The sequence below is a fragment of the Oncorhynchus kisutch genome, linkage group LG27, assembly GCF_002021735.2.
Source record: "Oncorhynchus kisutch isolate 150728-3 linkage group LG27, Okis_V2, whole genome shotgun sequence".
NCBI lineage: Eukaryota > Metazoa > Chordata > Actinopteri > Salmoniformes > Salmonidae > Oncorhynchus > Oncorhynchus kisutch.
Window position 1 is genome coordinate 32,963,172 of NC_034200.2, and position 72,089 is coordinate 33,035,260.

The 72,089-nt window shown below is 42.2% G+C and overlaps 3 protein-coding genes and 1 pseudogene across 11 annotated transcripts in view; all 4 read right to left on the reverse strand.

Moving 5' to 3' along the window:
• Positions 1-140, reverse strand: part of LOC109872219 (CMRF35-like molecule 5) — an 11,740-nt gene extending 11,600 nt beyond the window's left edge. For 3 of the 4 annotated variants that reach the window (XM_020463380.2, XM_020463379.2, XM_020463374.2), the window contains exon 1: positions 1-118. This exon is cut by the window's left edge and continues 190 nt beyond it. The gene's annotated coding sequence lies outside the window, so the exon portion shown is untranslated. The other variant, XM_020463377.2, reaches the window with a different exon arrangement.
• Positions 141-12,370: 12,230 nt separating this feature from the next.
• Positions 12,371-34,503, reverse strand: LOC109871940 (CMRF35-like molecule 9). 4 transcript variants are annotated; one of them, XM_031807234.1, is made up of 7 exons: positions 34,274-34,489; positions 18,699-18,860; positions 18,081-18,422; positions 15,852-16,031; positions 15,187-15,291; positions 14,776-14,825; positions 12,371-14,618 (listed from the first exon to the last, which is right to left on the reverse strand). In XM_031807234.1, exons 2-7 carry the CDS (start codon positions 18,742-18,744, stop codon positions 14,292-14,294), a joined length of 1,050 nt encoding a protein of 349 aa, XP_031663094.1. In that variant the 5' UTR covers positions 18,745-18,860; positions 34,274-34,489; the 3' UTR covers positions 12,371-14,291. The 4 variants fall into 4 exon arrangements, with proteins under 4 accessions (XP_031663094.1, XP_031663095.1, XP_031663093.1 ...); XM_031807235.1 differs by lacking the exon at positions 18,699-18,860 and having other exon boundaries at positions 34,274-34,503; XM_031807233.1 differs by lacking the exon at positions 34,274-34,489 and having other exon boundaries at positions 18,699-19,725.
• A 7,415-nt stretch (positions 34,504-41,918) lies between these two features.
• LOC116357791 (CMRF35-like molecule 8) lies at positions 41,919-45,575 on the reverse strand (annotated as a pseudogene).
• A 493-nt stretch (positions 45,576-46,068) lies between these two features.
• On the reverse strand, positions 46,069-58,959 carry LOC116357810 (CMRF35-like molecule 1). 3 transcript variants are annotated; one of them, XM_031807048.1, is made up of 5 exons: positions 56,382-58,959; positions 55,764-56,105; positions 47,973-48,077; positions 47,570-47,619; positions 46,069-47,376 (listed from the first exon to the last, which is right to left on the reverse strand). In XM_031807048.1, the coding sequence occupies exons 1-5, from the start codon at positions 56,425-56,427 to the stop codon at positions 47,209-47,211; spliced, it is 711 nt and encodes a 236-aa protein (XP_031662908.1). In that variant the 5' UTR covers positions 56,428-58,959; the 3' UTR covers positions 46,069-47,208. The 3 variants fall into 3 exon arrangements, 2 of the variants coding, with proteins under 2 accessions (XP_031662908.1, XP_031662909.1); XR_004205801.1 differs by lacking the exon at positions 55,764-56,105 and having other exon boundaries at positions 47,973-48,688; positions 56,382-58,593; XM_031807049.1 differs by having other exon boundaries at positions 55,764-58,584.
• Positions 58,960-72,089: the final 13,130 nt, after the last annotated feature.

Consider the following 72,089-nt stretch of genomic DNA (forward strand, 5'->3'; position numbering starts at 1 on the left):
CCCTAACCGACAGTAGAGTTTAACAAAAAATACGGATAAGATACGCAGGGTAGTCACCTCAGACCTCTACGTCCAGTTACCCTCCCAGTACAGGAAGGTCTGCTCCTGCAGTGTGTATGAGAACCCCTCTGAGAGTGAGTGTGTCTACGCTGAGCCACAGTCCTGCTGTTTCACTTCGTACTTCCTGAAACCATTTCATTTCTCAGTAACACTTTATAATAACATCCGGCAATAAACAATTTGTAAGACATTTATATACAGTTTACTTACCATTTATTAATAATTTATTCCTACAATAAATATGAAATGAAAACATATACTGTACATAGAATATAATAACATAAAACACAGAGGATGTCTAAAACAGTCACTGATTGAAGGCCAAGCTAAAAGGTACATTGTTAACTGTGATTTTTAAAACCTCAATGGTTTTTGCTCCTTTTACCTGAGAGGGCAAGCTGTTCCATAACTGAGGGTCTTTGATAGAGAACATAGATTAGAACATTTTACACACACACACACACACACACACACACACACACACACACACACACACACACACACACACACACACACACACACACACACACACACACACACACACACACACACACACACACACACACAGAGCCCTGTTCAATGAGAACTCTATTTCTCAGGGCCAAAGGATGATTGTATGTGCAAATAGTTTCTTGGAATTGAAAACTGGATGTGAAAAGAGTAATTTCCTTATTTGACACAGTGTGTGTGTGAGAGTGAGTGTTTCTCACCTGTTTCCTTATTGAATTCACATCTATAGACTATGAACAGGCTGACCACAAGCACCAATAGCAGCATAACCACATTCCCAGATACTATGATGACCACTGATGTATCTGAACAGACACAAACAGCACCATTAGAACACATACTTTACAATCAGGACTTCTGTTCAACACTCTAATGTACTTGTCCTCTTGCTCAGTTGTGCACCGGGGCCTCCCACTCCTCTTTCTATTCTGGTTAGAGCCAATTTGTGCTCTTCTGTGAAGAGAGTAGTACACAGCGTTGAAAGAGATCTTCAGTTTCTTGGCAGTTTCTCGCATGGAATAGCCCTCATTTCTCAGAACAAGAATAGACTGATGAGTTTCAGAAGAAAGGACTTAGTTTTTAGACATTTTGAGCCTGTAATCGAACCTACAAATGCCGATGCTCCAAATACTCAATTAGTGTAAAGAAGGCCAGTTTATTGCTTCTTTAATCGGAAAACAGATTTCTGCTGTGCTAACATAATTGCAAATTGATTTCTAATGATCAATTAGCCTATTAAAATGATAAACTTGGATTAGCTAACACAACATGCCGTTGGAACACAGGAGTGATGGTTGCTTTTAATGGGCCTCTGTATGCCAATGTAGATATTCTGTAAATAATCTGCCGTTTCCAGCTACAATAGTAATTTACATCATTAACAATGTCTACACTGTATTCTGATCAATTTGATGTTATTTTAATGGACCAAAAATGTGCTTTTCTTTCAAAAACAAGAACATTTCTAATGACCCCAAACTTTTAAACGGTAGTGTAAATATTTACACCCGTATGTCGTTGTCTTCTCTGTTGGAATCCGGTCCGTCTGCTGGAGAGTCAACCGACAGAAAGTCTCTGGTTATGTAAATTATGGATACGTCAGGCGTACACATGGATGTTTTATAGAATAGATGTTTCGGCGGCTGTCGTTATTCTTGTCCTAGATTTACGTAATTTCCAGCTGCAGACTAGTAATTATCTAGGATTTGCTCATATTCTGTAGTGATCGATAGTCTCAGAGTTGAACCATTTCCAGCCGTGTAGCCAAAACTATATCTGTATGGTCCCCGTGGCCTATAGAGTTGTCACGTTCTGACCTTAGTTCCTTTGTTATGTCTTTGTTTTAGTTTGGTCAGGGCGTGAGTTGGGGTGGGTAGTCTATGTTCTTTTTTCTATGTTGTGTTAATGTGTTTGGCCTGGTATGGTTCTCAAGGGGCAGGTGTTGTTCGTTGTCTCTGATTGAGAATCATACTTAGGTAGCCTTATCCCACCTGTGTTTTGTGGGTGATTATTTTTCCGTGTCAGTGTTTGTTACACACGGGACTGTGTCGGTTTTCATTAATTTCTCGTGTTCCTTTTGTTTTCTGTGTCCAGTGATATTTCATTAAAATATATCATGAACACATACCATGCTGCGCCTTGGTCCTCCTCTCATTCCACCGAAGACAATCGTTACAGGAGTTGTAGTTCTTAACCATTTCAACATGTAGCGTCAGCTCCATATTTTGGTCTAGAGAATTGCAGCAGTTCCAACGTGGGGACACCGTAATGTACATTTCTTAGGAAGTGGTTTAATTCTCTGTGGAAAAAGGGGCAGTTCTATGATACCTGATGTAATGTCTGGCCTCATGGGGTCGTGGCCACTGACTAGTTCAACTTTATAGGAACATCCATACTCTTATTTAGAAGGTTAACGTCACATTACATCTTTTCACAAATAGTTTCATGTTTAATCACATACGTTTAACAATATTTAGATGTAAACCTGACAGCTGGGAAATGTACACTTTAACCTTTTCACATGGACCAACACAATGGTGTGATCATTCTACAGTGGTGCCTGTAGCATACGATCAAACTGGTGTGATTAGAATGCTTATTTAGAACGGCCAGTTTCGAATGATGCAACAATCAGCATTTGAGCTGGCCACACTTTTTTTCAGAAACATTTTGCACAAACACAGTCCTTACAAAGTTATGTCCAGAATGTGAGCAGTTTACTTTTGGATGCAATGTTCAGACATTCACAGAAGTATCTGCAGCATAACACAATCATCCAAACTGGAAAAATGTAGTCTACATTTGTCCTAGCGCTAACTGAGGAAAGATTGACATAACACACACGGTCAAATTTGTATACTCTCGCTGAGCAAATACAATATGAATTAGCTAATATAAATGACTATGTATAATGAATCACATCCCGGGTGAGCTCACCATTGATCGAAATAATTGAATAAAACACTCTCTAGAAATGGAAAGTAATCCGACGTTGGGTAGTTTCTGCTCGCTGCCATGCTTTTTTCCCCTCAAAGAAACCAAAGATAATGAGAGGAGACAAGATGAGTTTGGTCTGTTTATAGTATGCATGTTCAAAGAGGGGTGTCATTCACCATGGTTCGCATCCCACCATTCATTTACGTAAGTCCTCAAGAAACGAGTGAACCCTTACGCCCCTCATTTTTGTTATAACATTTTCGATCCAACAGACGATTACGTGAAACCCAGAAGGCATTGTATGTCAACAAACATGGCTCCACACATATAGCTGGAATTAGCTTAGCTCATCATAATCAGTACAACCTTCAAAAAAGTATTTTACACACATAATATGTGCATATTACAATCTATGCAATAATCGGAATGCATGATTCATCCCCGGTACTTGAAAAACGTGAATAAAACAGTAAATATATCAATAATTTGTTACAAATAGTGCGTGTAGGCAGTCAATCACGTAACCTCTCACTCCCACTCTGAACCATTCAGTGTTGTTGTTTATGTATGTTGCTAGTGAGCTAAGCTGTAGTATTAGCAATGTCTTTCAAAAGGAGACACAAATGCGGAAATTCTGGAGATTTTTTAAAATTCTAACAATGAGCCTGAAAGTCAGTAATCAGATTCTGGCAGTGACAGTGAGGAGCTGCCCCCCAACCATTGAAAACCCTTAATCTGAGGACCCCTTATCCACGGACAAAGTCCCAGTTCCCTTTGAAGATGCTGGTGGTGATGGAGGCAGACTGACAATGGATGAAGTACAGGAGTTCTGTGGTAGCTGGAAGGCTGCCAGCCACACATAGCCAGCTAGCTAACATAGCATCCCTCTCTGTTTCAACCAGGTGTTTGAGTAGGCTAAACTAGATAGCTGCATTTGCTAGTAATGAAAGTAAAATGAAATGAAATGAAAGTAAAAGTAAAAAAATATACACTACGAAACATAGATAGTTCTCTCTCTCTCACTCTTAGTGCTAAACACGGCTGCTAGAATCTTGACTAGAACCCCAAAATTTGACCATATTACTCCAGTGCTAGCCTCTCTACACTGGCTTCCTGTAAAGGCTAGGGCTGATTTCAAGGTTTTACTGCTAACCTACAAAGCATTACATGGGCTTGCTCCTACCTATCTCTCTGTCTTTGTCCTGCCGTACATACCTACACGTACGCTACGGTCACATGACGCAGGCCTCCTTATTGTCCCTAGAATTTCTAAGCAAACAGCTGGACGCAGGGCTTTCTCTTATAGAGCAACAATTTTATGGAATGGTCTGCCTATTCATGTGAGAGACACAGACTTGGTCTCAACCTTTAAGTTTTTATTGAAGACTCATGTCTTCAGTAGATCCTATGATTGAGTGTAGTTTGGCCCAGGGATGTGAAGGTGACCAGAAAGGCCCTGGAGCAACGAACCGCCCTTGCTGTCTCTGCCTGGCTGGTTCCTCTCTCCACCGGGATTCTCTGCTTTTAACCCTATTACGGGGGCCCTCCTGTCTCAGCCTCCGGTATTTACGCTGCAATAGTTTGTGTAGCAGGGCTAGGGTCAGTCTGTTATGTATGGAGTATTTCTCATGTCTTATCCGGTGTCCTGTGTGAATTTAAGTATGCTCCCTCTAATTCCCTCTCGCTCACCTCCCGGACGACTTGAGCCCTGGGACCATGTCTCAGGAATACCTGGCCTGATGACTCCTTGCTGTCCCCAGTCCACCTGGTCATGCTGCTGCTCCAGTTTCAACTGTTCAGCCTGCGGCTATGGAGCCCTGACCTGTTCACCGGATGTACTACCTTGTTCCGGACCTGCTGTTTTCGACTCTCTCTCTCTCTGCCTCACCTGCTGTTTCTAACGCTGAATGCTCGGCTATGAAAAGCCAACTGACATTTATTCCTGAGGTGCTGACCTGTTGCACCCTCTACAACCCCTGTGATTATTATTATTATTATTTGACCCTGCTGGTCATCTATGAACGTTTGAACATCTTGGCCATGTACTGTCATAATCTCAACCCGGCACAGCTAGAAGAGGACTGGCCACCCCTTAGAACCTGGTTCCTCTCTAGGTCCCTTCCTAGGTTCCATCCTTTCTAGTGAGTTTTTCCTAGCCACTGTGCTTCTACATCTGCATTGCTTGCTGTTTGGGGTTTTAAGCCGGGTTTCTGTATAGCACTTTGTGACATCGGCTGATGTAAAAGGGCAAACCACCAGCTTTATAAATACATTTGATTGATTGATAGGTTGGAGGATGTCATCTGGGAAGTCTATCGAAGGGGGTGAGAACTATGAGCCTCCTACTGTAGGTTTTGAATTGTTCAATGTATCTAGAGGAGGACAGACGCTAGCTGTCCTCCAGCTACACCACGGTGCAACGCTAAAGAGTGCTGCTGAGGCTACTGTATACCTTCATTGAAAAACAGTGTGTTTTAATCAATTATTTGGTGACATGAATATACATATTTAGTATAGTTTTATCTAAAAAGGATCATGTTTTATGTTGAACTTTTCTGAAATTAATTGAGTAGGATGGTGTGGTGGAAATGATGATGGAAATGATGAAATAAGGATCTGCTGGAGTCCAAGTCAAACCAAGATTCTTTATTTCTGAGCTCAGAGAGAATAACAGAGTTACACAGCGCAGTGTAGACAGTCTGAATTCTGAAGCATTGGGTGACAAGCACATATCTTCATAGTTCCTGTTCTTGGGCAGGACTCTCAGTTCCCTTTTTATCGATATAAGGACACAGGAGCAAACTGGTTTGCAGCACAGGATTATACTCCCAAGAACAGGAGATTATAATAGGAGGATGGTTGGAGTGGCGTTCGCGTCATGGCCTGCCACTGGATTTGGTATTGACATCAGGGGAAGCAGCATAGGGTAGTGTGGAAACAGGAGGTGGATGGGGTGATACGTCTGGATAAACTCAACATTGCTTCATTTTGGTGACCAGTCATTTGGGAGGCTTAGGGTCTCGGCAGGGGCGGTCCTGAGGTGTCGGAACTCAGTGTGTATGGTGGTCAGAGGTGTTTATTTTTCTTCTTTGTCTTCCTCAGATTCTCCGCCGTCTGCCCCCACAGCCCACACTGCTGCTGCTGGGGGTCCTGGTTGTGGAGGTGGTAGCTGTTTTGAGGTGGGGGGAGTGTAGTGTGGTGGATGATGTTGATACAGTTCATCTTTACGTCTGTTCCTACTTGCTTTGCCTTTCTTTTCTTCAGATTTCATCATTACCTCTGCACTTATCCTCTCTCACTCTGTCCTTGTCTCTGCTTCAACTTCCCACTTTCTAAAATGATCCCATCCTATATTATTTTTCTTGCCTTTCCCTACTTTCTCCAACCGTTCTGACTAATTTCAACTTAACAACATTGAGGGTGCCTTCTTTGGGAAAATCTTGATTTGTTAAACTGTGCCATTGTGACACGTCCTCGCAACAATCGGTCCCCATTTGCTTACCATTACTTTCAATGGCCTTGTGTAGCATGTGGTGGCTGGAAAACACTTTTTGCTCGAGGATGATCTCATCTTGAGTTCCTATCTCTTTTACACTCACACACAACATAGAGGAGTGATCAGTTCCTGCAACCTAAACCATGCAATTGCATGACTGCTAAAATATTGCCCAATTTGTCGTTGAACCACTGGAGAACTCGTCCAAATGGATATCGTACCTACATAAACACAGTTTTGTTATTATACTTAGTTTCAAATGTATGAGAAACAGTTCTTCCTGTCCACTGGTTAGTAAGTCCATCCCTAACCGGATATTCTAGTCTAACAGGACATCCTAACCGGTCTACCCACTTCGCACTATGCGGTAGAGCATGCTCCTCTATCCCTTAGCGCAAACTCCCGTGGACCTCAAGCGGGTCTCTCCATTCCCTCGTCTGGCGAGGAGGAATTTACCCTAGAGTCACAGCTCAGTGAGCCTCTGCTGACAGTTTACCCTCGGAGCCACAGGTAAACGATACGTCAGCCAAATTGTGGTGGATATTATAAAATAAGGATCTGCTGGAGTTACACAGAGCAGTGTGGACAATCTGAAATCTGAAGCATTGGGTGATAAGCACATATCTTTATAGTTCCTGTTCTTGGGCGGGACTCTCAGTTCCCTTTTCATCTATACAAGGACACAGGAGCAAACTGGTTTGAAACAAAGGATTATACTACCAATAACAGGAGATTATAATAAGGCAGTTTCACACAGTTTCACAAGGTTAGTCACATACTCAGTTATGTGGACACATACAATTAAAATGTTACATTAAAATGGTCCTCCCCTTCCTCTGAGGAGGAGATTCCACTGCAATATGTACATACAGTGGGGAGAACAAGTATTTGATACACTGACGATTTTCCAGGTTTTCCTACTTACAAAGCATGTAGAGGTCTGTCATTTTTATCATAGGTACACTTCAACTGTGAGAGACGCAATCTAAAACAAAAATCACATTGTATGATTTTGAAGTAATTAATATGCATTTTATTGCATGACATAAGTATTTGATCACCTACCAACCAGTAAGAATTCCGTCTCTCACAGACCTGTTAGTTTTTCTTTAAGAGGCCCTCCTGTTCTCCACTCATTACCTGTATTAACTGCACCTGTTTGAACTCGTTACCTGTATAAAAGACACCTGTCCACACTCTCAATCAAACAGACTCCAACCTCTCCAAAATGGCCAAGACCAGAGAGCTGTGTAAGGACATCAAGGATAAAATTGTAGACCTGCACAAGGCTGGGATGGGCTACAGGACAATAGGCAAGCAGCTTGGTGAGAAGGCAACAACTGTTGGCGCAATTAGTGGAAAATGGAAGAAGTTCAAGAAGACGGTCAATCACCCTCAGTCTGGGGCTCCATGCAAGATCTCACCTCGTGGGGCATCAATGATCATGAGGAAGGTGAGGGATCAGCCCATAACTACACGGCAGGACCTGGTCAATGACCTGAAGAGAGATAGGACCACAGTCTCAAAGAAAACCATTAGTGACACACTACGCCGTCATGGATTAAAATCCTGCAGCGCATGCAAGGTCCCCCTGCTCAAGCCAGCGCATGTCCAGGCTCATCTGAAGTTTGCCAATGACCATCTGGATGATCCAGAGGAGGAATGGGAGAAGGTCATGTGGTCTGATGAGACAAAAATAGAGCTTTTTGGTCTAAACTCCACTTGCCGTGTTTGGAGGAAGAAGAAGGATGAGTACAACCCCAAGAACACCATCCCAACCGTGAAGCATGGAGGTGGAAACATAATTCTTTGGGGATGCTTTTCTGCAAAGGGGACAGGACGACTGCACCATATTGAGGGGAGGATGGATGGGGCCATGTATCGCGAGATCTTGGCCAACAACCTCCTTCCCTCAGTAAGAGCATTGAAGATGGGTCGTGGCTGGGTCTTCCAGCATGACAATCACCCGAAATAGACAGCCAGGGCAACTAAGGAGTGACTCCGTAAGAAGCATCTCAAGGTCCTGGAGTGGCCTAGCCAGTCTCCAGACCTGAACCCAATAGAAAATCTTTGGAGGGAGCTGAAAGTCCGTATTGCCCAGCGACAGCCCCAAAACCTGAAGGATCTGGAGAAGGTCTGTATGGAGGAGTGGGCCAAAATCCCTGCTGCAGTGCAAACCTGGTCAAGAACTACAGGAAACGTATGATCTCTGTTATTGCAAACAAAGGTTTCTGTACCAAATATTAAGGTCTGACTGGGAGACCCATGGGGAGGCACACAATTGGCCCAGTGTCGCCTGGTTTAGGCGAGGTTTTGGCCGGCAGGGATGCCCTTGTCCCATCGCACACTAGCAACTCCTGTGGCGGGCCGGGTGCAGCACACGCTGACACGGGCGCCAGGAGTATGATGTTTCCTCTGACACATTGGTGCGGCTGGCTTCCGGGTTAAGTGGGCATTGTGTCAAGAAGCAGTGTGGCTCGGTTGGGTTGTGTTTCGAGTCCGTACGGGAGTTGCAGCGATGAGACAAGACCGTAACTAATTGGATACCACAAAAGGGGTTAAAACAACATGATATATATATATTTTTTAATTACTATCCATTTTAGAATAAGGCTGTAACGTAACAAAATGTGGAATAAGGGGTCTGAATACATTCTGAAGGCGCTGTATGTAGCCAAGTTATCATTAATCATTGTGTATTTATTATGTAACTTTTTTTCTATTTGTATTATTTCTCTTTTTTCTCTATCTGCATTGTTGGGAAGATCCGTAAGTAAGCATTTCACTGTTAGTCTACACCTGTGGTTTACGAAGTAAATTGGATTTAATCCATCGAGGTCCTACACGTCTCCAGGTCAAATAATCATAAAGGAACAGTTTGTGACCCATATCACTTAACTTCCTGCCTAGTAATAAAAATGCAATGTTTAGAGAGAAGGGGGAGACTCCACCCAAATTGGGGTATATACAGTTGAAGTCGGAAGTTTACATACACCTTAGCCAAATACATTTAAACTCAGTTTTTCACAATTCCTGACATTTAATCCTAGTACAAATTCCCTGTTTTAGGTCAGTTAGGATCACCACTTTATTTTAAGAATGTGAAATGTCAGAATAATAGAACAGAGAATTATTTATTTCAGATTTGATTTCTTTCATCACATTCCCACTGGGTCAGAAGTTGACATACACTCAATTAGTATTTGGTAGCATTGCCTTTAAATTGTTTAACTTGGGTCATATTCTTCAGGTAACCTTCCACAAGCTTCCCACAATACGTTGGGTGAATTTTGGCCCATTCCCCCTGACAGAGCTGGTGTAACTGAGTCAGGTTTGTAGGCATCCTTGCTCGCACACGCTTTTTCAGTTATACCAACACATTTTCTATAGGATTGAGGTCATGGCTTTGTCATGGCCACTCCAATACCTTGACCGTTGTCCTTAAGCCATTTTTTCACAACCTTGGAAGTATGCTTGGGGTCATTGTCCATTTGGAAGACCCATTTGCAACCAAGCTTTAACTTCCTGACTGATGTCTTGAGATGTTGCTTCAATATATCCACATACTTTTCCTCCCTCATGATGCCATCTATTTTGTGAAGTACACTAATCCCTCCTGCAGCAAAGCATCCCCACAACATGATGCTGCCACCCCTGTGCTAAATGTTTGGGATGGTGTTCTTCAGCTTGCAAGCCTCCCCTTTTTCCTCCAAACATAATGATGGTCATTATGGCCAAACAGTTCTATTTTTGTTTCATCAGACCAGAGGACATTTCTCCAAGTGCAGTTGCATATCGTAGTCTGGATTTTTCATGGCGGTTTTGGAGCAGTGGCTTCTTCCTTGCTGAGCGACCTTAGGACTCGTTTTACTGTGGATATAGATACTTTTTGTGCCTGTTTCCTCCAGCATCTTCACAGAGTCCTTTGCTGTTGTTCTGGGATTGATTTGCACTTTTCACACCAAAGTACGTTCATCTCTAGGAGACAGAATGCGTCTCCTTCCTGAGCGGTATGACAGCTGCATGATCCCATGGTGTTTATACTTGCATACTATTGTTTGTACAGATGAACGTGGTACCTTCAGGCATTTGGAAATTTCCCCCAAGGATGAACCAGACTTGTGGAGGTCCACAATTTTTTTCTGAGGTCTTGAATGATTTCTTTAGATTTTCTCAGGATGTCAAGAAAAGAGGCACTGAGTTTGAAGGTGGCCTTGAAATACATCCACAGATACACCTCCAATTGACTCAAATGATGTCAATTAGCCTATCAGAATCTTCTAAAGCCATGACATAATTTTCTAGAATTTTCCAAGCTGTTTAAAGGCACAGTCAACTTAGTGTATGTAAACTTCTGACCCACTGGAATTGTGATACAGTGAATTATAAGTGAAATAATCTGTCTGTAAACAATTGTTGTAAACTTTCTATGTCATGCACAAAGTCCTAACCGACTTGCCAAAACTATAGTTTGTTAACAGGAAATTTGTGGAGTGGTAGAAAAACGGGTTTTAATGACTCCAACCTAAGTGTATGTAAACTTCCGACTTCAACTGTATACTACCACTGGTGGAAATATGTCTTTGTCTGATTTAGCTGTGTAACCCAATGGGTAAATAAACTTGGTTTAATCTTTACTAATCGTAATTTAAAACCTAACAGTTGGCGCTGTGAGCAGGGTTCACCATGATTTACAGTCAAACTAGAAATTCTGAATCAGTGAACAGGAGCCAACACCAGAAACAAGGTAGGCACAGTTCCTACACCTGTTATCACTCATTCTGAAATCTTGAGTAGACGAGAGTCGTGAAACATTTCCCGTCACCAAACTGTTCCTGGATGGTTGGGAGAAGTTGCCCTTGGAGGATGTGTTGGTACCATTCTTCATTCATGACTGTGTTCTTAGGCAAAATCATGAGTGAGCCCACTCCCTTGGCTGAGAAGCAACCCCACACATGAATGGTCTCAGGATGCTGTACTGTTGGCATGACACAGGACTGATGGCAGCGCTCACCTTGTCTTCTCCTGACAAGCTTTTTTCCGGATGCCCCAAACAATGGGAAAGGGGAATCATCAGAGAAAATGACTTTACCCCAGTCCTCAGCAGTCCAATCCCTGTACCTTTTGCAGAATATCAGTCTGTCCCTGATGTTTTTCCTGGAGAGAAGTGGCTTCTTGACACCAGGCCATCCTCCAAAAGTCTTCGCCTCACTGTGCATGCAGATGCACTCACACCTGCCTGCTGCCATTCCTGAGCAAGCTCTGTACTGGTGGTGCCCCGATCACGCAGCTGAATGTGGAAATAGGAAGAATGTGTATTTTGTGGCTTATGAAAGTGCTGAATACAAAGTGTTGACAGTGGCGAGTAAGAAGCTAAAAATGAACTCACTCATAAAAACAGCAGTTCTACTTTTTACATTTGAGTCATTTAGCAGACGTTCTTATCCAGAACAACTTACAGTCAATGCATTCATCTTAAGACAGCTAGGTGGGACAGCCACATATCACAGCCATGTGCTGTATTCGTTGACAGCCTCTTTCTAAATCAAATCAAATCAAATCAAATCAAAGTTATGGTTTTAAATGTATTGAAATCTCACACTATCAATTTTTCTGTAGCTTTCTCTTATGCCTGCTAGATTACTGCAGACACGGTATTCTGAGCCATCCGATTGGCCAGCGGTAGCCCTATTTAGTGCACTTGATTTGCTCTCTTGGCCCACCGGGAAGGCAGAGTTTGAACCTTCGGACACATGAAATGGTTCCACCTGGCAACAATTCTACCTCCAACAGCCCAAGATGAATAACAGCCAAAGATGAATAACAGCCCAATATGAATAACAGCCAGAGACAATAGAAAAATAGGAACACAAGACTTTATCGTTGGGCTTTGTACACAAATGCTTAGAGATCGACCAGTCGATTGCGATCCTCCGGTTGGTGACTACTGCTCTAGAAAGTTGAGTAAAGTTCAATCTCGTGCTACTCTTCGTGGGCTGATATTTCTTCTTCATGGCAGTCTCGGGGTACCAGTCTCGGGGTACCGCTCGCCAGCGCGCGGTGCAGTTTAGAGGCAACATTGATGGTGAGTATTACTCCTCTGTCCCATTGGATGACCTGCCTGCAGGACACAAGTCAAAGACTGCAAATACCATAGATCACCACTAGATGGAGACCAACACCAGGGTTACAGACGTACAGGAAGAGACTGTTATATCAGTTCACCACATGACCACCAATCAAAGTAATTTTCTCAGGCAAATGACAAATAATTTTGAGAGGCAGTGTGTTTATGTATCTAGTTGACAGGGACAACACACATTCATAAACATTTCAATTTTCACGTTGATGTATTTAGTAGTATTTACTATTTATTAGGATCCCCTTTAGTTGTTGCTGAGGCAGCTACTCTTCCTGGGGTAGTCGTGGAAATATTTGGTCAATCATATTTCACAAATCCCGGAGCATGTGAGTTCAAATAGACTATTTATTACTTCATAATAAAAGCCGAGCTGGATCATGAAAACAACTGCCTTCCAGCCTTGGCACAGAATACTTATACATTTGTCCTTCTTACGTCATTCTCATAGTAACTCCTCTTAATGGCTTATCACCTCTGGCATTTAGCCACCATCATGATATTGTCTTCAAATTAGGACATGCAACCTGTAGAGTCACAAAACTAGTTTCATGCATGTAGGACCATAGCAACAGACCGTGGCACTCTACAGGATTAACCAATACATGACATCCTGCTGAATCCTCTGAAAGGGGAACCCCTGTTCTGGAAAAGACCCAAGAGGTGTAACCATAGTTGGCCATAACAGTTACAAGAATAACCACGTGCATGTCTAGTGGTGTCCAATGACCTAGAGCACATGGAGGGCACTAGTTTTGCTGGCTCCTTCTGAACTAAATAATTTGCACATATGTACTGAAAAAAATCACAATGGGGACCAAACATGAAACAAAATAACATATAATCAGATCAGATTGTGGCATCATGAACATGCTGAAATTCCAGGCATTCTTTTAAAACAGCTCTCACACAGAAAGGTAATTATCATAAATGTCACAATTTCCTAGTGTTATTTCCACCTCTCTAGTGTCTCTAATATCATAAAAAAACAGGAAAGTCAAGTTTTTAACTGCACTTCCCCTTTAATTTAAATTGCATTTACAATCGCAACACAATTCACAATAAAACAATCACATGAAAAAGTAGAAGCAAACAGGAAGCAGTAAAAAGGATGAATAAAAGAACATAAAACACAGAGGACGTCTAAAACAGTCACTGATTGAAGGCCAAGCTAAAATGGGTGTTTTTAAAGGCACCCTTTATCAGGAGTTTATCAAGACATCATTAATGCTTATTTAATCATTTACAAATGTGTAAAAAAAAACAGTTAATAGACAGCTATAATGCCTTGGTCAAAAGGTGTGATACCTTTTTAAGTGCTTGCCAAATAGTGAGACAATTTTTATCTGCAGATATTAACATGCAATTAAATGACATGAAGACAAGTTGAAGAGAGAAGTCAGGGAAGCACATTTGATGGAAGAGAGAAGTCAGGGAAACATCTGATGGAAGAGAGAAGTCAGGGAAACATCTGATGGAAGAGAGAAGTCAGGGAAACACATTGTGGGGACATGAAGCACATTATGCAGCTGTCAGCTAAAAACAGAGCTCAATGTTCAAGAGGCTGTTAGTGGCAAACGTAGTTCATGACATGTTTCTTGTGATTGGTTGCCAGTGTGTGTATGTCCCTTGTGATTGGTTGTCAGTCACTCAGGTGTCTCTGGATTTGCTCACTGTGGAGTAGATGGGAGGAGCCTCAGAGGAGCTGTGTGGATGATTGACAGTAGAGTAGGCAGGGTTTTGACTTATGTTAACAGTGGCATAGTCACCAGAAAAAGTGCCCTTTTTAGCGATGGCGACAGTGGCCTCATTGGGGCAGCTGGGGTTCTTGTGGAAGTTGACGCTGGCATAGTTGAGAGAGTCAGAGGGGCTTGTGGGTAAGTTGGCGGTGGCGTAGATGGTGGGGGTCTCACTACCTGAATTGGACTGTTGGGGGCGGTCCTTTATTTCCTCATAGTCACCATCACCATGACCACCCTGGAGAGGAGGAAAAGGAGGAGAGGGACAGGAGGACATGATGAGAGAGGGAAGAACATTGATTAGAACATGCTCTCTCTCTCTACATATATATATATATATCACACAGACATGCAATAACGCTCACAGGCAGGCGCTTACACACACACACACTGACCTCTATGTTGATCCGAGTGTCTGTGTTCACCCTGGGTGCTGAGGAGACAGCTGTGGAACACAGCACACACACAGCACACACACAGCACACACACACACACACACACACACACACACACACACACACACACACACACACACACACACACACACACACACACACACACACACACACACACACACACACACACACACACAGTGTTATACACTTCACACATGTCAATATTGGGCTGCAGCAGTCTGTTCAGGAGGTTTTCAGAGCCCTGTTCTCAATGAGACCTCTATTTCTCAACCAGGGTCACAGTAAGATTGTATATGCAAGTTTCTTGCAATTTAAGACTGGGTGTGAGTAACTTCCCCTTGTGTGTGTGTGTGTGTGTGTGTGTGTGTGTGTTGTGAGAGTGTTTCTCACCTGTTTCCTTGTTGAATTTCCATCTATAGACTATGAACAGGCTGACCACAAGCACCAATAGCAGCATGACCAGAGTCACAGATACTATGATGACCACTGATGTATCTGAACAGACACAAACAGCACCATTAGAACACATACTTTACAATCAGCACTTCTGTTCAACTTACATAGGGCCTTTTACACTGTGAAGTAAGATCTGCCTCTCTTCCACATCAGATGTGTAACTTTTCTGTTTACTTCCTGTCCTGACATTAGCCTTGGAAGTGGTGGCCAACAATGTGTAAACGCAGCCTCATACAACAAAAATGCTGTCGACTGGTCTTAAAGTAATTATTGCAGGGGTATGTGGAATCAGAGACATTATCTTTTCACTACCACTCAGAAGGAGGAATCTGGTATAGAAGTGTCCCAGATTACCTAAAGTCAGATTTGACGCCAGATCAGTCTCTACATGACAAAATTATGTGTTGAGAAACTGGTTTTAAACTGGTGCAGCGTAAAAAGGCTCATAGGCTGCGTTGACACAGCTTTTTTCCACTAATTGGTATTTTGACCAAAGATATCAGATCTTTTCACATCCTATCTTTTCAGGTCTGATCTGATTGGTCATATTTTTGGGCTGTTTAGATGTCTGTTTAAAAGCAGCTATAAAGTTTATTTACCAAATCCATTTTGTGTTGATGATGAGATGGATGATGGTGTTGAGATGGATGATAGTTGAGAGATGGATGATGATGATGAGATGGAGGTGGCTAAGGATGATAGCGTTGGTGAACTTGGGATTGATGCTGTTGTTTTTGTAGCAGGTTTTCTTGTGGTGGTGGTGGTTATTGTTGGTGTCGCTAAAAACCAAAGGACCACAAAACACAGTTGTTGTGACAATGTGTGGACATTTTTCACTTGGCTAACAAAACAAAAATGTTGTCTACTGGTATTAAAGTAGTTATTGCACAGAGATGTGTTGTCAGAGCACCATGTCTTCACACTACACCACCAAGAGAGGGAATCTGATTCCAAAGTCAGATTTGACGCCAGATCCGTCTATGTACAATGCACAAATATGTTTATGTGATAGAATGAAATGTGCCTTAATAATAACTAAATAATAACACAGCATCATCATGTGGACCAGGAAGTAATATGCTCTTCATTTATCTGAATGGTGATAATATGATCTGTGTGCTCTAGTGATGTCTGGACCACAAACACAACAGTGAATTCAGCTCACTGCAGTGGCCTACCCAGTCACCGGATCTCAATCCAATTGATTATCTGTGGGATGAGATTGAATGAGCTATTTGGAGTAGAAATCCACTACCAGCCAACTTGATACATCTGTGGGAAGTATTGGAGTCAACATGGGCCAGCATCCCTGTGGAATGCTTTGGACACCTTGTAAAGTTCATGCCCTGACGAATTGAGGCTGTTCTGAGGGCAAAAGGGGGTGCAGCTCAATATTAGAAAAGTGTTCCTAATGTTTTGTCCTCTCAGTCTATAGTCTGACTGCTGACATGGTATCTATGTTGTGGTTGTTCTGTACACCACATAGATATCCCCAAACATCCTCTTGGGTTAGTTGGTGATGGTCACGGTGAAAACTCTGTCTGTCTTGTTGTGGAACAGTGAGAACCTCCCGTTTTGGCTTTTGGTTGTTGTCACTTTTACATCACCTAGACACTTCGATCGTGTCTTCTCTTTGCAGAAGTATTTCTGATTGTCTTCATACTTTTCATCATAAACACAGTGGTGGAGACTGACCGTTCTTCATACTGTAGCCAGCAGTGCGATTCTCACAGCACCAATTTGTCATTTTAAACAAACATTTAGGCCTAACGCTCAGAAAGAAGTTCAGCCGATGTATTATCAAATAAATATATACCATAACAAGAAAGGTTTGGAAACTCCAATGACAAAAAATTGTAGACCATGAAACTTCCTTGTCTCATGTCCAGACGCTGTCCTGTCCTGTTCCTTGTCTCATGTCCAGACGCTGTCCTGTCCTGTTCCTTGTCTCATGTCCAGACGCTGTCCTGTCCTGTTCCTTGTCTCATGTCCAGACGCTGTCCTGTCCTGTTCCTTGTCTCATGTCCAGACGCTGTCCTGTCCTGTTCCTTGTCTCATGTCCAGAGGCTGTCCTGTCCTGTCCCTTGTCTCATGTCCAGACGCTGTCCTGTCCTGTTCCTTGTCTCATGTCCAGACGCTGTCCTGTCCTGTTCCTTGTCTCATGTCCAGACGCTGTCCTGTCCTGTTCCTTGTCTCATGTCCAGACGCTGTCCTGTCCTGTTCCTTGTCTCATGTCCAGACGCTGTCCTGTCCTGTTCCTTGTCTCATGTCCAGACGCTGTCCTGTCCTGTCCCTTGTCTAATGTCCAGACGCTGTCCTGTCCTGTTCCTTGTCTCATGTCCAGACGCTGTCCTGTCCTGTTCCTTGTCCGTTGCTCAATAAATGTTCTCCCTGTACCTGCTTTTCGTCTACCAGCGTCGATCCTTCCACTCACATTTAAAGACAGAGCTATAGATGCAAGGACTGACCATCCACGAGATCAATATTGTAGTTTTAACCATGGTCTGAGTCTTTACAGTGTTTTTGTTAACAATTACATCATTTACAAACAATGGAGCAAAGAAAGCAAATATTTTGAATTTAGTGTGGTATTGAATTGAGCTCATGAGGCATTAATAAGTTATATATTTCAAGAATAAATGGGTAAATATCATACATTCTGAAGTACAAAAGTTTGTAAAAGTGAATGTAAAATATGGAATGAAGTGGAAGGATCTCAGGTTAGGATTCGGGGTCAATAGCAGAAGCTTGATTAGGAATGTATATTATAAAATGTCTAGTTTGGAAGTGATAAAGTTTCGAGGATGTGAATCAAAGGTTTACAGTACCTCTAGAGACTGTAAGGTTGACTTCAGTGTAGTCATCTGCCAATAAATTGGTCACTCCACACCAGTATTTCCCAGCATCGTTAATCATCAGTTTGGTGATTGTCACAATGAAGACACTTTCGTCTCTGATGTCCTTCAGCGAGTATCTCCCGTTAGAAGCACTGTTTTCCCCTGCCTCAGTCTTAATAACTTCGTTTTTATTAAAAACAGGACAATCCCCTTTACAGAGGTACTTCTGGTGGCTCCTCAACTGCTCTCTATAGGGGCATCTGATCTCTGCCTTGCCCCCCTCATATCCTTCCACTGTGATCAACTCTGCTGAACACACACTCCACACAGCAGCTGTAGGACACACCAACAGTCTCATTACAAACAGTACAAACACCCCAGCTTCCATTTCACATACTGTAAGAGTGGATTCTGGTCTGGTACACCACTGGTGTTCACCATCACATCCATCAGTACATACTGACCTTGTGTTCCTCAGTGTCCCCTCCCCTTTATCTAACAACATTATCAGTGAGTGAATGGAGTTACACTGTAAAATGTTACAACCAAATGTATCCAACTATAGAGAGGAGTCACTGGACATGTGTTCATTCAGTCTGATGTACTCACCTAAGAGGAGGACAACCTTCAGTGTGAGGACCAGCAGGTTAACCATGATGACTTGTGGCTCCCAGCTAGTTCAATTCTCTTTAGACGCTGTACACCCTGTTTACTCCAGTCCCCTCAATACTTCTATGTCCAGTTACCACCCCAGTACAGGAAGGTCTGCACCTGCAGTGTGTATGAGAACCACTCTGAGTGTGTGTGCGTGTGTGTGTGTGTGTGTCTACTCTGAGCCACGGAAGTCCTTCTGTTTGACTAAGTACTTCCTGAAACCATTTCACTTCTCAGGAACACTTTAATGTCCGTCAATAAACCATTTCTAAGACATTTATAAAGAGTTTGCTCACCATTTATTAATAATTTATTCCTACAATATATGTTGAATAAAAACAAAGTTCTGCTTTAAATGAAGTGCATCTTATAAAGCCTCTATAAAGCCTCGTTAACCACTACATGAATGTGTTACAAATCCTGTTTTATAAAGGGTTCATAACCACCACATGATGGTGTTACAAATCCTGTTTTCTAAAGCCTTGTTAACCACTACATGATGGTGTTACAAATCCTGTTTTCTAAAGCCTTGTTAACCACCACATGATGGTGTTACAAATCCTGTTTTATAAAGCCTTGTTAACCACTATATGATGGTGTTACAAATCCTGTTTTCTAAAGGGTTCATAACCACCACATGATGGTGTTACAAATCCTGTTTTATAAAGGGTTTACAACCAATACATAATGGTGTTACAAATCCTGTTTTATAAAGCCTTGTTAACCACTATATGATGTTGTTACAAATCCTGTTTTCTAAAGGGTTCATAACCACTACATGATGGTGTTACAAATCCTGTTTTATAAATGGTTCATAAATTTGTCTTAAATGTGTGACATAACCACCATAAGCTGTAGATCACACTGTTTACCAAGACATATTGTTAGCTGTCTATTCACCACCACAAACGATGCTGGCACTAAGACTGCACTCAACGAGCTGTATAAGGCCAAAATCAAATAAGAAAATGCTCATTCAGAGGCGGCGCTCCTAGTGGCCAGTGACTTTAAAGCAGTCCTAGACAGATTACCAGGACGTGTACTCAGAGCATGCTCTTACCAACTGGCAAGTGTCTTCACTTATTATATTTTCAACCTGTCTCTGACTGAGTCTGTAATACCTACATGTTTCAAGTAGACCACCTTCCCTGTTCCTGTGCCCCAGAACACCAAGGTAACCTGCCTAAATAACTATCGACCCGTAGCACTCACGTCTGTAGCCATGAACTGGTACCCCGTATACATAGCCAAGTTACTCATTGTATATTTATTCCTTGTGTTATTATTTTTCTATTTTTGTATTATTTCTCTATTTTCAATCTCTGCGTTGTTGGAAAGGGTCTGTAAATAAGCATTTCACTGTTAGTCTACACCTGTTGTTTATGAAGCATGTGACAAAAGCAACTTGATTTGATTCCATCGAGGTCCTTTAGGACTCCAGGGCAAGGAAGCTTACAGGAAAGATCAGCTGTAAAGCCACTATACATTTACATATCTGCTCATTCTCTTATAGCTCTATGCTCACTCTACCTAGCTGTATACACTGTATGTAAACTCTGTTGTGTGTATTCTGTCTCTAAATGTTATCTATCACTATCATTAGCATGTTGTCTATCACTAGCATGTTGTCTACCATTAGCATGTTGTAAATCACTATCATGTTGTCTATCACTAGCATGTTGACTACCATTAGCATGTTGTAAATCACTATCATGTTGTCTATCATTAGCATGTTGTCTATCACTAGCATTATGTCTGTCATTAGAATGTTATCTATCACTGCCATGTTGTCTATCACTAGCATGTTGTCTATCACTAGCATGTTTTATATCACTAGCATGTTGTCTATCATTAGCATGTTGTCTATCACTAGTGTCATGATGTTGCCCTCTTTGGGTACAGCGAGCACCATCCCCCTCTCTCTGTCTCCTACAACCAGGCTGCTGTGGTCAGAGAGGTTGTAAATTCCTGGAGGAGATTATCTCCTCATGGCCACAGTATATAGAGAGAGTGAGTTTTCATAGAGAGAACAAAGGAATTTCTTCCACCTCACAAAACTTGAGGTCCGAACAACATTTATGTTCTGGAGAAGGTATAAAAGATCGGTTAAGAATCCAGCTACGAACTGGTCCGTTTGGTACAATTTTGTGAAACTCGTGGGAGATAATACGGCCACATTACCATAACGCTGTTTATACCATAGCCTCAGATATGAGGCTTACATGTAATTGTTGTATAAGATGAATGAGTGACGATGATACTGTTTGTGAAATTGTGGAATGTGATTTTGGACTGTTTAATGAAGGAAACTCCAATTCCCTTCAGAGTTGAGCTAAATCAGAGGACCGCCCATGCGCACAGTTATGGTCTGGCGTCATGGGACAGGCCCTTTTCTGTTCTTCCGAATAAAACCCCCACCTGGGTTTTCTATCACCGGTTCATGTTTCTCTCAATTACGAGAGGACAAAGGTTGCAGACCAGCTTACCTCGATAACGATAGGGCCAAGGTTTGAGAGGAGACCATAAACCTGAGTATAAGCTAAGGTTTGAGTAGATGGCTGAATCTTTTAACCATACCACGTGGTTAAACTCTTAGACTATCGATACCGACAGAATAAGAACAAGTCTTTGATATTAATTACTAGTCTGCAGCTAGGAATTCGGTATCATTGAACTCGAAGACCGACAACCGCCGAAACATCTATTCTATAACGACATGAATGAATGTCACTCTGAACTATCTTTCTAACCACGACAGAGAGAGGGCGGACAAACTCTCCAACAGAAATGAACGTTTCAACAGAGATCCCGACGACACACTGAGCGTATATATATATATATTGATTGCAATTATTCCCGAATGAGTGAGCATTCATGTGCAAAGGATTCGCATTTCAATTGTTAAAATTATCAACTTTGTAGTGTCTCATCTCAGATGACCCCCACTAACCTTTTTGTCCACCAAGCCACGATACGAGTTTATCCCACTAGGGAAACTCCGTTATCATTTAATTGAAAATATCTACTGTTTCTTTATGCATTTCTGTGAATTACTTAGTTAGTAAATCAATGATTTAAGACAATTGATGTATGGATGACTCATATTGAAGACTGGGTTCGTGCAGATAACCAACACTTTACGACGTTTGGAATGAGACTAACATGAGGTAAATAATAATTTATTAATTCAAAGACTAATTGATCAGATATTAAAATATCTGAAAGTTATATTAGGAAAATTATAACTTTATAATCTGAATATTTTCATTGGTGCCCCGACTTCCTAGTTAATTACAGTTACACGATTAACCAGTTTAATCGCGTAATAATAATTACAGAGAGTTATTTGATAAATAGTCTTCAGTTTTAATGATGCCAAAGACACGACACTAGCATGTTGTCTATCACTAGCATGTTGTCTATCACTAGCATGTTGTCTATCATTAGCATGTTGTCTATCATTCACATGTTGTCTATCACTAGCATGTTGTCTATCATTAGCATGTTGTCTATCACTAGCATGTTGTCTATCACTAGCATGTTGTCTATCATTCACATGTTGTCTATCACTAGCATGTTGTCTATCATTCACATGTTGTCTATCACTAGCATGTTGTCTATCACTGGCATGTTGTCTATCGTTAGCCATTCCCTCCAGGGGCCTGTTGCACAAAAGTAGAATTAAGACATCCGGGATAAATGACTCAGCTGAGCTCAATGAAGCCAAAACATGTGCGTCCAGGCTTAATTGGTTGCACAAAGACCAAGCCAGGATGAGCAGACACGGATTCATTAAGCCAGGTGAAACCAATCCTGGATAGGTGCGCGCTCACGGCTCACTCAAATAGACCCCGCCACAGATCACAGATTAACTGATTTACCATGGCAACTAGAGCCGCGTACTTTTCCCCATCGGAAGCACAAATCCTCATGGAGGCATACGAGGAGGTAAAAGATATAATTAAGAAGAAAGGCAACACCGCCACAGTGATAAAGCAAAGAGAAAAAGCGTGGCAAAGTATTGCAGACCGCCTGAATGCGTAAGTAGTGCACAATTACACACTCACCGCTCCGCTGAAACATCACAATTACAATTCAAATATTTAATTCACATCTCCAAAAATGCAGTTGTACTGTAATTATGAAACGGTTAAATTTTTTATTGAAATGCACTGCAGATATGAGTGAAATTGTGTAAAGTAACTCCATCACACTGTATAAAGCTATGATAAATTTTTGGATATTTTTACTGAAAACAAGACAAAAATACCAAGTAATTTTTTGCAGTGTGACTCCATTAAATGTGTGTGTGTGTGTGTGTGTGTGTGTGTGTGTGTGTGTGTGTGTGTGTGTGTGTGTGTGTGTGTAGATTAAACATGAACGGGCCAAAACGGACATGGCAGCAGGTCAAAATCAAATACAAGAACATTCTGCAGAATGGTATGGTCCCTGACTAATATTTAACAAAGCACAAGCATATATTGTACCCAGAAGGTGCCTGCTCACACATTGTCTGTACTGTTTTAGCAGTGAAAAAGAATACCCACAGACAAGGCACGGGTGGTGGGTCACCAAAGGCTGACCTTACCCCAGCAGAGGACATGGCCTTGGAGCTAAATAAAGGCAGGCCCGTCTTAGAGGGGATCCCTGGGGGGAAAGAGACGAGCATAGGTTCCTCCCAAGATGCCACCCGCTTCATTCAAGGTATGTCCTTCCATCTCTACATGGGATACAACCACATTCATATTGAATCAATTTGGACTGTCTGACTTTGGTTTACCTATTGCCTTGCAGTGTCTGGCAGCACTGTGTTCCTGTTAGAGCCACCAGCACAAGCACCAGACGATGCTGATCCAGTGAGTACTCCATCAAAGGCATACTGTAGGCCTGGCATGTCTTGTCTACTAGCTTCAATATGAATCCGATTTAAATGTGATAGGGTGAAGGCCCCAGTGCAGCAGCAACAGCACATGATGGAGACGATGATGAGGAGGAGACCATCTCTCTGGATTCCAGAAGGCATGAGGTATCATGTTAAGACTGAAAGTACTATTTACTCTACAATGGTGAGGAGTCCTCATCAAAATCAAAAAATCTAATTTCTTTTACAGGACCCAGATGCTATACAGTGGGAAAACCAGCCTGGCAACATAGTGCGTATTAATAAAAGGACACCACATCCTGCCAAATTCCAGCTGCGCTAATTGTATTGTGTTCACAGAGCTCACAAGCTATCAGAAAGTTGTATGGCAACCACCTCCGGCGCCAAATAGAACTGGCAGACATAGACATTCAGTACAAGAAGAAAAAGATGGAAAATCTTGCACTGGAGTTCGAAATAAAAAAGAGGACAATTAGGAAACTGGACCTTGAAATAAAAAAACTTGAGAGGGAGGTGAGATATGCCTTCAATGTACACTGTATGCTAACTGTAACACAAATGTATTAATCATTATTTTTCTTTCCTCCCCCAGCTCCAAGAAGATGACACAGCTCAAAATAAAAATTAGGTATATTCTCGTAAAGTCAAGTGAGCCATGACATATGAGCTCTTATTGTGAGCACACAGGACAGTGGCATCTTTCTAAGTTTTTTTTTATTTTCCCAGCAATCAGTACAACCAAGTCATCGTTATAAGGCATCGCCCTCTTTTGCCCACCCCCCCAGCACCAGGTGTGGCCACTAGCCTATATGAAGGCCCAAAATTGTGTGTTCCTTTCTGCTCTGACAATGGCATGCCCATTCGTGCGAGATGTGGTGGATGAAGAAGCACTTGTGCTGAGGAGAGCCTTCAGGCGAGAAAGGGTCTTCAGGGACCGGTTGGACCCACTGGCCTTCCCTGATGACCATCTATATGAAAGATACAGGTTTTCTGCAGATGGCATCAGGTATCTATGCAGACTACTGGGTCCCAGGATTAAGCACCGCACTGCACGGAGCCATGCACTGAGTGTGGAGCAAATGGTTTGTGTGGCCTTGCGCTTTTTTGCTAGTGGAGCCTTCCTGTACTCAGTGGGGGATGCAGAACAGCTGAACAAGGCCACAATTTGCCGCACAATAAGGAGTGTGTGTCTGGCTATCAAAGCATTAGCAGATGTCTTCATCTCCTTCCCTGGCCACAGAAGACTCTGTGACATCAAAGAGGAGTTCTATAGGATTGCAGGTAAGAGGATCTACAAATTACAGGACAACTGTTAACACATAGTAGGATACTCATTACTTTGTGTGACAGGTTTCCCCAATGTCATTGGTGCAGTGGACTGCACACACATAAGGATAAAAGCCCCCTCAGGTGCCCATGAGGCCGATTTTGTGAATAGGAAATCCTTTCACAGCATTAATGTTCAGGTGAACATAACTTTTTGATATTGTCCATTGACGAACACTCTGCATTGCCAGTGATGTGCATTGATTGGTGTAATATTCCTCATCTTATGATTTCAGATGGTCTGCAATGAGGTAGTAATGATGAGATTTTGTGTTGACAGGTGAATTCTCTGGTGTGTTGCTGGGAGACAGGGGGTATGGCTGCCAGCCTTTTCTCCTGACACCTTTCACAGACCCCCAGGAAGCACAGCAGGCCTACAACCATGCCCATGCCAGGACCAGGGCCAGAGTTGAAATGACCTTTGGCCTCCTGAAGGCACGCTTTCACTGCCTTCACAAATTAAGGGTCAGCCCTGTTAGGGCATGTGATATTACTGTGGCTTGTGCTGTCCTCCACAATGTGGCCTGCCTGAGGAAGGAGAGGGCCCCCAGAGTGCCACCAGCCATGGACTGGGACAATCCGGCAATCTTCCCTGATGACGACAGTGGTCGGCTGCTGAGGGACCAATATGTGTTGAATTATTTTAGTTAGTATGTGTGCTTTCAATTTTGGTTAAATATGTCCTGTGGCAGAGGAATTTGGGTTCGTTTTTTGACGAATTTGGCCTCTTGTGATGTTTGTGCGGTATACTGTGTGTAATACAAGGCTGCAGGGAGGCTACTGCATCCATTCATTTGTCTGTTCAGTTGATGTGTATGGATTTGTCCTGCATTTATTTTAGTGTGCAGACATGCAGGGTGTGTTATATACAGACCTTTGTATGTGTATGTATCATTTTGTATAATATGCTTGGATTCTGTGCTTTCCATCTTGTAGAGTCACTGTGACTTCAGTTTCGAAAGGAGCTGATGGTTTACCTGCTTTGTTTTGTCCTTATTCAATAAAGGAACATAATGTTACACATTGTGTTTTTATATTCATATGGAATGTGTATTTGTTTATATGACAGAGTACTAGGGCCACACTGAAGAAAAAGGATAAAGTCATAAATTTATGAGGCTGGTTCTTTCTGCAGAAAAGCTACATATTGTTTTTACAGTTTTGATACTTATGACAATGTGATACTTAATATTCTGGCACATCAGCATGTCTTTGTTTATGAAACCATACTGAAGTACAATTTCACAAAATGCCCCACATCTGTCATTTTAACAACTGTCCTCCTTTAAAACAACTGGTTACAATATTATGACTTGTGTTTTTTTCCCCTCTGTGGCCCTAATATTCTATCATTTTATATATAGCCTTATAGTCTATGGGAAACTGTAAATTATCTAATGATAGCAACATCATCTAAAAATAATTTTTTATCCAAAATCATTGAAATTAATGATCACAAACGTTTAAATAATAACAGTGGGTCTAGTTATATGTGATAACAATGTATAGTGAGCAGTGAAATAACTATTGGTTTCCATTTGTGGTGACTGCTGACTGACATTAGGGATGAGATTAAATAGATCCTGGAATTTAGCCTGGTCTGGAGCAGGCTAGCTCCACAGAATAAATCTCCATGGTAATTTATACCATAACATATCCTCCTGCCCCCTATCCATCTTTAGTGCAACCGGATTACGGATCAATTGAGCCAGGATCACCAAGATATCCTGGCTTAATCCCTTATCCTAGTCTTGTGCAACAGGCCCCAGGTTGTCAGCGTATGTCACGAGTCCGACCGAGGGTGGCTCCCCTTTCCGGTCGGGTGGCGCTCGGCGTTCGTCGTCGCCGGCCTATTAGCTGCCACTGATTTGTCTTTCCTCCCCATCCTTGTATGTTTATTGTTAGCACCTGTTAGTGAGTCATTAGTTGGGCTTTATTAGACAGCCGGCCCGCCTGTTTCTTTGTGCGGGATTCATTATTGTGACCTTCGGTTATGTAGTAGAGGAACGTGTTTGTTCCTGGTCGTGTATTCTGCTGTACTGTTTTCGTCCCCCGTGTTTGGGGCATTTGGTTTTGAGCACCCAGTGTTGCGTGAGTGCGTTAAAGAGCACAGTATTGCACTCTCTGTTTCCTGCGTCTGACTCCACACCCACGACACCCGGAGCGTTACAGCATATTCACATGCGAAGATGATGGGTGATTGTTGGTGGCTAACATGCAGTACAATGAACAGCAATCAATCTCATTTGCCAACAAAATAACAGCTAAAGACCGTGCAAAACAAGTTCCAAATGTTTTTGGAAACAAGAGAACGTCAACAATCAAAAGTCACTTAGAATCAGCAAAGCGTATGAGAATGTCAGATGTTCCCACAGCAGAGGCAGATCACCATGACTGAAGTGGTAGCAGGGAAGACTGTGGCAAACGCTGAAAGAATCAAGATGAGTGGCGTTCTACTCAAACTTTTACGATGTTTTTTAAATGGAAATACTGTTTTAAAAGTACATATCAACCACAATATTCTGTTTCTATGTTTTCTGCTCTTTATCTCCCTTACGACCCTTTCAGAAAAAAAGTCACAATCTCAAGGATTTTGAAGACAGTCTGCAAAATATCGATCCTCAAATTGAAAGCGATTGATCAGCTTTGAATCTATATGTTGTTTTGAGAGAGAGAGGTATCGCATGTTGATAGCAAGCCCCAAGCCAAATGAAAAGGAGAAGTGAATGTGAGTGGATTATGACAGAGCTGTTTGTTCAGGAAAATAAACAAAATTGAGCACTTTAGATGTTTCTAATAGTTTTTTTAATTACGTATTCTACTAAAATCTAACTAAAACTGATCACTTATCTTTTTATTGCTTTATATGAAATTAATGTAAAATTGAATTTCAGAAAAGCTGCCGCAAAAACAAGCATTTTTCACCGAGGAAAAATCACTTTTTAAAATGTGTTTATCCTGAAGGGGCTGATTAGCATGTTGTCTATCACTAGCATGTTGTCTATCACTAGCATGTTGTCTATCAATAGCAGCACCATTATACCAAGCAATGTTCTGAGTATGTGTAAATGTTCTTAGTGAATAAAGTTGATTCTGATTGAAGAGAATTGTAATGTCAGTGTACTTGCTGAATTTGAAGTGTAAATGTACCCTGGAATTGAACTGACAGGTGTAGAGAAGGAAGTGTGGTTTCTAAGCTTCCTGGTCAGATATTTTAGTTATCATTTAGTTAACCACATCTCTCTCTCTCTCAAAAATGTTCCTTGTCAGAAAAAAAAACGAATTAAATCTGAATCAGCACCTAACACAGTGTTTAGGCTCGTGCTCTGTTTTCCCAAGCTAGTGTCTGTCTCTCTCTTTTGCACAAATCTCTCTCTCTTTTCAAAGGGCTTTATTAGCATGGGAACATATGTTTACTCTGCCAAAGCAAGTGAAATAGATAAACAAAAGTGAAATAAACAGTAAACATTACATTCACAAGTTTCAAAGGAATAGACACAAATGTCATAGTATGGATATGTAAAGTGTGATAATGATGTGCAAATAGTTACAAGTACACAATGGATAATAAATCAACTCTCCTTCTCTCCATATGTCATACACAGGATGCCCTAAATATATGTCATCTGAAGACAGTTGAGTAATACTGACAGGTTTCTGAATCCGGGACAGATGTTGAAACATGTAATACATCACACAGGAAGTTAAGTTGTGGTCCAGTTGTTTGTCACGCTTCCAGTCAGACAGACACACCCAGCACTCTCCCTCATCATATTCCATCCAAGCTTCTCACTTCACTGACATACAACTGTGCCCTGATCAATGTGTCTCACAATGGAAAAGCAGTCATAACCTTTCATATACACTGAGTGTACAAAACATTAGGAACACGTGCTCTTTCCATGACATTGACTGACCAGGTGAAAGCTATGATCCCTTATTTATGTCACTTGTTAAATCCTCTTCAATCAGTGTAGATGGGAGACAGGTTAAAGAATGATATTTAAGCCTTGAGACATGGATCGTGTACGTGTGCCATTCAGAGGGTGAATGGGCAAGACAAAATATGTCAGTGAATGGGGTATAGTAGTAGGTGCCAGGAGCACCAGTTTTTTATTTATTTATTTATTTTACCTTTATTTAACCAGGTAGGCAAGTTGAGAACAAGTTCTCATTTACAATTGCGACCTGGCCAAGATAAAGCAAAGCAGTTCGACAGATAAAACGACACAGAGTTACACATGGAGTAAAAACAAACATACAGTCAATAATGCAGTATAAACAAGTCTATATACAATGTGAGCAAATGAGGTGAGAAGGGAGGTAAAGGCAAAAAAGGCCAAGATGGCAAAGTAAATACAATATAGCAAGTAAAATACTGGAATGGTAGTTTTGCAATGGAAGAATGTGCAAAGTAGAAATAAAAAAATAATGGGGTGCAAAGGAGCAAAATAAATAAATAAATAAAAATTAAATACAGTTGGGAAAGAGGTAGTTGTTTGGGCTAAATTATAGGTGGACTATGTACAGGTGCAGTAATCTGTGAGCTGCTCTGACAGTTGGTGCTTAAAGCTAGTGAGGGAGATAAGTGTTTCCAGTTTCAGAGATTTTTGTAGTTCGTTCCAGTCATTGGCAGCAGAGAACTGGAAGGAGAGGCGGCCAAAGAAAGAATTGGTTTTGGGGGTGACTAGAGAGATATACCTGCTGGAGCGTGTGCTACAGGTGGGAGATGCTATGGTGACCAGCGAGCTGAGATAAGGGGGGACTTTACCTAGCAGGGTCTTGTAGATGACATGGAGCCAGTGGGTTTGGCGACGAGTATGAAGCGAGGGCCAGCCAACGAGAGCGTACAGGTCGCAATGGTGGGTAGTATATGGGGCTTTGGTGATAAAACGGATTGCACTGTGATAGACTGCATCCAATTTGTTGAGTAGGGTATTGGAGGCTATTTTGTAAATGACATCGCCAAAGTCGAGGATTGGTAGGATGGTCAGTTTTACAAGGGTATGTTTGGCAGCATGAGTGAAGGATGCTTTGTTGCGAAATAGGAAGCCAATTCTAGATTTAACTTTGGATTGGAGATGTTTGATATGGGTCTGGAAGGAGAGTTTACAATCTAACCAGACACCTAAGTATTTGTAGTTGTCCACGTATTCTAAGTCAGAGCCGTCCAGAGTAGTGATGTTGGACAGGCGGGTAGGTGCAGGCAGCGATCGGTTGAAGAGCATGCATTTAGTTTTACTTGCATTCAAGAGCAATTGGAGGCCACGGAAGGAGAGTTGTATGGCATTGAAGCTTGCCTGGAGGGTTGTTAACACAGTGTCCAGAGAAGGGCCGGAAGTATACAGAATGGTGTCGTCTGCGTAGAGGTGGATCAGGGACTCACCAGCAGCAAGAGCGACCTCATTGATGTATACAGAGAAGAGAGTCGGTCCAAGAATTGAACCCTGTGGCACCCCCATAGAGACTGCCAGAGGTCCGGACAGCAGACCCTCCGATTTGACACACTGAACTCTATCAGAGAAGTAGTTGGTGAACCAGGCGAGGCAATCATTTGAGAAACCAAGGCTGTCGAGTCTGCCGATGAGGATATGGTGATTGACAGAGTCGAAAGCCTTGGCCAGATCAATGAATACGGCTGCACAGTAATGTTTCTTATCGATGGCGGTTAAGATATCGTTTAGGACCTTGAGCGTGGCTGAGGTGCACCCATGACCAGCTCTGAAACCAGATTGCATAGCAGAGAAGGTATGGTGAGATTCGAAATGGTCGGTAATCTGTTTGTTGACTTGGCTTTCGAAGACCTTAGAAAGGCACGGTAGGATAGATATAGGTCTGTAGCAGTTTGGGTCAAGAGTGTCCCCCCCTTTGAAGAGGGGGATGACCGCAGCTGCTTTCCAATCTTTGGGAATCTCAGACGACACGAAAGAGAGGTTGAACAGGCTAGTAATAGGGGTGGCAACAATTTCGGCAGATAATTTTAGAAAGAAAGGGTCCAGATTGTCTAGCCCGGCTGATTTGTAGGGGTCCAGATTTTGCAGCTCTTTCAGAACATCAGCTGAATGGATTTGGGAGAAGGAGAAATGGGGAAGGCTTGGGCGAGTTGCTGTTGGGGGTGCAGTGCTGTTGTCCGGGGTAGGAGTGGCCAGGTGGAAAGCATGGCCAGCCGTAGAAAAATGCTTATTGAAATTCTCAATTATGGTGGATTTATCAGTGGTGACAGTGTTTCCTATCTTCAGTGCAGTGGGCAGCTGGGAGGAGGTGTTCTTATTCTCCATGGACTTTACAGTGTCCCAGAACTTTTTTGAGTTAGTGTTGCAGGAAGCAAATTTCTGCTTGAAAAAGCTAGCCTTGGCTTTTCTAACTGCCTGTGTATAATGATTTCTAGCTTCCCTGAACAGCTGCATATCACGGGGGCTGTTCGATGCTAATGCAGAACGCCATAGGATGTTTTTGTGTTGGTTAAGGGCAGTCAGGTCTGGGGAGAACCAAGGGCTATATCTGTTCCTGGTTCTAAATTTCTTGAATGGGGCATGTTTATTTAGGATGGTTAGGAAGGCATTTAAAAAAAATATCCAGGCATCCTCTACTGACGGGATGAGATCAATATCCTTCCAGGATACCCCGGCCAGGTCGATTAGAAAGGCCTGCTCGCAGAAGTGTTTCAGGGAGCGTTTTACAGTGATGAGTGGCGGTCGTTTGACCGCTGACCCATTACGGATGCAGGCAATGAGGCAGTGATCGCTGAGATCTTGGTTGAAGACAGCAGAGGTGTATTTAGAGGGGAAGTTGGTTAGGATGATATCTATGAGGGTGCCCGTGTTTAAGGTTTTGGGGAGGTACCTGGTAGGTTCATTGATAATTTGTGTGAGATTGAGGGCATCAAGTTTAGATTGTAGGATGGCTGGGGTGTTAAGCATGTTCCAGTTTAGGTCGCCTAGCAGCACGAACTCTGAAGATAGATGGGGGGCAATCAGTTCACATATGGTGTCCAGAGCACAGCTGGGGGCAGAGGGTGGTCTATAGCAGGCGGCAACGGTGAGAGACTTGTTTTTAGAGAGGTGGATTTTTAAAAGTAGAAGTTCAAATTGTTTGGGTACAGACCTGGATAGTAGGACAGAACTCTGCAGGCTATCTTTGCAGTAGATTGCAACACCGCCCCCTTTGGCAGTTCTATCTTGTCTGAAAATGTTGTAGTTTGGAATTAAAATGTCTGAGTTTTTGGTGGTCTTCCTAAGCCAGGATTCAGACACAGCTAGAACATCCGGGTTGGCAGAGTGTGCTAAAGCAGTGAATAGAACAAACTTAGGGAGGAGGCTTCTAATGTTAACATGCATGAAACCAAGGCTATTACGGTTACAGAAGTCGTCAAAAGAGAGCGCCTGGGGAATAGGAGTGGAGCTAGGCACTGCAGGGCCTGGATTCACCTCTACATCGCCAGAGGAACATAGGAGGAGTAGAATAAGGGTACGGCTAAAAGCTATGAGAATTGGTCGTCTAGAACGTCTGGAACATAGAGTAAAAGGAGGTTTCTGGGGGCGATAAAATAGCATCAAGGTATAATGTACAGACAAATGTATGGTAGGATGTGAATACAGTGGAGGTAAACCTAGGTATTGAGTGATGAAGAGAGAGATATTGTCTCTAGAAACATCGTTGAAACCAGGAGATGTCATTGCATGTGTGGGTGGTGGAACTAATAGGTTGGATAAGGTATAGTGAGCAGGACTAGAGGCTCTACAGTGAAATAAGCCAATAAACACTAACCAGAACAGAAATGGACAAGACATATTGACATTAAGGAGAGGCATGCTTAGTCGAGTGATCAAAAGGGTCCGGTGAGTGGAGAGGTTGGTTGGTGATTTAGACAGCTAGCCAGGGCATCGGTAGCAAGCTAGCATAGGATGGAGGTCTGTTGTTAGCCACCTCCTGCGCTCCGTCAGTAGATTAGTGGGGTTCCGTGTGGTAGAGGGGATTAATCCAAATCACACAACAACAACAAAAATAAAAACAATAGATATAGTTATAGAGGCCCAAGAAGAAAACATAATAATAATAATAAAAAAAAAATATATATATATATATATAAAAAAAATTGTCCGATTGTCTATTCAGATAGCAGCCGGTAAGACAGCTAACGGTTAGCAGGCCGCAGATGGGCGTTCAGGTAACGTCGCGACGGAGGAGCCAGCCGAATAACTCCTTCGGGTAGATAACGTCGGCAGTCCAGTTGTGAAGGCCCGGTGGGGCTCCGCGAAAGCAGTAAAACGGGTCCGGATAGGTGACTGCAGCCCGGGTGTGATTGATGGAACTCAGGAGTGATTGACGGAGCTTGCTAGCTCCGGAATAATTGATGTTTGCTCCGGAATCGACGAAGGCCGATAGTCACACGGATAGCAGCTAGCTAGCTGTGAGATCCGGATATGAATGTCCAGAGAGCAGTCGAAATCCAGGGACATGGAGAGAAAAATTGGTCCGGTATGTTCCGTTCCGAGCCGCGCTGCGCCGTACAGAACTGGCGATAGATTTTCGAGCTAAAGGATAGCTGATGACCACAAACCGTGGTTAGCTGAATACTAACGATTTGCCAGTAAAGGAGCTAACTAGCTTCTGAACTAGCTTCTGGATTAGCTTCTGGCTAGTTTCAGGCTAGCTTCTTGGAGTTTCTGGCTAGCTTCTTGGAGGATTACAGATCTGAGGTAAATAATACTTTTTTATAAATATACATTGGTGAGGCGGGTTGCAGGAGAGTGTTTTGAAGATGAGTTGATGGAAAATAAAAATAAAATGTACGTGAAAAAGTTGTAAATATATATATATACAGGACACGACAAGACGAGGACAAAAGACGTCTGAACTGCTATGCCACCTTGGTTAAGCAAAAGTTTGAGCAACGTTTGAATGCGGTGAACCATGGCAGTGGTGTATACATCTGCAAATGGATTTTTTCAGCTGTATAATGACCCATGACACAAGGCTAGGATTGTCTAGGAATAGTTCCAAGGACATGACAGTGAATTGTTTATTATAAACAGAACAATCCCCTTTACAGAGGTACTTCTGGTGGCTCCTCCACTCCTCTCTATAGGGGCATCTGATCTCAGTCTCATTACAAACAGCACAAACACCCCAGCTTCCATTTCACTGGTGTTCCACATCACATCCATCAGTACATACTGGACCTTGTGTTCCTCAGTGTCCCCTCCCCTGTATCTAACAACATTATCAGTGAGTGAATGGAGTTACACTGTAAAATGTTACAACCAAATGTATCCAACTATAGAGAGGAGTCACAAGTGTTCATTCAGTCTGATGTACTCACCTAAGAGGAGGACAACCTTCAGTGTGAGGACCAGCAGGTTAACCATGATGACTTGTGGCTCCCAGCTAGTTCAAGTCTCTTTAGACCCTGTACACCCTGTTTACTCCAGTCCCCTCAATACTTCTATGTCCAGTTACCACCCCAGTACAGGAAGGTCTGCTCCTGCAGTGTGTATGAGAACCCCTCTGAGAGTGAGTGTGTCTATGCTGAGCCACAGAAGTCCTGTGGTTTGACTAAGAACTTCCTGAAAACATTCACTGCTCTGTATTGAATGAGGTTATTTCTTCATTGGTAAACATTCCCGCTGCACCTGATGCTCCACAAGATCTCAAAATGACCTACCACATATCAACAGTAAAGGAATAAGTTAAATCAGGATGCTTAAATGATCAATAAATGATTTACATGAATAACTACTGTGAGGATACGTTAATAGAAAGTTTAATCTCACTGATCATGTCCATATAAATTCCAAACATGTAAAACTACAGGAAGGATACTTATTGAAAAGTGGAAACCTATGAACATGTATTAACATGTATTAATGAGTTACATGTATAACTGCCCAAACAATTGCTTTAATGTCATTTTAAACTGACCATTAACACATTTTTCAGATTCTGTTGGTGTCCTTTTGTTAAACATCCAAAAACATTTGATCAGATTTGTCAGTGCTTTTTCTTTTTAGAAATTGCCATGGCCTAATTCCATACAATACAGTTCCCAATTATTCAGCAATTAGGGTGTTATTTGTAACCGTAAAAGGTGAATGAGGCGCGTTTTCCAGACGGAGTAATAATACTTGTTTACACATGTACAGTTTCAGGACGAGTCTGATTAATAACGGGAAATATGGGTATGTATTTTAGAAATGGCTTACAAGGGTAGTTGTGTGAAATTGATTGCAGGACACTTCAAAGACTGCAAAGACTAAAGACCACCACTAGGGGGAGGCGAGCACCAGGGTAACAGATGTGACTTGTAACATGACTGTAAACCTCTGTTAAATCAGTTCACTATAAACTCAGCAAAAAAATAAATGTCCTCTCACTGTCAACTGCATTTATTTTCATCAAACTTAACATGTGTAATATTTGCATGAACATGATAAGATTCAACAACTGAGAAATAACCTGAACAAGTTCCACAGACATGTGACTAACAGAAATGGAATAATGTCTCCCTGAACAAATGGGGGGTCAAAATCAAAAGTAACAGTCAGTATCTGGTGTGGCCATCAGCTGCATTAAGTACTGCAGTGCATCCCCTCCACATGGACTGCACCAAATGTGCCAGTTCTTGCTGTGAGATGTTACCCCACTCTTCCACCAAGGTGCCTGCAAGTTCCCAGACGTGGCCCTAGCCCTCACCCTCTGATCCAACAGGTCCCAGATGTGCTCAATGGGATTGAGATCCGGGCTCTTCGCTGGCCATGGCAGAACGCGGACATTCCTGCAGGAAATTACGCTCAGAACGGGCAGTATGGCTGGTGGCATAGTCATGCTGGAGGGTCATGTCAGGATGAGCCTGCAGGAAGGGTACCACATGAGGGAGGAGGATGTCTTCCCTGTAACGCACAGCGCTAAGATTGACAACAAGCTCAGTCCAATGATGCTGTGACACACCGCCCCAGCCCATGATGGACCCTCCACCTCCAAATCGATCCTCTCCAGAGCACAGGCCTCTGTGTAACAAATTTAAAGATATTGACATGCACAGCCCTGATTGGTCTAGAGCTCACCCCTTTACACAGATGAACAGTCATTGGTCTATTATTGTCACTGGCTGTGTACTGGAGGCGAAGTCAGGTGCAGGAGAGCAGAGTGAAGTGAACAGGCACACACTTTATTCCGGTCAAATATCAAAAGCACAAACAACGCGCCCAAAACACGGAACATAGACTGATGTCTGGCGCGTAACAAAACAACAATAGACAAAATACACATAACACAAACAATCTTACACAAAGACATGGGGGGAACAGAGGAATAAATACATGTAGATTGATTGGGGAATGAAAACCAGGTGTGCAGAGAACAAGACAAAACAAATGGATACATGAAAAATGAAGTGGCGATGGCTAGAAAGCCGGTGACGTCGACTGCCGACCGACTTCGGTGGTATTCGTGACAATTATTATCAGATCTGGGCCAAAAACTCCATCCCACCTGACCAGGCTGAACATCCAGGCATTTAAAAAAACAGCTCTTACAGAAAAAAGGGCATTATCAAAAATGTCACTATTTCAGAGTGTTATTTCATATTGGAGAAATATCATAAAACAAATCACACTTTTAACTGCACTGCCCCTTTAATTTAAAGTGCATTTAAAATTGCAACCCAATTTACATTAAAGCAATCAAATTAAAAAAGTAGAAGCAAACAGGAAGCAGTAAAAGGATGAATAAAAGAACATAAAACACAGAGGACGTCTAAAACAGTCACTGATTTAAGGCCAAGCTAAAAGGTACATTGTTAACTGTGATTTTAAAAAGGTGAGATTTAAACCGTGATTTAAAAACCTCAATGGTGTCTGCCCCTCTTTCTTGACAGGGCAAGCTGTTCCCTAGTTGTGTAACGGCGTTCTTCGTTTGTTGAAAGAGAGTCGGACCGAAATGCAGCGTGGTGGTTACTCATGTCTTTAATGAAGAAAGTGACGATACATGAAATAACTTAATAAATACAAAAACAACAAACGGAACGTGAAACCTAATACAGCCTATCTGGTGAACACTACACAGGGACAGGAACAATCACCCACGAAAGACAAAGCGAAACTCAAGCTACCTAAATACGGTTCCCAATCAGAGGCAACGAGAATCACCTGACAGCTGATTGAGAACCGCCTCAGGCAGCCAAGCCTATACAACACCCCTAATCAGCCGCGATCCCAAATACTACAAACCCCAATACGAAATACAACACGTAAACCCCTGTCACACCCTGGCCTGACCAAATATATAACGAAAACACAAAACACTAAGACCAAGGCGTGACAAGTTGAGGGTCTTTGATAGAGAATGCTTCGCCCCCCGTCTTGGTTCTGCATCTAGGTACGGTAAGCAGACAGTGGAAGCAGAGTGCCTTCAATGGGTTGTATTGAACTTTACATTAAGGCACCCTTCATAAGGAGTTTATAATTACATAATGAATTTCTGTCTGTAATAAAGCACTTTTGTGGGGAAAAACACATTCTGATTGGCTGGGCCTGGCTCACCAGTGGGTGGGCCTATGCCCTCCCAGACCCACCCATAGCTGTGCCCCTGCCCAGTCATGTGACATCCATAGATTAGGGCCTAATGAATTTATTTACATTGACTTATATCTTTATATGAACTGTAAGTCAACAAAATCTTTGAAATTGTTGCATGTTGTGTTTCTATCTTTGTTCAGTATATCTCTCTAGGAGCTGAACACTCATCAATATTGTACAGTTATTCTAATGCCAAGGTAAGATTTGAATGGAGAAAGTGACACTGCTTTGCTTTACATCCTATCAGTATCGACACATGTTCCAATGAATCACTTAGCGAATGCTCTCGCTGCGTGGTGTTTTAGAAAACGCAAGTTACATCTTCGGCTGTAAGCCTAAGTTCCATCGCGATTGGAAACTCAGGCCCTGATCATGCAGCTGTTTTCTAAAAACAGAGGCTGTCGGGTGGAACATGCAGTTATAACTTGTTAAGCGGAGCAGCACAGGGGAACCCAAGAGCAGACTCAGACCAGGAAACAGGGATGAATTATTGTAACACAGGGAGAGATGAAGTGCAGATCCAGGGAAGCTTGGATGAGTTGTAGGAAACCAGATGTGGAGGCTGAGGTTGGAGTGAGCTGGGTTGGGACAGGGTGAATAGGTCCGGAGGGGAATCCAAGGGAGTGATGATGAGTTGAATCCAGAACAGGGTAGCCGGGTTGTGAGATGTGGAACAGGAGACAGGAACCAGAGTCAGAGCAGCAAAACTCCAGTGAGAGGAGAAACAGCATCAGGCAAGGAAACAGGCACAGCAGGATACAAGATCTTAAATAACAACAAATAGATAGAAGCATGACTGACTGAACGGAGAACACGATCTGGCAGAGTGGAAGTGGCAGGACTGAGTATTTGTAGAGGTCATGATAATGGAACGAATTGCAGCTGGTGAGGATCCGCTCTGGCTCCAGCACACCTGTCTCCAACAACACAAACAGAAAGGGAGAGGTAGAGAGCGTGTACTGGAGGAGTGGCTGCAGATCATGGAGACACAGGATGTCCACTAGGGGGTGTGGCAGGAGCAGATGTGACAATAACTATTATAATAACATTTCACTTATGATTTGTTGCCAGTGTGTATATGTCCCTTGTGATTGGTTGTCAGTTAGTCAGGTCATCATATCAACAAGCTGATTAAACAGCATGATTATTACACAGGTGCACCTTGTGTTGGGGACAATAAATGAGCAACTCTAAAATCTTTACTTTTGTCACACAACGCCACAGATTACTCAAGTTTGTGTACAATTGACATGCTGACTGCAAGAATGTCCAGCAGAGCTGTTACCACATAATTTTATGTTAATTTCTCTACCATAAGCTGCCTCCAACATCATTTTTTGAGAATTTGTCAGTACATCCAACCAGCCTCACAACCATGGACCACGTGTAACCACACCAGCCGAGAACCTCCACATCCGGCATCTTGACCTGTGGGATCGTCTGAGACCAGCCACCCGGACAGCTGATGAAACTAAGGAATGTTTGTCTGTAATAAAGCACTTTTGTGGGGAAAACCTCATTCTGATTGGCTGGGCCTGGCTCCCAAGTGGGTGGGCCTATGCCCTCCCAAGTCCACCTAAGACTGTGCCCCTGCCAAGTCATGTGAAATCCATAGATTAGGGCCTAATTTATTTATTTCAATTGACAGATTTTTAAAAATATGAACGGTAACTCAGTAAAATCGTTGAAATTGTTGCATGTTGCATTTATATTTCTGTTCAGTTTAGATTAGATTTAGATTAGAACATTCTCTCTCTCTTTTTCTCTCTCTCAAATCATTTCAATTGACTTTATTGACATTGCAAGTAAATTACTTACATTTTTAAAGTATACATATAACCTAAATGCTGGGACCAACAGCAATAATAATAGTAGTAGTGGAAATGGGTTTAGCATTAACAGCAACTATCATAACAATATTAATGAGAATAATACATTAAAGCAATAGTAGTAGACCAGTCTCAACCTGACTGAGAAGACACATGACATCGTATGAAAGCCAAAAGAAAACTCAATGGGAAAAGTTATCTGATAGTCTGCCACCATGTACTGTCTGTTTAGAGCCAAATAGCATTGAAGTTTACTTAGATTTTTTGTGGTGTCTTTCCAATAGGGGATATATTATTATTTTTGCTTTGTGATTATTTGGTTTGGCCAGATTTTCTGAGTGATGTCTTGAGGCTCTATGGGGTTGGTTTCGGTTAGTGAACTGAGCCTCAGAACCAGCTGGCTTAGGGGACTCTTCTCTTGTTTCATCTCTTGACATTGTAGAGCTGTGTGGTGGAATGCTTTGGGATCACTTGTTTTGAGATGGTTGTAAAATTTGATGGCTCTTTTTTCTATTCGAATAAGGAGTATTTTGAGTTTTTCTTTGCACTTGCAAAACCATCTGGCAAAACTCTGCATGTAGTATTTCGATTGGATGTTTGTCCCATTTGGTAAATTCATTGTTAGAGACCGGATCCCATAGTTCGCTGCTATATGGAGCAATTGGTTCTATAACCGATTGGAACATTTTGAGACAGATTCGGAATTTCGATTTTAATGTTCCTTTTAATGGCATACAATGCTGTTCTTGCTTTGTCTCTCAGCTCATTCGCAGTCATGTGGAAGCTACCTGTGTTGCTGATATTTAGTCGTAGGTACGTGCAGTTTCTGGTGTGTTCTATGTAAACATAGAATTTATAATTGTCATTCTGTTTTTCACACCAATCTGGAATATCATTATATTCCGTTTTTTTTAGATTAACAGTCAGAGTCCAGGTCTGACAGAACCTGTGCAGATGATCTAGGTGCTGCTGTAACTCCTCCTCGGTGAAGGACAGCAGCACCAAGTCATCTGCATACAGCAGACACTTGATTTCAGTATTGTGTATGGTGAGACCAGGTGCTGCAAATTCTTCTAATGTTTTTGCCAATTCATTAATGTAGATGTTAAATAGTGTTGGACTTATTGGGCAGCCCTGTTTCACTCCACACCCCTGAGAGAAGAAGTTAGTTTGCTTGTTGCCAACTTTAACCGCACATTTGTTTTAAGTGTACATTCATTATAATAACATCATATGTTTTCCCTCCAATACCACTTTCTATTAGTTTATTAAAAATACCTTTGTGCCAAATTGAAACAAATGCTTTTTTGAAGTCAACAAAACACCGGGGTCCGGCGCGATATCGACTGTGCAGCAAAAGCATGCTTCTGCGGCAGAGTGGATTTCCGCGGTTATAAACCCAGGGTCGTTACACTACTTCCTCCTTTCAAAGAGCGCGTCCTCGCGCTAGCTTGCGGCTCTACGTCTTATAGGAACGCGCTCACTGGCCAAGCACACGCACTGTCGTGGATGCAAGGTCCGATCACTTCTGACACCAATGTAATGAAACAGGCAGGGAGCAGGTCTCGAACCCTCGACCTTATAGCCCGAGGTCCGGCGCTCTATCGACTGTGCAGCAAAAGCATACTCGTTTTGGACTGTTGTTTCTCTTTGCTTATTTGAGCTGTTCTTGCCATAATATGGACTTTTTCTTTCATCAAATAGGGCTATCTTCTGTATACCACCCCTACCTTGTCACAACACAACTGATTGGCTCAAACCAATTAAGAAGGAAAGAAATTCCACAAATACATTTTTAACAAGGCACACCTGTTAATGGAAATGCATACCAGGTAAATACCTCATGAAGCTGGTTGAGACAATGCTAAGAGTGTGCAAAGCTATCATCAAGGCAAAGGGTGGCTACTTTGAAGAATCTCAAATATATTTTAATTTGTTTAACACTTTATTTGTTACTACATGATTCTGTATGTCTTATTTCATATTTTTAATGTCTTCATTATTATCTTACAATAAAAAATCCCTGGAATGAGTAGGTGTGTCCAAACATTTGACTGGTACTGTACATTTGACGTGCATCAGATGTGCAACTTTTCCGATTACATCCTTACATTAGCCTTGGATGTGGTGGCCAACATTCATGCTTCATGTCTGGGTGCAGCTATTAGCATACTGAATACACCATAGTATATAGACTACCAATAGAAGGCTAGCTGTTTGAAGTTTACAGGAGCTTCTCATCTAAGCCATATTGCACATAATGTTGCACACTTGAATAATGCATCAATTCACAAATGTGTGGCCATGTTCCATTCGGCTTAGGTTGGATTTACACAGGTTACCCAATTCTGATCTTGTGTGGACAGTTGGATAAGGCTGCGTTTACACAGGTTGCCCAATTCTGATCTTGTTTTCACTATTTGGTCTTTTGACCAATCAGATCAGCTCTGAAAAAGATCTGATGTGTTACCCGAGAAACATTGTCTTTACACTATACCACTCAGAGGGGGGAATCTGGTGCAGAAGTGTCCCACACTACCTAAAGTCAGATTTGACTAATAGTTTATTTACCAGATCCATTGTGTGTTGATGATGACATGGATAATGGTGGTGAGATGGATAATGGTGGTGAGATGGATAATCGTGGTGAGATGGATAATGGTGGTGAGATGGATGATGGTGGTGAGATGGATGATGGTGGTGAGATGGATAATGGTGGTGAGATGGATGATGGTGGGGAGATGGATAATGGTGGTGAGATGGATAATGGTGGTGAGATGGATGATGGTGGTGAGATGGATAATGGTGGTGAGATGGATGATGGTGGTGAGATGGATGATGGTGGTGAGATGGATAATGGTGGTGAGATGGATGATGGTGGGGAGATGGATAATGGTGGTGAGATGGATGATGGTGGTGAGATGGATAATGGTGGTGAGATGGATAATGGTGGTGAGATGGATTATGGTGGTGAGATGGATTATGGTGGTGAGATGGATGATGGTGGTGAGATGGATAATGGTGGTGAGATGGATGATGGTGGGGAGATGGATAATGGTGGTGAGATGGATGATGGTGGTGAGATGGATAATGGTGGTGAGATGGATAATGGTGGTGAGATGGATTATGGTGGTGAGATGGATTATGGTGGTGAGATGGATTATGGTGGTGAGATGGATGATGGTGGTGAGATGGATAATGGTGGTGAGATGGATAATGGTGGTGAGATGGATAATGGTGGTGAGATGGATAATGGTGGTGAGATGGATAATGGTGGTGAGATGGATTATGGTGGTGAGATGGATGATGGTGGTGAGATGGATAATGGTTAGGAGGTGGCTAAGAATGATTGAGTTGGTGAAGGTGGGTTTGTTGCTGTGGTTGTAGTACTTTCTGTTGTTGTGGTGATTATTGTTGGTGCCGCTAATAACAAAGGACCTCAAAACAATGTTGTTGTGACAATGTGTGGACATTTTCTGCTTGGCTAACACAACAAAAATGCTGTCTACTGGTATTAAAGTAGTTCTTGCAGTGGGATGTGGCATCGGAGAACCATGTCTTTACACTATACAACTCAGAGTGGGGAATCTGATTCAAAAGTCAGATTTTTTAAATTTATTTTATTTAACTAGGCAAGTCAGTTAAGAGCAAATTCTTATTTCATTGAAGGCCTAGGAAAAGTGGGTTAACTGCATGTTCAGGGGTAGAACGAAAGATTTGTACCTTTTCAGCTCTCGGATTTGAACTTGCAACCTTCCGGTTACTAGTCCAACGCTCTAACCACTAAGCTACGCCAGAGACGCCAGATCTGTCTCTGTGTTGATAGTGTTATTATATGGGGGGGAAGGTAAGTGTTAGGACATAGACAAACACACTACCATGATACACTTTCACACTACATCCTCAGGTGGCAGCACCAACCGGGTCTAGATGCAGAGCCAAGTTTCTAGTTGCACACAGGTGCTGCCAATTAAGGTGAGTGTCCCAGCTGGCAGAGCCATGAGGCTGCTGGGTTTTTTTGGGCCATGAGGCCTTTCGTTTGTTTGGGACTCTTTAGTTTGGGCATGCTTTTTTTTGACTTTTCCTTTTTGTACATATTTATTTTCCATCACCATCTGAACAAACAATAATGCTCTTGGACTGGCCGACCAAGAGGTCAAGAAGGAGCAGGCCCTTGACCTAAGATAAGATGGCTCTCTCCTGGGTACAGACATTGTGGCGCAGTTGGTAGAGCATGGCAATTGCAACGCCAGGGTTATGGGTTAGATTCCCATGGGGGACCAAAATGAAAATTCAACACATAGCTGTACATGTGCACATCAAATCATTTTACAGACCATGTAGCTATGCCCAAGAACCACAGACATAATGAGTGCAGCAAAATCAGTTGGATAGTTATTGGTGAGATGGTGGTAAGTGGGGATGATAGAGTTGGTAAAGCTGGGTTAAAGAGAGAGTCTGCCCTATACACACAAGCATACTGTATATGAAATCACTCAACTACTACCAGGGTTGGTGTCAATTCAAACATTTTCAAATTGAAAAGAAGCTGAATTTCTTTGTACATCCTGAATTGACTGAAATGTAAATGTACACTGACCACTACACTCACTGACAGACGTATAGAAGGAAGTGTGGTGTCTGCTCTTCCTGTTCAGATATTTTAGTTGTCATTTAACGATCCACATCTCTCTCTCTCTCTCTGTTTCTCTCGCTCTCTCATACACAGGAGCAAATACCCTAAATATAGAACAGCTGAAGACTTGAGTAATACTGACAGGTTTCTGAATCCGAGACGGACGTAAAAACATACAATACATCACTCAGTTTTGTCCTGATCAATCTGTCTCACAATGCAGAACAGGCTCATGCAATAGAACCCTTATTCTTGATATCTAGCTGGACTGCTGACAGGGTATGAAGAGTGTGGTCGTTCTGCACGCCACAGAGACATCTCCCAGCATCCTCTTGGATTTTGCTGGTGATGATTACGCTGAAACATGAAACATGTTCAACCAATTTATTTCAAGATAATTCTATGTCATAACAGAAGTAGAGTGGTTTGGGAAACTCCAATGACAAAGACTTGTACCCCCTGAAATCTCCTTGTCTAATGTATTAATGATGTGATCTGTGGTCCTCCAACACATGTCCTATAGGTTTGTTTGATTACATTGTTCACGAAAGTTGAATGACCTGGCCTCATTTAGGGTGGAATCTTGTTGAGATGCAGTTCCCATAAAGGGAAAATCTGCAGATCAAACAACAACAAAGCTGGCACCCCATCACTGTTTTTGGTAAACAGCTGAGGGTTTGGGCTGGAGAAATATAACTGCTCTAACATTTATAAACAGAGCTATAGATGCAAGGACTGACCATCCACGAGATCAACATTTTACTTTTAACCATGGTTTGAGTCTTTACAGTGGTTTTGTTAACAATTACATTGTTTAAAAACAATGGAGTAAAACAAGTATATTTGGAGTTTGTGGTTTACTACAATTGAACTAAGCTCATGAGGCATTTATAAGTTATGTTCTTCAAGAATCAATGGGCAAATATAATTAATTTTAAATTACAGTATGTAGCAATCGCAGATTGTATATTATAGTATGTTTAGTTTGGAAATGAAAGAGTTTTGAAAATGAGAATGAAAGGTTTACAGTATCTTCAGAGACTATAAGGTTGACTTCAACGTAGTTATCTAGTTTCCATTTGACTGTGTCCACTCTACACCAGTATCTCCCAGCATCGCTTAACGTCAAGTTCGTGATGGTCACAATGAAGACACTTTCCTCTCTGATGTCCTTAGAAGCACTGTTTTCCCCTGCCTCAGTCTTAATAACTTTGTCTTTATTAAAAACAGAACAATCCCCTTTACAGAGGTACTTCTGGTGGCTCCTCCACTCCTCTTTATAAGGACATCTGATCTCTGCCTTGCCTCCCTCACATCCTTCCACTGTGATCAACTCTGCTGAACACACACTCCACACAGCAGCTGTAGGACACACCAACAGTCTCATTACAAACAGTACAAACACCCCAGCTTCCATTTCACATACTGTAAGAGTGGATTCTGGTCTGGTACACCACTGGTGTTCCACATCACATCCATTAGTACATACTGGACCTTGTGTTCCTCAGTGTCCCCTCCCCTTTATCTAACAACATTATCATTATATTATGACTTGTGGCTCCCAGCTAGTTCAAGTCTCTTTAGACGCTGTACACCCTGTTTACTCCAGTCCCCTCAATACTTCTATGTCCAGTTACCACCCCAGTACAGGAAGGTCTGCTCCTGCAGTGTGTATGAGAACCACTCTGAGTGTGTGTGTGTGTGTGTGAGTGTGTCTACTTCCTGAAACCATTTCACTTCTAAGTAACACTTTATAATAACTTCCGGCAGTTAACAATTCCTAAGACATTTATATTTAGTTTACTGACCATTTGGTAATAAAACATATACTGTACATAGACAGATATTCAAACAACTTGTAAATTATTTGTTAATGATTTACTAGTTAGGGTGGCAGGTAGTCTAGTGGTTAAGAGCTATGGGCCAGTAACCGAAAGGATGCTGGTTTGAATCCCCGAGCTGACTCAGTGAAAAATTAGGGCGTTCTCATTGACAAGACACTTAACCCTAAATGCTTCTGTAAATCACTCTGGATAAGACCATCTGCTACACTGCCTTCAGAAAGTATTCACACCTGTAGATTTTCCCCACGTTTTATTGTGTTTTAAAATGGATTGTCATTTTTTGTCAACAACGTAAACAAAATACTGTAATGTCCAATCACATGTTTAACTGCACTGCTCCTTGAATTTAAAGTCCATTTCAAATCGCAACACAATTCACAACAAAACAATCAAATAAAAAATTTGAAGCAAACAGGAAGCAGTAAAAAGGATGAATAAAAGAACATAAAACACAGAGAATGTCCAAGCTAAAAGGTACATTGTTAACTGTGATTTTAAAAGGTGTGTTTTTGACAGTGATTTAAAATCTTCAATCATGTCTGCCACTCTTACTTGACAGGGCAAGCTGTTTCATAATTGAGGGTCTTTGATAGAGAACTCTCCGTCACCTGTCTTGGTTCTGCAACTAGGTACAGTAAGTGCTTACTGGGTTGTATCAAACTTTACATGAAGAAACCCTTCATAAGGACTCTAAAATTATATAATTCATGGTGATTTAATCATTTATAAATGTGTTTAAAAAAAAATTGACAGTTATACTGGCTTGGTCAAAAAGTTGTGATACCTTTTTCAGTGCTTGCCAAATAATAGATAATATTTGTCTGCAGATATAAACATGCAATTAAGTGACATTAAGACAAGTTGAAGAGAGAAGTCAGGGAAACACATCTGATGGAAGAGAGAAGTCAGGGAAACACATCTGATGGAAGAGAGAAGTCAGGGAAACACATCTGATGGAAGAGAGAAGTCTGGGAAACACATCTGATGGACGAGAGAAGTCAGGGAAACATCTGATGGAAGAGATAAGTCAGGGAAACACATTTGATGGAAGAGAGAAGTCAGGGAAACACATCTGATGGAGGAGATAAGTCAGGGAAACACATATGATGGAAGAGAGAAGTCAGGGAAACACATCTGATGGAAGAGAGAAGTCTGGGAAACACATCTGATGGACGAGAGAAGTCAGGGAAACTTCTGATGGAGGAGAGAAGTCAGGGAAACACACCTGATGGAAGAGAGAAGTCAGGGAAACATCTGATGGAAGAGAGAAGTCAGGGAAACACATCTGATGGATGAGAGAAGTCTGGGAAACACATCTGATGGAAGAGAGAAGTCAGGGAAACATCAGAAGGAAGAGAGAAGTCATGGAAACATCAGATGGAAGAGGGGTCCTTGTGGAAGTTGATGTTGGCGTAGTTGAGACAGTCAGAGGGGCTTGTGGGTAAGTTGGCAGTGGAGTAGATGGTGGTGATCTCACTACCTGAACTGGACTGTAGGGGGCGGTCCTTTATTTCCTCATAGTCACCATCACCATGACAACCCTGGAGAGGAGGAAAAGGAGGAGAGGGACAGGAGGACATGATGAGAGAGGGAAGAACATTGATTAGAACATGCTCTCTCTCTCTCTCTCTCTCTACATATATATATATATATATATATATATATATATATATATATATCACACAGACATGCAATAACGCTCACAGGCAGGCGCTTGCACACACACACACTGACCTCTATGTTGATCCGAGTGTCTGTGTTCACCCTGGGTGCTGAGGAGTCAGCTGTGGAACACAGCACACACACACACACACACACACACACACACACACACACACACACACACACACACACACACACACACACACACACACACACACACACACACACACACACACACACACACACTGTCATACATTATACATACATTATCAATATTGGGCTGCAGCAGTCTGTTCAGGAGGTTTTCAGAGCCCTGTTCTCAATGAGACCTCTATTTCTCAATCAGGGTCAAAGGAAGATTGTATATGCAAGTTTCTTGGAATTGAAGACTGGGTGTGAGTAACTTCCCCTTGTGTGTGTGTGTGTGTGTGTGTGTGTGTGTGTGTGTGTGTGTGTGAGAGAGAGTGTTTCTCACCTGTTTCCTTGTTGAATTTCCATCTATAGACTATGAACAGGCTGACCACAAGCACCAATAGCAGCATGACCAGAGTCACAGATACTATGATGACCACTGATGTATCTGAACAGACACAAACAGCACCATTAGAACACATACTTTACAATCAACACTTCTGTTCAACTTACATAGGGCCTTTTACACTGTGAAGTAAGATCTGCCTCTCTTCCACATCAGATGTGTAACTTTTCTGTTTACTTCCTGTCCTGACATTAGCCTTGGATGTGGTGGCCAACAATGTGAAAACGCAGCCTCATACAACAAAAATGCTGTCGACTGGTCTTAAAGTAATTATTGCAGGGGTATGTGGAATCGGAGAGACATTATCTTTTCACTACCACTCAGAAGGAGGAATATGGTATATAAGTGTCCCAGATTACCTAAAGTCAGATTTGACACCAGATCAGTCTCTCTACATGACAAAATGATGTGTTGAGAAACTGGTTTTAAACTGGTGCAGCGTAAAAATGTTCATAGGCTGCGTTGACACAGCTTTTTTCCACTAATTGGTCTTTTGACCAAAGATATCAGATCTTTTCACATCCTATCTTTTCAGGGCTGATCTGATTGGTCGGATTTTTTGGCTAAGGATGATAGCGTTGGTGAACATGGGATTGATGCTGTTGTTTTTGTAGCAGGTTTTCTTGTGGTGGTGGTGGTTATTGTTGGTGTCGCTAAAAACCAAAGGACCAGAAAACACAGTTGTTGTGACAATGTGTGGACATTTTTCACTTGGCTAACACAACAAAAATGTTGTCTACTGGTATTAAAGTAGTTATTGCACAGAGATGTGTTGTCAGAGCACCATGTCTTTACCACCAAGAGAGGGAATCTGATTCCAAAGTCAGATTTGACGCCAGATCCATCTATGTACAATAAACAAATATGTTTATGTGATAGAATGAAATGTGCCTTAAAACCTCTTTGGGATAGGGGGCAGCATTTTCACTTTGGATAAATAGCGGGCCCATTTTCAACTTCCTGCTACTCATGCCAAGAATATAAGATATGCATATTATTTGTAGATTTGGATAGAAAACATGCTGAAGTTTCTAAAACTGTTTGAATCATGTCTGTGATAATAACAGAACTTATGTAGCAGGCAAAACCTCGAGGACTAACTATTCAGAATTATTATTTATTTTGGTCACTGTCTGTTCAATGATTTCTCCTTGGGAAACGATATTTCTTAGCCACTTGTTTGCAGTTCCTACCGCTTCCACTGGATGTCACCAGTCTTTGGAATTAGGTTGAGGTTATTCCTTTGTGCAATGAAGAAGTACGGCCATCTTGGAACATGAAGCTAGCCAGCTAACCACCAGCTATGCTAGCGGTCTTCAGCTAACCGGTCATCAGCTAACCTTTAGTTCGAAAAGCTCTCGCCAGTTCGAACAACGCGGATCTAACCAGAGCATAACGGACCTATTTATTTTTCATCCCCGGATTCATCCCCGGATTCCCACCGCAAACGGAACATTTTTCAGCTGGATTTTTCAGCTGGATCTTCACAACTAGCTATCTAGCTAAACCGCAACCCCGGATGATTACTCCTGGCTAGCGTTTCCACCCACTTAGCTTGAAGCTAGCCCGGCCTGCGATCGTGTGCTACCACCGTAGCATACTCCTGAGCTACAATACCCGGGCCCACGACCGGTCTATCGATGTCACCGCATGAAGAGGAATAAACAGACTCACCCCATCGCGACGTCCCCCAAAGGCTAACTCTCTAGCCCTCGCTATCTCCCTGCTTGCTAATTCGGCCTGCTAACTGCTAGCTTGTCCAGCTCCGGTCCGCTAACTGCTACCTTGTCTAGCCCGGGCCTACAAACTGTTAGCTTGTTAGCACAGGCCTGCTAACCGCCTGAATTGCCGCGTCCCAAACGCTCACTGGACCCATATTTACTTTCTATCTCTTTTGACTTTTAATTTGTTTATACCTTCCGGAAACCTGCCTCACCCAATGTGATATGGAATCGCTATTATTTTTTTTCTTTTTACAACACACTCAAGAACCTCCAGAAGCTAACCAGCTAACTAGCTACAAGCTATTTAGTCATTGTTAGTTTTTTTTAACCTGGATAACACTCGCCAGTCCAGCTTCCCTGCCCCATCCACCGCTGCCCCCTGGACACTGATCTCTTGGCTACATAGCTGATGCACGCTGGACTGTCCATTAATCACGGTACTCCATTCTGCTTGTCTGTTTTATCTGTTGGCCCCGTTGCCTAGTCTACACCATTTTACCTGCTGTTGTTGTGCTAGCTGATTAGCTGTTGTCTCACCTACTGTTTTAGCTAGCTTTCCCAATTCAACACCTGTGATTACTGTATGCCTAACTGTATGTCTCTCTCAAATGTCAATATGCCTTGTATACTGTTGTTCAGGTTAGTTATCTTTGTTTTAGATCCCAATGGAGCCCCTAGTTCCACTCTTCATACCCCTGATAACTCCTTTGTCCCACCTCCCACACATGCGGTGACCTCACCCATTACTACCAGCATGTCCAGAGATACAACCTCTCTCATCATCACCCAGTGCCTGGGCTTACCTCCGCTGTACCCGCACCCCACCATACCCCTGTCTGCGCATTATGCCCTGAATATATTCTACCATGCCCAGAAACCTGCTCCTCTTATTCTCTGTCCCCAACGCTCTAGGCGACCAGTTTTGATAGCCTTTAGCCGCACCCTCATACTACTCCTTCTCTGTTCCGCGGGTGATGTGGAGGTAAACCCAGGCCCTGCATGTCCCCAGGCACCCTCATTTGTTGATTTTTGTGATCGAAAAAGCCTTGGTTTCATGCATGTCAACATCAGAAGCCTCCTCCCTAAGTTTGTTTTACTCACTGCTTTAGCACACTCTGCTAACCCTGATGTCCTTGCCGTGTCTGAATCCTGGCTCAGGAAGGCCACCAAAAATTCAGAGATTTCCATACCCAACTATAACATCTTCCGTCAAGATAGAACTGCCAAAGGGGGAGGAGTTGCAGTTTACTGCAGAGATAGCCTGCAAAGTAATTGAACAGACAGTGACCAAAATAAATAATAATTCTGAATAGTTAGTCCTCGAGGTTTTGCCTGCTACATAAGTTCTGTTATTCTCACAGACATGATTCAAACAGTTTTAGAAACTTCAGCATGTTTTCTATCCAAATCTACAAATAATATGCATATCTTATATTCTTGGTTCACCCCAGACCTGACTGCCCTCGACCAGCACAAAAACATCCTGTGGCGGACTGCAATAGCATCGAATAGTCCCCGTGATATGCAACTGTTCAGGGAAGTCCGGAACCAATACACGCAGTCAGTCAGGAAAGCTAAGGCCAGCTTCTTCAGGCAGAAGTTTGCATCCTGTAGCTCCAACTCCAAAAAGTTCTGGGACACTGTGAAGTCCATGGAGAACAAGAGCACCTCCTCCCAGCTGCCCACTGCACTGAGGCTAGGTAACACGGTCACCACTGATAAATCCATGATTATCGAAAACTTCAATAAGCATTTCTCAACGGCTGGCCATGCCTTCCGCCTGGCTACTTCAACTTCGGCCAACAGCTCCGCCCCCCCCCCCCGCAGCTCCTCGCCCAAGCCTCTCCAGGTTCTCCTTTACCCAAATCCAGATAGCAGATGTTCTGAAAGAGCTGCAAAACCTGGCCCCGTACAAATCAGCTGGGCTTGACAATCTGGACCCTCTATTTCTGAAACTATCTGCCACCATTGTCGCAACCCCTATTACCAGCCTGTTCAACCTCTCTTTCATATCGTCTGAGATCCCCAAGGATTGGAAAGCTGCCGCAGTCATCCCCCTCTTCAAAGGGGGAGACACCCTGGACCCAAACTGTTAGAGACCTATATCCATCCTGCCCTGCCTATCTAAGGTCTTTGAAAGCCAAGTCAACAAACAGGTCACTGACCATCTCGAATCCCACCGTACCTTCTCCGCTGTGCAATCTGGTTTCTGAGCCGGTCACGGGTGCACCTCAGCCACACTCAAGGTACTAAACGATATCATAACCGCCATCGATAAAAGACAGTACTGTGCAGCCGTCTTCATCGACCCTGCCAAGGCTTTCGACTCTGTCAATCACCATATTCTTATCGGCAGATTCAGTAGCCTCGGTTTTTCGGATGACTGCCTTGCCTGGTTCACCAATTACTTTGCAGACAGAGTTCAGTGTGTCAAATCGGAGGGCATGCTGTCCGGTCCTCTGGCAGTCTCTATGGGGGTGCCACAGGGTTCAATTCTCGGGCCGACTCTTTTCTCTGTGTATATCAATGATGTTGCTCTTGCTGCGGGCGATTCCCTGATCCACCTCTACGCAGACGACACCATTCTATATACTTTCGGCCCGTCTTTGGACACTGTGCTATCTAACCTCCAAACAAGCTTCAATGCCATACAACACTCCTTCCGTGGCCTCCAACTGCTCTTAAACGCTAGTAAAACCAAATGCATGCTTTTCAACCGGTCGCTGCCTGCACCCGCATGCCCGACTAGCATCACCACCCTGGATGGTTCCGACCCAGAATATGTGGACGTCTATAAGTACCTAGGTGTCTGGCTAGACTGCAAACTCTCCTTCCAGACTCATATCAAACATCTCCAATCGAAAATCAAATCAAGAGTCGGCTTTCTATTCCGCAACAAAGCCTCCTTCACTCACGCCGCCAAGCTTACCCTAGTAAAACTGACTATCCTACCGATCCTCGACTTCGGCGATGTCATCTACAAAATGGCTTCCAACACTCTACTCAGCAAACTGGATGCAGTCTATCACAGTGCCATCCGTTTTGTCACTAAAGCACCTTATACCACCCACCACTGCGACTTGTATGCTCTAGTCGGCTGGCCCTCGCTACATATTCGTCGCCAGACCCACTGGCTCCAGGTCATCTACAAGTCCATGCTAGGTAAAGCTCCGCCTTATCTCAGTTCACTGGTCACGATGGCAACACCCATCCGTAGCACGTGCTCCAGCAGGTGTAACTCACTGATCATCCCTAAAGCCAACACCTCATTTGGCCGCCTTTCGTTCCAGTACTCTGCTGCCTGTGACTGGAACGAATTGCAAAAATCGCTGAAGTTGGAGACTTTTATCTCCCTCACCAACTTCAAACATCAGCTATCTGAGCAGCTAACCGATCGCTGCAGCTGTACATTGTCTATTGGTAAATAGCCCACCCATTTTCACCTACCTCATCCCCATACTGTTTTTATTTATTTACTTTTCTGCTCTTTTGCACACCAATATCTCTACCTGTACATGACCATCTGATCATTTATCACTCCAGTGTTAATCTGCAAAATTGTAATTATTCGCCTACCGCCTCATGCCTTTTGCACACATTGCATATTGACTCCCCCTTTGTTTTCTACTGTGTTATTGACTTGTTAATTGTTTACTCCATGTGTAACTCTGTGTTGTCTGCTCACACTGCTATGCTTTATCTTGGCCAGGTCGCAGTTGCAAATGAGAACTTGTTCTCAACTAGCCTACCTGGTTAAATAAAGGTGAAATAAAATAAAATAAAATAAATCCTCCTGTATTGAAAACAGATAGACCCGTCTTCAATTTGATCAATTATTAATGTTTAAAAATACCTAAAGTTGTATTACAAAAGTAGTTTGAAATGTTTTGGCAAAGTTTACAGGTAACTTTTGAGACATTTTGTAGTGACGTTGCGCAAATTGGAAGCTGTTTTTTTCTGGATCAAAAGCGCCAAATAAATTGACATTTTGGATATATATCGATGGAATTAATCGAACAAAATGACTATTTGTGATGTTTATGGGACATATTGGAGTACCAACAAAAGAAGCTCGTCAAAGGTAAGGCATGATTTATATTTTATTTCTGCGTTTTGTGTAGCGCCTGCAGGGTTGAAATATGCTACTCCCTCTTTGTTTACTGTTGTGCTATCATCAGATAATAGCTTCTTATGCTTTCGCCGAAAAGCCTTTTTGAAATCTGACATTTTGGCTGGATTCACAACGAGTGTAGCTTTAATTTGGTATTGTACATGTGTGATTTAATGAAAGTTAGATTTTTATAGCATTTTTTCTTTTTTTTGGCGCTCTGCATATTTCCTGGCAATTGGCCAAGTGAGACATTTGCATCCCGCCTATCCCAGAGAGGTTTTAATATTAACTAAGTACTAACACAGCATCATCATGTGGACCAGGAAGTAATATGCTCTTCATTTATCTGAATGGTGATAATATGATCTGTGTGCTCTAGTGATGTCGGTTCCACAAACACAACAGTAAATTCAGCTCACTGCAGTGGCCTGCCCAGTCACCGGATATCAATCCAATTGATTATCTGTGGGATGAGATTGAATGAGCTATTTGAAGTAGAAATCCACTACCAGCCAACTTGATTCAACTGTGGGAAGTATTGGAGTCAACATGGGCCAGCATCCCTGTGGAACGCTTTGGACACCTTGTAAAGTTCATGCCCTGACGAATTGAGGCTGTTCTGAGGGCAAAAGGGGGTGCAGCTCAATATTAGAAAAGTGTTCCTAATGTTTTGTCCTCTCAGTCTATAGTCTGACTGCTGACATGGTATCAATTGTGTGGTTGTTCTGTACGCCACATAGATATCCCCCAACATCCTCTTGGTTTAGTCTGGTGATGGTCACGGTGAAAACTCTGTCTGTCTTGTTGTGGAACAGTGAGAACCTCCCTTCCTGGCTTTTGGTTGTTGTCACTTTTACATCAACTAGACACTTCGATCATGTCTTTTCTTTGCAGAAGTATTTCTGATTGTCTTCATACTTTTCATCAAAAACACAGTGGTGGAGACTGACCGTTCTTCATACTGTAGCCAGCAGTGCGATTCTCACAGCACCAATCTGTCTTTTTAAACAAACATTTAGGCCTAACGCTCAGAAAGAAGTTCAGCCGATGTATTATCAAATAAATATATACCATAACAGAACAAGAAAGGTTTGGAAACTCCAATGACAAAAAATTGTACACCATGAAACTTCCTTGTCTCATGTCCAGACGCTGTCCTGTCCTGTTCCTTGTCTCATGTCCAGACGCTGTCCTGTCCTGTTCCTTGTCTCATGTCCAGACACTGTCCTGTCCTGTCCTGTCCCTTGTCTCATGTCCAGACGCTGTCCTGTCCTGTTCCTTGTCTCATGTCCAGACGCTGTCCTGTCCTGTCCCTTGTCTCATGTCCAGACGCTGTCCTGTCCTGTTCCTTGTCTCATGTCCAGACGCTGTCCTGTCCTGTTCCTTGTCTCATGTCCAGACGCTGTCCTGTCCTGTTCCTTGTCTCATGTCCAGACGCTGTCCTGTCCTGTTCTCCCTGTACCTGCTTTTCGTCTACCAGCGCCGATCCTTCCACTCACATTTAAAGACAGAGCTATAGATGCAAGGACTGACCATCCACGAGATCAATATTGTAGTTTTAACCATGGTCTGAGTCTTTACAGTGTTTTTGTTAACAATTACATCATTTACAAACAATGGAGCAAAGAAAGCAAATATTTAGAATTTAGTGTGGTATTGAATTGAGCTCATGAGGCATTAATAAGTTATATATTTCAAGAATAAATGGGTATATATCATACATTCTAAAGTACAAAAGTTTGCAAAAGTGAATGTCAAATATGGAATAAAGTGGAAGGATCTCAAGTTAGGATTTGGGGTCAATAGCAGAAGCTTGATTAGGAATGTATATTATAAAATGTCTAGATTGGAAGTGATAAAGTTTCAAGGATGAGAATCAAAGGTTTACACTACCTTCAGAGACTTCAAGGTTCACTTTAATGTAGTTATCTTTTCCCCATTTGTCCACTCCACACCAGTATCTCCCAGCATCATTTAACGTCAGGTTGGTGATGGTCACAATGAAGACACTTTCCTCTCTGTTGTCCTTCAGCGAGTATCTCCCTTTAGAAGCACTGTTTTCCCCTGCCTCAGTCTCAATAACTTTGTCTTTATTAAAAACAGAACAATCCCCTTTACAGAGGTACTTCTGGTGGCTCCTCAACTGCTCTCTATAGGGGCATCTGATCTCTGCCTTGCCTCCCTCATATCCTTCCACTGTGATCAACTCTGCTGAACACACACTCCACACAGCAGCTGTAGGACACACCAACAGTCTCATTACAAACAGTACAAACACCCCAGCTTCCATTTCACATACTGTAAGAGTGGATTCTGGTCTGGTACACCACTGGTGTTCACCATCACATCCTTCAGTACATACTGACCTTGTGTTCCTCAGTGTCCCCTCCCCTTTATCTAACAACATTATCAGTGAGTGAATGGAGTTACACTGTAAAATGTTACAACCAAATGTCTCCAACTATAGAGAGGAGTCACTGGACATGTGTTCATTCAGTCTGATGTACTCACCTAAGAGGAGGACAACCTTCAGTGTGAGGACCAGCAGGTTAACCATGATGACTTGTGGCTCCCAGATAGTTCAAGTCTCTTTAGACCCTGTACACCCTGTTTACTACAGTCCCCTCAATACTTCTATGTCCAGTTACCACCCCAGTACAGGAAGGTCTGCTCCTGCAGTGTGTATGAGAACCACTCTGAGTGTGTGTGCGTGTGTGTGCGTGTGTGTGTGTGTGTCTACTCTGAGCCACGGAAGTCCTTCTGTTTGACTAAGTACTTCCTGAAACCATTTCACTTCTCAGGAACACTTTAATGTCCGTCAATAAACCATTTCTAAGACATTTATAAAGAGTTTGCTCACCATTTATTAATAATTTATTCCTACAATATATGTTAAATAAAAACAAAGTTCTGCTTTAAATGAAGTGCATCTTATAAAGCCTCTATAAAGCCTCGTTAACCACTACATGAATGTGTTACAAATCCTGTTTTATAAAGGGTTCATAACCACTATATGATGGTGTTACAAATCCTGTTTTCTAAAGCCTTGTTAACCACTACATGATGGTGTTACAAATCCTGTTTTCTAAAGCCTTGTTAACCACTACATGAATGTGTTACAAATCCTGTTTAATAAAGGGTTCATAACCACCACATGATGGTGTTACAAATCCTGTTTTCTAAAGCCTTGTTAACCACTACATGATGGTGTTACAAATCCTGTTTTCTAAAGCCTTGTTAACCACTATATGATGGTGTTACAAATCCTGTTTTATAAAGCCTTGTTAACCACTATATGATGGTGTTACAAATCCTGTTTTCTAAAGGGTTCATAACCACCACATGATGGTGTTACAAATCCTGTTTTATAAGGGTTCATAAATTTGTCTTAAATGTGTGACATAACCACCATAAGCTGTAGACCACACTGTTTACCAAGACATATTGTTAGCTGTCTATTCACCACCACAAACGATGCTGGCACTAAGACTGCACTCAACGAGCTGTATAAGGCCAAAATCAAAGAAGAAAATGCTCATTCAGAGGCGGCGCTCCTAGTGGCCAGTGACTTTAAAGCAGTCCTAGACGGATTACCAGGACGTGTACTCAGAGCATGCTCTTACCAACTGACAAGTGTCTTCACTTATTATATTTTCAACCTGTCTCTGACCGAGTCAGTAATACCTACATGTTTCAAGTAGACCACCTTCCCTGTTCATGTGCCCCAGAACACCAAGGTAACCTGCCTAAATAACTATCGACCCGTAGCACTCACGTCTGTAGCCATGAACTGGTACCCCGTGTACATAGCCAAGTTACTCATTGTGTATTTATTCCTTGTGTTATTATTTTTCTATTTTTGTATTATTTCTCTATGTTCAATCTCTGCGTTGTTGGAAAGGGTCCGTAAATAAGCATTTCACTGTTAGTCTACACCTGTTGTTTATGAAGCATGTGACAAAAGCAACTTGATTTGATTCCATCGAGGTCCTTTAAGACTCCAGGACAAGGAAGCTTACAGGAAAGATCAGCTGTAAAGCCACTATACATTTACATATATGCTCATTCTCTTATAGCTCTATGCTCACTCTACCTAGCTGTATACACTGTATGTAAACTCTGTTGTGTGTATTCTGTCTCTAAATGTTATCTATCACTATCATTAGCATGTTGTCTATCACTAGCATGTTGACTACCATTAGCATGTTGTAAATCACTATCATGTTGACTACCATTAGCATGTTGTCTATCACTAGCATGTTGTCTACCATTAGCATGTGGTAAATCACTATCATGTTGTCTATCATTAGCATGTTGTCTATCACTAGCATTATGTCTGTCATTAGAATGTTATCTATCACTGCCATGTTGTCTATCACTAGCATGTTGTCTATCACTAGCATGTTGTCTATCACTAGCATGTTTTATATCACTAGCATGTTGTCTATCATTAGCATGTTGTCTATCACTAGTGTCATGATGTTGCCCTCTTTGGGTACAGCGAGCACCATCCCCCTCTCTCTGTCTCCTACAACCAGGCTGCTGTGGTCAGAGAGGTTGTAAATTCCTGGAGGAGATTATCTCCTCATGGCCACAGTATATAGAGAGAATGAGTTTTCATAGAGAGAAATAAGGAATTTCTTCCACCTCACAAAACTTGAGGTCCGAACAACATTTATGTTCTGGAGAAGGTATAAAAGATCGGTTAAGAATCCTGCTACGAACTGGTCCGTTTGGTACAATTTTGTGAAACTCGCGGGAGATAATACGGCCACATTACCATAAAGCTGTTTATACCATAGCCTCAGATATGAGGCGTACATGTAATTGTTGTATAAGATGAATGAGTGAGGATGATACTGTTTGTGAAATTGTGGAATGTGATTTTGGACTGTTTAATGAAGGAAACTCCAATTCCCTTCAGAGTTGAACTAAATCAGAGGACCGCCCATGAGCACAGTTATGGTCTGGCGTCATGGGACAGGCCCTTTTCTGTTCTTCCGAATAAAACCCCCACCTGGGTTTTCTATCACCAGACCATGTTTCTCTCAATTACGAGAGGACAAAGGTTGCAGACCAGCTTACCTCGATAACGATAGGGCCATGGTTTGAGAGTAGACCATAAACCTGAGTATAAGCTAAGGTTTGAGTAGATGGCTGAATCTTTTAACCATACCACGTGGTTAAACTCTTAGACTATCGATACCGACAGAATAAGAACAAGTCTTTGATATTAATTACTAGTCTTCAGCTAGGAATTCGGTATCATTGAACTCGAAGACCGACAAACGCCGAAACATCTATTCTATAACGACATGAATGAATGTCACTCTGAACTATCTTTCTAACCACGACAGAGAGAGGGCGGACAAACTCTCCAACAGAAATGAACTTTTCAACAGAGATCCCGACGACACACTGAGCGTATATATATATATATTGATTGCAATTATTCCCGAATGAGTGAGCATTCATGTGCAAAGGATTCGCATTTTAATTGTTAAAATGATCAACTTTGTAGTGTCTCATCTCAGATGACCCCCACTAAACCTTTTTGTCCACCAAGCCACGATACGGGTTTATCCCACTAGGGAAACTCCGTTATCAAAATATCTAATGTTTGTTTATGCATTTATGTGAATTACTTAGTTAGTAAATCAATGATTTAAGACAACTGATGTATGGATGACTCATAGTGAAGACTGGGTTCGTGTGGATAACCAACAATTTACGACCTTTGGAATGAGACTAACGTGAGGTAAATAATAATTAATTAATTCGAAGACAAATTGATCAGATGTTAAAATATCTGAAAGTTATATTAGGAAAATTTTAACTCTATAATCTGAATATTTTCATTGGTGCCCTGACTTCCTAGTTAATTCCTAGTTACAGTTACACGATTAACCAGTTTAATCGCGTAATAATAATTACAGAGAGTTATTTGATAAATAGTCTTCAGGTTTAATGATGCCAAAGACACGACACTAGCATGTTGTCTATCATTCACATGCTGTCTATCGTTAGCATGTTGTCTATCACTAGCATGTTGTCTATCATTCACATGTTGTCTATCACTAGCATGTTGTATATCATTCACATGTTGTCTATCACTAGCATGTTGTCTATTGTTAGCATGTTGTCTATCACTAGCATGTTGTCTATCACTAGCATGTTGTCTATCATTCACATGTTGTCTAATCATCTAATAAACTAATCAACTAATCAGTGCATATTATGTGAGAGCTCACAATTTTTACCAATCCCCGCACTTTTAGCCCAATAAAGGGTCCAATCAAAAGTGGGTTTGTAATTTTGACCAATTACTGCACTGTTACAGTGGAAATTGTCCCAATCCATCCACACGTCAACAAAGTTTTTTCCCCCAGGTTGTCAGCGTATGTCATGAGTCCGACCGAGGGTGGCTCCCCTTCCCGGTCGGGTGGCGCTCGGCGGTCATCGTCGCCGGCCTATTAGCTGCCACTGATTGTCTTTCCTCCCCCTCCTTGTATGTTTATTGTTAGCACCTGTTAGTGAGTCATTAGTTGGGCTTTATTAGACAGCCGGCCCGCCTGTTTCTTTGTGCGGGATTAATTATTGTGACCTTCAGTTATGTAGTAGAGGAACGTGTTTGTTCCTGGTCGTGTATTCTGCTGTACTGTGTTCGTCCCCGTTTTTGGGGCATTTGGTTTTGAGTTCCCAGTGTTGCGTGAGTGCGTTAAAGAGCACAGTATTGCACTCTCTGTTTCCTGCGTCTGACTCCACACCCACGACACCCGGAGCGTTACAGCGTATTCACATGTGAAGATGATGGGTGATTGTTGGTGGCTAACATACAGTACAATGAACAGCAATCAATCTCATTTGCCAACAAAATAACAGCTAAAGACCGTGCAAAACAATTTCCAAATGTTTTTGGAAACAAGAGAAAGTAAACAATCAAAAGTCACTTCGAATCAGCAAAGCGGAGGCAGATCACCATGACTGAAGTGGTAGCAGGGAAGACTGTGGCAAGCACTGAAAGAATCAAGATGAGTGGCGTTCTACTCAAACTTTTACTCCGCTAACCTTGGCTTTAGAAGGGTGGTCAGCACTCTGCTCTCCCCAGTCTAACCTTGGCTTTAGTAGGGTGGTCGGCACTCTGCTCTCCCCAGTCTAACCTTGGCTTTAGTAGGGTGGTCGGCACTCTGCTCTCCCCAGTCTAACCTTGGCTTTAGTAGGGTGGTCGGCACTCTGCTCTCCCCAGTCTAACTTTGGCTTTAGTAGGGTGGTCAGCACTCTGCTCTCCCCAGTCTAACCTTGGCTTTAGTAGGGTGGTCAGCACTCTGCTCTCCCCAGTCTAACCTTGGCTTTAGTAGGGTGGTCGGCACTCTGCTCTCCCCAGTCTAACCTTGGCTTTAGTAGGGTGGACGGCACTCTGCTCTCCCCAGTCTAACTTTGGCTTTAGTAGGGTGGTCGGCACTCTGTTCTCCCCAGTCTAACCTTGGCTTTAGTAGGGTGGTCAGCACTCTGCTCTCCCCAGTCTGTCTATGGAGAACCACATCTCTCTCTCTCTCTCAAAAATGTTCCTTGTCAGAAAAAAAAACGAATTAAATCTGAATCAGCACCTAACACAGTGTTTCCGCTCGTGCTCTGTTTTCCCAAGCTAGTGTCTGTCTCTCTCTTTTGCACAAATCTCTCTCTCTTTTCAAAGGGCTTTATTAGCATGGGAACATATGTTTACACTGCCAAAGCAAGTGAAATAGATAATAAACAAAAGTGAAATAAACAGTAAACATTACATTCACAAGTTTCAAGGGAATAGACACAAATGTCATAGTATGGATATGTAAAGTGTGATAATGATGTGCAAATAGTTACAAGTACACAATGGAAAATAAATCAACTCTCCTTCTCTCCATATGTCATACACAGGATGCCCTAAATATATGTCATCTGAAGACAGTTGAGTAATACTGACAGGTTTCTGAATCCGAGACAGATGTTGAAACATGTAATACATCACACAGGAAGTTAAGTTGTGGTCCAGTTGTTTGTCACGCTTCCAGTCAGACAGACACACCCAGCACTCTCCCTCATCATATTCCATCCAAGCTTCTCACTTCACTGACATACAACTGTGCCCTGATCAATGTGTCTCACAATGGAAAAGCAGTCATAACCTTTCATATACACTGAGTGTACAAAACATTAGGAACACGTGCTCTTTCCATGACATTGACTGACCAGGTGAAAGCTATGATCCCTTATTTATGTCACTTGTTAAATCCTCTTCAATCAGTGTAGATGAAGGGAGGGAGACAGAATGGGGGTCTGAATGTGCCATTCAGAGGGTGAATGGGCAAGACAAAATATGTCAGTGAATGGGGTATAGTAGTAGGTGCCAGGAGCACCAGGTTGAGCAACGTTTGAATGCCACAGTATATCTGAACATCATTGCCAATCAGGTGAGCCATGGCAGTGGTGTATACATCTGCAAATGGATTTTTCAGCAGTATAATGACCTATGACACAAGGCTAGGATTGTCCAGGAATGGTTCCAAGGACATGACAGTGAATTATTTATTATAAACAGAACAATCCCCTTTACAGAGGTACTTCTGGTGGCTCCTCCACTCCTCTCTATAGGGGCATCTGATCTCTGCCTTGCCCCCTCATATCCTTCCACTGTGATCAACTCTGCTGAACACACACTCCGCACAGCAACTGCAGGACACACCAACATTCTCATTACAAACAGCACAAACACCCCAGCTTCCATTTCACATACTGTAAGAGTGGATTCTGGTCTGGTACACCACTGGTGTTCACCATCACATCCATCAGTACATACTGGACCTTGTGCCCTCAGTGTCCCCTCCCCTGTATCTAACAACATTATCAGTGAGTGAATGGAGTTACACTGTAAAATGTTACAACCAAATGTATCCAACTATAGAGAGGAGTCACAAGTGTTCATTCAGTCTGATGTACTCACCTAAGAGGAGGACAACCTTCAGTGTGAGGACCAGCAGGTTAACCATGATGACTTGTGGCTCCCAGCTAGTTCAAGTCTCTTTAGACCCTGTACACCCTGTTTACTCCAGTCCCCTCAATACTTCTATGTCCAGTTACCACCCCAGTACAGGAAGGTCTGCTCCTGCAGTGTGTATGAGAACCCCTCTGAGAGTGAGTGTGTCTATGCTGAGCCACAGAAGTCCTGTGGTTTGACTAAGAACTTCCTGAAAACATTCACTGCTCTGTGTTGAATGAGGTTATTTCTTCATTGGTAAACATTCCCGCTGCACCTGATGCTCCACAAGATCTCAAAATGACCTACCACATATCAACAGTAAAGGAATAAGTTAAATCAGGATGCTTAAATGATCAATAAATGATTTACATGAATAACTACTGTGAGGATACGTTAATAGAAAGTTTAATCTCACTGATCATGTCCATATAAATTCCAAACATGTAAAACTACAGGAAGGATACTTATTGAAAAGTGGAAACCTATGAACATGTATTAACATGTATTAATGAGTTACATGTATAACTGCCCAAACAATTGCTTTAATGTCATTTTAAACTGACCATTAACACATTTTTCAGATTCTGTTGGTGTCCTTTTGTTAAACATCCAAAAACATTTGATCAGATTTGTCAGTGCTTTTTCTTTTTAGAAATTGCCATGGCCTAATTCCATACAATACAGTTCCCAATTATTCAGCAATTAGGGTGTTATTTGTAACCGTAAAAGGTGAATGAGGCGCGTTTTCCAGACGGAGTAATAATACTTGTTTACACATGTACAGTTTCAGGACGAGTCTGATTAATAACGGGAAATATGGGTATGTATTTTAGAAATGGCTTACACGGGTAGTTGTGTGAAATTGATTGCAGGACACTTCAAAGACTGCAAAGACTAAAGACCACCACTAGGGGGAGTCGAGCACCCTCTGATCCAACAGGTCCCAGATGTGTTCAATGGGATTGAGATCCGGGCTCTTCGCTGGCCATGGCAGAACGCTGACATTCCTGCAGGAAATTACGCACAGAACGGGCAGTATGGCTGGTGGCATAGTCATGCTGGAGGGTCATGTCAGGATGAGCCTGCAGGAAGGGTACCACATGAAGGAGGAGGATGTCTTCCCTGTAACGCACAGCGCTAAGATTGACAACAAGCTCAGTCCAATGATGCTGTGACACACCGCCCCAGCCCATGATGGACCATCCACCTCCAAATCGATCCTCTCCAGAGCACAGGCCTCTGTGTAACAAATTTAAAGATATTGACATGCACAGCCCTGATTGGTCTAGAGCTCACCCCTTTACACAGATGAACAGTCATTGGTCTATTATTGTCACTGGCTGTGTACTGGAGGCGAAGTCAGGTGCAGGAGAGCAGAGTGAAGTGAACAGGCACACACTTTATTCCGGTCAAATATCAAAAGCACAAACAACGCGCCCAAAACACGGAACATAGACTGATGTCTGGCGCGTAACAAAACAACAATAGACAAAATACACATAACACAAACAATCTTACACAAAGACATGGGGGGAACAGAGGAATAAATACATGTAGATTGATTGGGGAATGAAAACCAGGTGTGCAGAGAACAAGACAAAACAAATGGATACATGAAAAATGAAGCGGCGATGGCTAGAAAGCCGGTGACGTCGACTGCCGACCGACTTCGGTGGTATTCGTGACAATTATAATCAGATCTGGGCCAAAAACTCCATCCCACCTGACCAGGCTGAACATCCAGGCATTTAAAAAAAACAGCTCTTACAGAAAAAAGGGCATTATCAAAAATGTCACTATTTCAGAGTGTTATTTCATATTGGAGAAATATCATAAAACAAATCACACTTTTAACTGCACTGCCCCTTTAATTTAAAGTGCATTTAAAATTGCAACCCAATTTACATTAAAGCAATCAAATTAAAAAAGTAGAAGCAAACAGGAAGCAGTAAAAGGATGAATAAAAGAACATAAAACACAGAGGACGTCTAAAACAGTCACTGATTTAAGGCCAAGCTAAAAGGTACATTGTTAACTGTGATTTTAAAAAGGTGAGATTTAAACCGTGATTTAAAAACCTCAATGGTGTCTGCCCCTCTTTCTTGACAGGGCAAGCTGTTCCCTAGTTGTGTAACGGCGTTCTTCGTTTGTTGAAAGAGAGTCGGACCGAAATGCAGCGTGGTGGTTACTCATGTCTTTAATGAAGAAAGTGACGATACATGAAATAACTTAATAAATACAAAAACAACAAACGGAACGTGAAACCTAATACAGCCTATCTGGTGAACACTACACAGGGACAGGAACAATCACCCACGAAAGACAAAGCGAAACTCAAGCTACCTAAATACGGTTCCCAATCAGAGGCAACGAGAATCACCTGACAGCTGATTGAGAACCGCCTCAGGCAGCCAAGCCTATACAACACCCCTAATCAGCCGCGATCCCAAATACTACAAACCCCAATACGAAATACAACACGTAAACCCCTGTCACACCCTGGCCTGACCAAATATATAACGAAAACACAAAACACTAAGACCAAGGCGTGACAAGTTGAGGGTCTTTGATAGAGAATGCTTCGTCTTGGTTCTGCATCTAGGTACGGTAAGCAGACAGTGGAAGCAGAGTGCCTTCAATGGGTTGTATTGAACTTTACATTAAGGCACCCTTCATTAGGAGTTTATAATTACATAATGAATTTCTGTCTGTAATAAAGCACTTTTGTGGGGAAAAACACATTCTGATTGGCTGGGCCTGGCTCACCAGTGGGTGGGCCTATGCCCTCCCAGACCCACCCATAGCTGTGCCCCTGCCCAGTCATGTGACATCCATAGATTAGGGCCTAATGAATTTATTTACATTGACTTATATCTTTATATGAACTGTAAGTCAACAAAATCTTTGAAATTGTTGCATGTTGTGTTTCTATCTTTGTTCAGTATATCTCTCTAGGAGCTGAACACTCATCAATATTGTACAGTTATTCTAATGCCAAGGTAAGATTTGAATGGAGAAAGTGACACTGCTTTGCTTTACATCCTATCAGTATCGACACATGTTCCAATGAATCACTTAGCGAATGCTCTTGCTGCGTGGTGTTTTAGAAAACGCAAGTTACATCTTCGGCTGTAAGCCTAAGTTCCATCGCGATTGGAAACTCAGGCCCTGATCATGCAGCTGTTTTCTAAAAACAGAGGCTGTCGGGTGGAACATGCAGTTATAACTTGTTAAGCGGAGCAGCACAGGGGAACCCAAGAGCAGACTCAGACCAGGAAACAGGGATGAATTATTGTAACACAGGGAGAGATGAAGTGCAGATCCAGGGAAGCTTGGATGAGTTGTAGGAAACCAGATGTGGAGGCTGAGGTTGGAGTGAGCTGGGTTGGGACAGGGTGAATAGGTCCGGAGGGGAATCCAAGGGAGTGATGATGAGTTGAATCCAGAACAGGGTAGCCGGGTTGTGAGATGTGGAACAGGAGACAGGAACCAGAGTCAGAGCAGCAAAACTCCAGTGAGAGGAGAAACAGCATCAGGCAAGGAAACAGGCACAGCAGGATACAAGATCTTAAATAACAACAAATAGATAGAAGCATGACTGACTGAACGGAGAACACGATCTGGCAGAGTGGAAGTGGCAGGACTGAGTATTTGTAGATGTCATGATAATGGAACGAATTGCAGCTGGTGAGGATCCGCTCTGGCTCCAGCACACCTGTCTCCAACAACACAAACAGAAAGGGAGAGGTAGAGAGCGTGTACTGGAGGAGTGGCTGCAGATCATGGAGACACAGGATGTCCACTAGGGGGTGTGGCAGGAGCAGATGTGACAATAACTATTATAATAACATTTCACTTATGATTTGTTGCCAGTGTGTATATGTCCCTTGTGATTGGTTGTCAGTTAGTCAGGTCATCATATCAACAAGCTGATTAAACAGCATGATTATTACACAGGTGCACCTTGTGTTGGGGACAATAAATGAGCAACTCTAAAATCTTTACTTTTGTCACACAACGCCACAGATTACTCAAGTTTGTGTACAATTGACATGCTGACTGCAAGAATGTCCAGCAGAGCTGTTACCACATAATTTTATGTTAATTTCTCTACCATAAGCTGCCTCCAACATCATTTTTTGAGAATTTGTCAGTACATCCAACCAGCCTCACAACCATGGACCACGTGTAACCACACCAGCCGAGAACCTCCACATCCGGCATCTTGACCTGTGGGATCGTCTGAGACCAGCCACCCGGACAGCTGATGAAACTAAGGAATGTTTGTCTGTAATAAAGCACTTTTGTGGGGAAAACCTCATTCTGATTGGCTGGGCCTGGCTCCCAAGTGGGTGGGCCTATGCCCTCCCAAGTCCACCTAAGACTGTGCCCCTGCCAAGTCATGTGAAATCCATAGATTAGGGCCTAATTTATTTATTTCAATTGACAGATTTTTTAAAATATGAACGGTAACTCAGTAAAATCGTTGAAATTGTTGCATGTTGCATTTATATTTCTGTTCAGTTTAGATTAGATTTAGATTAGAACATTCTCTCTCTCTTTTTCTCTCTCTCAAATCATTTCAATTGACTTTATTGACATTGCAAGTAAATTACTTACATTTTTAAAGTATACATATAACCTAAATGCTGGGACCAACAGCAATAATAATAGTAGTAGTGGAAATGGGTTTAGCATTAACAGCAACTATCATAACAATATTAATGAGAATAATACATTAAAGCAATAGTAGTAGACCAGTCTCAACCTGACTGAGAAGACACATGACATCGTATGAAAGCCAAAAGAAAACTCAATGGGAAAAGTTATCTGATAGTCTGCCACCATGTACTGTCTGTTTAGAGCCAAATAGCATTGAAGTTTACTTAGATTTTTTGTGGTGTCTTTCCAATAGGGGATATATTATTATTTTTGCTTTGTGATTATTTGGTTTGGCCAGATTTTCTGAGTGATGTCTTGAGGCTCTATGGGGTTGGTTTCGGTTAGTGAACTGAGCCTCAGAACCAGCTGGCTTAGGGGACTCTTCTCTTGTTTCATCTCTTGACATTGTAGAGCTGTGTGGTGGAATGTTTTGGGATCACTTGTTTTGAGATGGTTGTAAAATTTGATGGCTCTTTTTTCTATTCGAATAAGGAGTATTTTGAGTTTTTCTTTGCACTTGCAAAACCATCTGGCAAAACTCTGCATGTAGTATTTCGATTGGATGTTTGTCCCATTTGGTAAATTCATTGTTAGAGACCGGATCCCATAGTTCGCTGCTATATGGAGCAATTGGTTCTATAACCGATTGGAACATTTTGAGACAGATTCGGAATTTCGATTTTAATGTTCCTTTTAATGGCATACAATGCTGTTCTTGCTTTGTCTCTCAGCTCATTCGCAGTCATGTGGAAGCTACCTGTGTTGCTGATATTTAGTCGTAGGTACGTGCAGTTTCTGGTGTGTTCTATGTAAACATAGAATTTATAATTGTCATTCTGTTTTTCACACCAATCTGGAATATCATTATATTCCGTTTTTTTTAGATTAACAGTCAGAGTCCAGGTCTGACAGAACCTGTGCAGATGATCTAGGTGCTGCTGTAACTCCTCCTCGGTGAAGGACAGCAGCACCAAGTCATCTGCATACAGCAGACACTTGATTTCAGTATTGTGTATGGTGAGACCAGGTGCTGCAAATTCTTCTAATGTTTTTGCCAATTCATTAATGTAGATGTTAAATAGTGTTGGACTTATTGGGCAGCCCTGTTTCACTCCACACCCCTGAGAGAAGAAGTTAGTTTGCTTGTTGCCAACTTTAACCGCACATTTGTTTTAAGTGTACATTCATTTAATAACATCATATGTTTTCCCTCCAATACCACTTTCTATTAGTTTATTAAAAATACCTTTGTGCCAAATTGAAACAAATGCTTTTTTGAAGTCAACAAAACACCGGGGTCCGGCGCGATATCGACTGTGCAGCAAAAGCATGCTTCTGCGGCAGAGTGGATTTCCGCGGTTATAAACCCAGGGTCGTTACACTACTTCCTCCTTTCAAAGAGCGCGTCCTCGCGCTAGCTTGCGGCTCTACGTCTTATAGGAACGCGCTCACTGGCCAAGCACACGCACTGTCGTGGATGCAAGGTCCGATCACTTCTGACACCAATGTAATGAAACAGGCAGGGAGCAGGTCTCGAACCCTCGACCTTATAGCCCGAGGTCCGGCGCTCTATCGACTGTGCAGCAAAAGCATACTCGTTTTGGACTGTTGTTTCTCTTTGCTTATTTGAGCTGTTCTTGCCATAATATGGACTTTTTCTTTCATCAAATAGGGCTATCTTCTGTATACCACCCCTACCTTGTCACAACACAACTGATTGGCTCAAACCAATTAAGAAGGAAAGAAATTCCACAAATACATTTTTAACAAGGCACACCTGTTAATGGAAATGCATACCAGGTAAATACCTCATGAAGCTGGTTGAGACAATGCTAAGAGTGTGCAAAGCTATCATCAAGGCAAAGGGTGGCTACTTTGAAGAATCTCAAATATATTTTAATTTGTTTAACACTTTATTTGTTACTACATGATTCTGTATGTCTTATTTCATATTTTTAATGTCTTCATTATTATCTTACAATAAAAAATCCCTGGAATGAGTAGGTGTGTCCAAACATTTGACTGGTACTGTACATTTGACGTGCATCAGATGTGCAACTTTTCCGATTACATCCTTACATTAGCCTTGGATGTGGTGGCCAACATTCATGCTTCATGTCTGGGTGCAGCTATTAGCATACTGAATACACCATAGTATATAGACTACCAATAGAAGGCTAGCTGTTTGAAGTTTACAGGAGCTTCTCATCTAAGCCATATTGCACATAATGTTGCACACTTGAATAATGCATCAATTCACAAATGTGTGGCCATGTTCCATTCGGCTTAGGTTGGATTTACACAGGTTACCCAATTCTGATCTTGTGTGGACAGTTGGATAAGGCTGCGTTTACACAGGTTGCCCAATTCTGATCTTGTTTTCACTATTTGGTCTTTTGACCAATCAGATCAGCTCTGAAAAAGATCTGATGTGTTACCCGAGAAACTCACTCAACTACTACCAGGGTTGGTGTCAATTCAAACATTTTCAAATTGAAAAGAAGCTGAATTTCTTTGTACATCCTGAATTGACTGAAATGTAAATGTACACTGACCACTACACTCACTGACAGACGTATAGAAGGAAGTGTGGTGTCTGCTCTTCCTGTTCAGATATTTTAGTTGTCATTTAACGATCCACATCTCTCTCTCTCTCTCTGTTTCTCTCGCTCTCTCATACACAGGAGCAAATACCCTAAATATAGAACAGCTGAAGACTTGAGTAATACTGACTGGTTTCTGAATCCGAGACGGATGTAAAAACATACAATACATCACTCAGTTTTGTCCTGATCAATCTGTCTCACAATGCAGAACAGGCTCATGCAATAGAACCCTTATTCTTGATATCTAGCTGGACTGCTGACAGGGTATGAAGAGTGTGGTCGTTCTGCACGCCACAGAGACATCTCCCAGCATCCTCTTGGATTTTGCTGGTGATGATTACGCTGAAACATGAAACATGTTCAACCAATTTATTTCAAGATAATTCTATGTCATAACAGAAGTAGAGTGGTTTGGGAAACTCCAATGACAAAGACTTGTACCCCCTGAAATCTCCTTGTCTAATGTATTAATGATGTGATCTGTGGTCCTCCAACACATGTCCTATAGGTTTGTTTGATTACATTGTTCACGAAAGTTGAATGACCTGGCCTCATTTAGGGTGGAATCTTGTTGAGATGCAGTTCCCATAAAGGGAAAATCTGCAGATCAAACAACAACAAAGCTGGCACCCCATCACTGTTTTTGGTAAACAGCTGAGGGTTTGGGCTGGAGAAATATAACTGCTCTAACATTTATAAACAGAGCTATAGATGCAAGGACTAACCATCCACGAGATCAACATTTTACTTTTAACCATGGTTTGAGTCTTTACAGTGGTTTTGTTAACAATTACATTGTTTAAAAACAATGGAGTAAAACAAGTATATTTGGAGTTTGTGGGTTACTACAATTGAACTAAGCTCATGAGGCATTTATAAGTTATGTTCTTCAAGAATCAATGGGCAAATATAATTAATTTTAAATTACAGTATGTAGCAATCGCAGATTGTATATTATAGTATGTTTAGTTTGGAAATGAAAGAGTTTTGAAAATGAGAATGAAAGGTTTACAGTATCTTCAGAGACTATAAGGTTGACTTCAACGTAGTTATCTAGTTTCCATTTGACTGTGTCCACTCTACACCAGTATCTCCCAGCATCGCTTAACGTCAAGTTCGTGATGGTCACAATGAAGACACTTTCCTCTCTGATGTCCTTAGAAGCACTGTTTTCCCCTGCCTCAGTCTTAATAACTTTGTCTTTATTAAAAACAGAACAATCCCCTTTACAGAGGTACTTCTGGTGGCTCCTCCACTCCTCTCTATAGGGGCATCTGATCTCTGCCTTGCCCCCCTCATATCCTTCCACTGTGATCAACTCTGCTGAACACACACTCCACACAGCAGCTGTAGGACACACCAACAGTCTCATTACAAACAGTACAAACACCCCAGCTTCCATTTCACATACTGTAAGAGTGGATTCTGGTCTGGTACACCACTGGTGTTCCACATCACATCCATTAGTACATACTGGACCTTGTGTTCCTCAGTGTCCCCTCCCCTTTATCTAACAACATTATCATTATATTATGACTTGTGGCTCCCAGCTAGTTCAAGTCTCTTTAGACCCTGTACACCCTGTTTACTCCAGTCCCCTCAATACTTCTATGTCCAGTTACCACCCCAGTACAGGAAGGTCTGCTCCTGCAGTGTGTATGAGAACCACTCTGAGTGTGTGTGTGTGTGTGTGTGTGTGTGAGTGTGTCTACTTCCTGAAACCATTTCACTTCTAAGTAACACTTTATAATAACTTCCGGCAGTTAACAATTCCTAAGACATTTATATTTAGTTTACTGACCATTTGGTAATAAAACATATACTGTACATAGACAGATATTCAAACAACTTGTAAATTATTTGTTAATGATTTACTAGTTAGGGTGGCAGGTAGTCTAGTGGTTAAGAGCTATGGGCCAGTAACCGAAAGGATGCTGG

Bases quoted from the DNA above. Each gene is read 5' to 3' on its own strand.
- LOC109871940 (XM_031807236.1), bottom strand. From the start codon at position 18,594: ATGTTGTTAGATAAAGGGGAGGGGACACTGAGGAACACAAGGTCAGTA. The intron at 14,826-15,186 runs GTGAGAAACACT...TGTGTTCCACAG, and splicing joins GAAATTCAACAAGGAAACAG to CTGTCTCCTCAGCACCCAGG. The intron at 14,619-14,775 runs GTCAGTGTGTGT...CCTCCTCTCCAG, and splicing joins ACACTCGGATCAACATAGAG to GGTGGTCATGGTGATGGTGA.
- LOC116357810 (XM_031807049.1), bottom strand. From the start codon at position 56,277: ATGTTGTTAGATAAAGGGGAGGGGACACTGAGGAACACAAGGTCAGTA. The intron at 47,620-47,972 runs GTGAGAAACACT...TGTGTTCCACAG, and splicing joins GAAATTCAACAAGGAAACAG to CTGACTCCTCAGCACCCAGG. The intron at 47,377-47,569 runs GTCAGTGTGTGT...CCTCCTCTCCAG, and splicing joins ACACTCGGATCAACATAGAG to GGTTGTCATGGTGATGGTGA.